This window comes from Mugil cephalus, chromosome 11 (assembly GCF_022458985.1).
Source record: "Mugil cephalus isolate CIBA_MC_2020 chromosome 11, CIBA_Mcephalus_1.1, whole genome shotgun sequence".
Lineage (NCBI taxonomy): Eukaryota > Metazoa > Chordata > Actinopteri > Mugiliformes > Mugilidae > Mugil > Mugil cephalus.
Genome location: NC_061780.1, coordinates 1783577 through 1854768, shown reverse-complemented (window position 1 = coordinate 1854768; position 71192 = coordinate 1783577). Strand labels below are relative to the sequence as shown.

Sequence of the window (71192 nt, the reverse complement as noted above, 5' to 3'; positions counted from 1 at the left end):
TAATACAAATATGTACATAATTATCATTATGAACAAATTTACAAAAGTAGTTGGCAAAATAATGTCCAAGGTGATGTGGTTGTTCGGTCAGTTGCATGGCAATAGTGGCGTGGATCTTGTCTCATTTGTTGCCTTTTCTGCTGACGGAGGGATATAAACGCCAACACCCAGGAGTGAGTCTCTATCCGCCCTTACAGTCAGGCAGAAGCCAGGCACATTTTGTCAAAGAATGTCATGTTCCCATGAGCACAGACAACACCACCGCTTGAACCTCCTTCTCCACTCCTCCACATCCAACTCCAGCCTCGCATTCCCAGCGCTGGGTAATCTCTGGCCTTGTGGGAATCTCAGTCCTCAGCAGCTCAAGGGACATGGACAGCACTATCATCTGATCTCTTCAATACATCATCTGACACAACGGACACTCTACTGCAGTCCACAACCAACACCCTTGCAAAACACAAAAAGTCCTGAAAAAATAATTAAAAAGCAGCACAAAAAGATAAAAATGACCAAAAACCATGTTGAATGGTTCTCAGCACAGAAAAACAAGAACCAGTCAGACAATCTGTCCAGTCTGCAAGAACATTGGCAATATTGCATATTCCAAAAGGCGTTGAGACTGGACTAAAATAATGAGATGATTTCTGCTATTAACTTGATCACTGATCTAGCTCACAAGGATGCGCAAGCAGTATGTCTTGCCTTCATATACTATGGGTGTAACTTATTGAAAGAATCAGGCTCTTAGGCCACATGCTGGAATATTAATATTAAGTGGAATTTGGTCTATGTTCTTAGCTGCCTTTCACCAGCCTATGCCCGAGAATGTTTTGCAATTTGACTTCTCACTCAGCTAAATCAAGGGACTGAAAGGTGAAACTGTATCTTTAGCACAGGATGGGACATGTTTATCTGGTTGACCTCTTTGGCTTGGATTTTATCTGGACATTAAAATATGTTCTCATAAAAGTTTGTTAATGAACATTTGATCTCAGCAGCAATGGCCATAAAAAAACCAAAGGACCAGCAAGAAATGGAGCAAAAGAATGAAAAACAATTAGCTAAAAAGAAAACTAAACAAGGAAACAGGAGTTTTCCTGAAGTTGTTTCACTTAAAATCAAACAAATCCAGTTACCTTTGTTTTAGCCTCATATTTTAGTATCATCTCAAGCATTATTACTGATGGAGCATTTTCAGAATTAAAGACGTGTAAAGACGTCTTTCATAACTGATTTGTTTAATATCTAAACCTATAAAGGTTGCCTTATATGACTGTCAAAACAACAACCACTAAGAATTACGCCCATTCGGTAGAGTAAAATGAATTGAAAGTTTCTGATTTCAGATATGATTCAGTAAATAAAATATAGTTTTATATAAAGCCATTCTAAATCATTTGTGCCCCTCAATTGTTGATCATTTAACTATTTTGTTATCTTCTTGTTTGCCACAGACACAAGAGGAGGTCGTGCAGTATTTTTCCACACTCACTCCCCCCACCCACGTCCAGAGGGCGCCATCTCCCTTTGCAGAGACATCAGGAGCTACATTACCAGACACTGTGGACTGGAGACAGAAGGGCTGTGTCACAAAAGTCAAGATGCAGGTGAGGGCACATATTCACTGTGATTCATTCAGTCAGTAACCCTAACCCAATCAGTAACTCCCTGAATTCTTCAGCTTCACAAGTGCTTAGTGTTGCGGGTGAAAGCAGAAATGTGTTATGTTGAATTCTGATGAAATCAGCTGTTTGGCCATTCTTTTACCACATTATTCTTGTTCTTGGTTTTCTGAATCAGTTCATGTTCACACAGGAAGTCACCACCAGAACTGCTAGTTTAGCAAGTTTTTTCATTTTTTTTTACTGCATTCACTCTTTTCATGAAGAAGAGGTGCTCAATCACTGCTTCTGCAACACACAAGTCCAACTCATTTAGCAGCAGTTAGTTTAAATTATATCATTTCAAAGTCATTGTTGTTCTTATCATGGAGAGTTAATATTTAATTTTTTTTAAAAAAAAGTTATTTGTACCAAGAACAATACCATGCCATTTGAAGACAGCTTACAGAATCTCTTCTTCTGTAGTTTTTCAAGTCCAACTCATCACAAACTCATGTTGGGCAGATGAGTATCATTCAACCAGAGACACATAAGTATTGATTTTGGCATTCCTTACATTCTCTGCAAAGTGCTTAATATAATTGCCAAACAAAACATTTGCTCAAAGAGTCAATGGAATAGTTTAACCTCTGAAACTCTGCTGGACCTTCTGTTGGCTCCATCTTTACAAACTCATGTTCTACTGCCAAATGTGAAAATGTGTATAAAATCCATTTGATGTAATGCCACAGCTTCAGGAGCACTATTGAACTGCAAATGTTTTTCTCTGTTTATCTGATATATTATCAATAAAGCTCTCAAGAGTTTTCATCTAACATATATAATAATCTATCAATATATGACATTGTAGAGTAGGGATTTGTGTTAAAACTTCACCTACTTCTAACAGGAGTAAATGCATGGAGAAGGTTGGGAAGGCTGAAACTCTGACCAAATACTTTCAGCTAGTATTCCATTTGAATTTAAAGCTAATAAAGTGGACAAACTGGAGGGAGTTTGGAATAATGACGCATAATTGTCCTTTCGTTTATGTATGTGACATTACACTGACATTTACGTTTTTGAACCCAGGGTTCTTGTGGCTCTTGCTGGGCCTTCAGTGCTGCTGGGGCCCTGGAGGGACAGCTAGCCAAGAACACAGGAAAACTGGTGGATCTCAGTCCCCAGAATCTGGTGGACTGTTCTGGCAAATATGGCAACAAAGGCTGTAACGGAGGCTTCATGGACAAAGCCTTCCAATACGTCATCGACAACCAGGGCATTGACTCCGAAGTCGGATACCCCTATACGGGACTGGTGAGTGCGTTAAAGTGTTTAAGAGTCTTTAAACACAAACAATAGCTGGTCGGACTGAATGCAAAGACATTTATGTAACCTTAAAAGATCCAGCTATTAAGAGTAGAATCTTCCTCATTTCATTAGGAAACCCTCCCAGAGAGGGAGGTGTACAGAAAGGTGTTGATTTACCATAGACTTAAATAGCGATGGACAATATGCTCCTCAAAAGTGAAGCCAAAGCAAGTAGAGCTCCCCCTGGTGACTGGCTACAGTGTAGGTAATAAGCTCCACCTCCTCCATGTTAGTGGATGGGACCAAAGTTGAAGCAGTCCCATAGAACTGTGAGAGCTGGGAAAAGAAATAATAATAAGTACAGTGTATAGTCCAACTTTTCTTTGAAACTGGTGGAGGTTGAGCAGAGCACGATATGAATCAAATGAAAACACGAGTGAATCTGGCAAAAGTGTGGGCCGGTCATCGAGAACACAGCTCTGCCTGACTCCACTCGGACAATACTGCCCAGACTCTGGCTCCAAACTTGCAAGATACTGCTGTCTCTGGGACAATAGTGTCAGTTTGGCCAATTCAAGGTAGTGAGGACTTTCTGTACATATTTATATATACATATGGAATATTTATATACAGTCTATGTGATTTAGAGTTGGCGTTTTACAACCACTTTTAGATATGGTACTTTAAACTTGACGCGGTTGACCACCCTCTAGTGTCTGGCAGTCCGTGTGCCCTAGTTTAAGATCATCATTATTCAGTAGAGGTCAACTATGAAGGTTTTTACCCCTTTTTAACGTCCTTGCCTCCCAGATAATGTTAGTGAACCTGGTCTCTTCTTTTAAACGACTAATGACACCTACCTGGATGAAGAGTTGTTTCCTTTTGCGCAGTCTCGGAACATTTGTGCAAGCTGACTTTTGGCAGTAAGCTTAAGTTGTGACTGGAGAAGGAACTATTTCCTATCATTTGCAAACTTGTAAATAGGATAAAAATGAAAGGTTATGTGTGGCACATGACACAGCAACATGAAGAGTGTTGTTTGACTTTGTCAAAAGTGACAGCTGAACATAATCGACCTTTGTCTGAGCAGTTTGAGGACGTTGATCTAATGTTGTTCTTTCTGAGATATTAAATCACAGTGATCTTTTTAAGTGAGAAGAGAAGACACTGTTTACAGTTAACCCATTTTTGTATGAGACAACACTGTGGGTGTATGAACAGCAACAAAAGTTAAGTCCACCCCCCAGGCTGCAGACAGCAACACTCTCCTCACTTGTCCGTGGTCAGCTGTTAATGTCTCTTTGGAGCAACAATAAATTAATCGGAGCGGACAACATGTTTGTCCTGCAGGCTTCATCTGGTTCGTTGCTGTTGGTGTGGAGGAGGAGGGCAGTTCTGAAACAAATCGACAGACTGTTCCAACCCCACAGAGGTGTTTAGATTTTAATTTAACAAAAATAAATAAATAAAAACTATGTGATGTTAGATATTATCCCAATAACCTTAGTGACTTCTATGTTCCCCTGCAATTCAACTACTAAGAACATTTGCAAGCGACCAAAAGAATTATTTAATGTTTGCATGAGGTGCAGCCAATTCAAGCACCTGTGTGATAAAGTCAATTCAACCAAAAAAACAAGCAACTAGAGTGGTTTATTTCAATTTCATTGCAGAATATTCATAAATCATTATATGAAGAAGCTAATCATCACTTGGAGCTGTAGACCAAGCTGGGTTGTACATTTTCAACTAATGATCAAATCAATAATAAATGATCAAATCAATAAAAAAACTTTCAGTTTGCCCTCCCTATGAGCTGGGTTATGCTGAGTTTCTTCCTGTTAAAAATGAGTTTGTCATTGTCACCGTAAATCTTGCTCTGTGTTTGTTCTTGTTCAGCTCTTTCTTTAATAGAACTGGTTATATCAGATCTGTTAACACAAGTTTGTCGTCCAACTTTAGACACAACCCTGCCGCTACAGCCCTGCATACCGTGCCGCCAACTGCTCAGCCTACCACTTTCTGCCTGAAGGTGACGAGGAGGCCCTGAAGCAGGCACTGGCGACTATTGGACCCATTTCAGTGGCAATTGATGCCACACGGCCAAGATTTATTTTCTACAGAAGTGGTAAGTTACACAGCTGAGCAGTCTTTATTTTCCATATGTGTGTAGAAATTGTAAGGTACAGATATTTTTAACAGTGGAGGATGGACATAAAGTGGTTGGATGAGAAATTTTCTTTATGTTTAAGCAAAGTTTTCTTGCATAAGGCTTGATATTCCACAGCTTCTACATGAGCAAATGAAGAACCTCGACATAATGACATATTTTCTTTTTGTTGTTTTGTTTTTCAGGTGTGTATGATGACCCGTCATGCAGCAAGCAAGTGAACCATGGCGTTTTAGCTGTGGGCTATGGCACACTGAATGGACAAGACTACTGGCTGGTAAAGAACAGGTGAGATGTTTAAACTATTACAGGACGGTCACTTGCTTCAGCTTTCCAGAGCTGAACAGCTGAGTGACTGTGGAGATAGAGCAGGCTACAGCGCCTACTTGTAGGAAAAGAGTTACTGATGTAGTTAAAGAAGAATCTAGGAAGCTGCAAAAAAATCAAAAACAACAAAAAAAGTAAATTTCTAATGCTACATATAAACTGTATATATGCACTTACTGTCCACCTTATTATTTATTAGGTACACCAGTCCATCTGCAAAAAATAATGTGAATTTGGTATGGTTATTTGGCTGGTGTATTTTAGAAACTGCTGATATATGGTGATATATGGCTATGATCCAATAGTGACTCCTTGTCCTTGGTTGTATATCCATTCCTTCATGACCACAATTTACTCATCTTCTTATGACTTTTAAAATGTTATCATTTTAAAAGTAGTTCTGAAGTTCTGCAGCTCTGAAGACAATGGGGGGAAGTTCTGGAGGACAAGCGAGAAGTGAAACAAGGAAGTCAGACTGCAGAGAAAAGTACATTGAATCAACAAGGACAAAAACAGCTGTTACATTCTGTTCACAAAATTTCCACTGTGATTAACCCAGGCTGGGAGGTTGATCTGAAATGATTTGCGTGTCATTTAGCATCAGTCTGTGCATGCAAAACATCTCTTTTTAAGGTTTAAAACATGCTCTTTGCTCTTAATAGTGTTTTTTTTTCTCTTTCTCTATCCTCATCCAGTTGGGGAACTACTTTTGGAGATCAGGGCTACATCCGGATGGCACGCAACAAGCACGACCAGTGCGGCATCGCTCTCTATGGCATCTATCCTGTCTTGTAGCTTCTGACTTTAGCTTCAGAATAAACTAAAGTGAATCTGTTGATCAAAAGTAATAATAACAGATCATTTATTTTCATGTACTACAACTCTTTAAAACATTTTTTTTACAACCTTTTTGTAAAAATATAATGGATAATTAGTTTCTTTGCATGTAATCACTGACATTGTTCCACAAACTTATAGGTCAGTACTTGATGCCTGATTGTGTGGGTGTGTGTATGTTTGAATCTGTAATAAAGAGACGTCAGTTTACCAGTCAGACCACTGTCAATCTTTAAGTAAATGTCACATCTGTGCCATGGTTTCAGATTTGTATATTTAAGCTGCCATTAAAACCATCTGAAAGGATTAATTTGGGAAATTGGCTTATTGGTCAATTTAGGTTTTCGGCGTTATGACAAGAGGATGGCTGAAATCAATACCTGTGTCTGGTAAATATCCTGCTAACATGCTGATGTGATAGCATACTATACATAAGTATAGTCAGTTAGTATACATAAGTAACGTTGCCTTGTGTAAAATGCGTAAAATTCCAGCTTTTGTGCTTCCAAAGGAAAACTAATTGGCATCTGCTTTATCATGCAGATATGATGTTAGTGACCTTCTTATCTGTCTCTGCAAGATGAGGAAGAAGAATGGCAAATGTAATTATTTAGATCACTCAAATGTGACTAGACACACTAGTGGTATATAACTACAAACCCATGTTGATTGGACAAGGATTTTTTAAACATTTTATTTTAAATTCTAGTGGATGTCCGGATGTCCCAAATATGACCCAAATTTACAGGAAATGTGAAAATAATTCTGATCACAATGAGAAAATGTGTTTGTGTTCCTAGTGCTTAAAGAAGGAGACACTAAATATATCCTCTCTTTTTGACATGCAAAAAACTATCTAAGCTACTTTATATAGGGGAAGTGAGTTGTGCATTTCTGTTGGCCAAAAAATATCAAGTTTAAGCTGCTAAGACAGCGATTGAGCAGTCTTTTTAAAAAATCAAGAGCTCTTCCCCACTAACTCCTCCAACACCCCCAACAAGGTCAGGACAAATGCGAACAGAGATCAGTGTTGGGTTACAAATGAGTCATTTTTATTTTTTAGTGCAACATCACAACAAACAATTTTCACATGAGGTATTCAAAGGGATTTTCTTTAGTTGTTGATACAAAATGTCCCACCATGATTGACGTTTAAAGTGTTGTGTATCTTTTTTTTTTAAAGCCTTTGGTTGGTTAGCCACATTCATTAGTAAGTCTAACACATGGACAAGAATGGCACGATAAAGCATGGTGGGTCGAGTTCAAGCTGAGGAAACTCGGACTCAGTCAAATACGTCCCTCAACTCTTCCCCGTTTAAAGCTTTTTGTATGGATTTTATTAATTCCTACTTACAACAGTGGGATCAAACAGTATTTCAACTACACTAAACATTTTGGAAAAAAAACAAGGGCGGGAAGGGGTGGCTTACAAATGTGGAAAAATAGCTTCTGTCTCCTAACCTTTGTATTTTGGGATGAGCGCTTGATTCTTGAGCTTTTTCTATTACAGCAAATCGCATAATTCTAGTTTTTGGAAAACAAGGAACAGGCAACGTTGATTACAGCAAGATCCTCCTTGCTTGGATTGTCACCTCCTTCTTTTTTGGTCTTGAGAATGATTTTATTTACATACAGAACATGTATCAGTGGGACAACTCTAACATACTGGACTTCATGGGGGCCTCGTTCAGCTCCTGTCACGGATTGATTCCAGCACATTTGGTTTGGAGTAAAAGGCATGAAGAAGGGACGGATGTACAGACAAGATAGATAGATAGATAGAAAGACAGACAGACAGACACCCTGACAGGATGGATTCTTTGGTTAAGGAATATCTTTGCCACACAACATCTCACACAGTTGAGGTAGATGGGTAAAGTCTTCATGTACACACAGGGGAGTAGGCAGGGACAGACAGGGGGACACTGGGGTTCACAGAGTCAAAAGACTTCCATCTAAAGACACTGCCTCGTGTCAGTTTCTCAGTTCCAGCTCAACATAATACTGTTTATGCAACATAAATAATCAGCACACGGAACCCCACTGGTGCTTTTTTGAATCCTCTGAGTGCTATGGTAACGCTGATAGGGTACTACTAAAACTACCTATGATAAATAATGATTCAGCAGTTACCCATCAATCTTTGGTTGTTGTTGTTTTTTTTTTTGGTTTGAACATTATCAGAAAAGTGTTTTTTTTTTGTCCTTTTTTTATTTATTTATTTATTTTTTTATCCTGAAAGTACATATTTGTTTTCAGTACTACTTATTTTCTATCACTGTTATTATTTACGTGCTCCTCAGAATTGCTCTGCAATGGCCTCGGCTGCCAGCCTCAACTTTCTAGAAAAGTCACTAGGGGGTGCCGCAGGCCAAAATGGCAATGGGGATCACCTGCAGCACTGGATTCTCTCCTCCTGCTTGCTGCCCCTCTGTACAGAAAGGGAAGAGCCTCCCTGCTTGACACGGAGCAGAAGGTGGCTCAATACAAAAAGCTCTATCTCCATTTTAGGCTCCCAGTCAGAGAGACAAAGAGAAACCTGAAAGGTGTCACCTCAGCTTTGATTCAATGACAGCAGTGAGCACGGGTTGGCAGCCTTCAAGCTCTATTCTTTTTCATTTTTTCACCTCTGTACAGACTCAACAGCACATCCCCACTACTGCCCCCCTTTCGCTCTCAGCATGCTTACAATTGTTGCTCATTAAAGTTTAATTCAGCTCTGTGCCCCGCTACTCCAACACCTCCTGTTCCCCCCTTCGTCTCCTACACACACACCATCCTCATTCTGGATGATTCAGCCTCCTCTCTGATCTCCCTCCCGCCCCCTCTGAATGCCCCCTAAAGCCCAAAGGTCTGGCCAAGAGCGGACCCCAGACCAGATATCCAGAGAGGAGACGGGATGAAAAAAACCTCCCCTTTGAAGTCCACGAAAAAGTCGATGGCCTCTTTCATGACCGCCCGTCTTTCAAGTGCACGCTGTGAAGGGAGCCCCGGCACGCCGCCCCTTCCAACGTTAAAGACAGAGAAAGACAGAGAAAATGAGACAGAGAGATAGAGTGAGTGTGAAAAATGGCCAAGCTTGCCATGCCACTCTTTGGCATCATTTACACAGGGGTCAGGGAATGAGCTCCTGGGTGAGTTCCTCCTCATTTAGACATCCACACAAAATACTGGAAAACCAAATCACCTGTACTGACCTCTTTCATGCCAACCCGTAATGTGTACTATGCAAGTTTATAAGATCAGAAGTAATCACTATAGTCTTGCGGAGCTAGGGGCAAACAAGGGGGATCAAACACTTAGAGACTCGATAAGACCAGGGATAAAAACCAAAAGCCTGGAATGGCTTGTAAGCATAATAAATATCCCCAACAGGTGAGAAACACACCTGAAGATCCAGAGATGACCGAGGACAAACCCTCACAAGCTAAACCTAACACTTTAAGAACCATATAAGACCAGGAGCAAACCCCAAAACCAAGGAACCCAATAAATAAAACCTCAAGGACCTCAGAGTAAAAGAGGCCAAGAACCCCAGGAGACCAGGATTGAACCCTATGAACCATCTAGGAACTGAGACAACTGGCAGAAGGGCTCGGCATATGGAGGACAGTGAGATCACACTGAGTTGGACATAGACAGGAGTGTCTGCACTGCTCGTGAGAGAGGACTAGGTGAGTAAGATGGAGTGGAGGTGGGTCAAGCACATACATGTTTGCATGTGTCTGTTTGCATGGGCTCAACTTTTGACAGCGCTTTAAGTGGGTCCCCAGACATTTTACACACTCCACCAGATGGCATTGGTCTGAACACAACTTTACAAGCAAATTGTGAACCTATGGGATGCCACATCATCTTAATCATCATTATTATTATTATTATTACTAATATCATTCATAGTATTATTAATCATAAATATTATCACAACATTCAAACAGGCTTTGGCCTTGGCGTAAAGAGCTGACAGCAGAGACATTTGCAAGAGTAAAGAATTCCCCATTATCCTACAAAAAGAAAAGAACATAGAAATAAATAAAAATAAAGGCCAGGCCTTAAAGATAGAGAGATACGTAACATCACTGGGTGGGTTGGGCTGGATCGGGTCGGGATCAGGTACTGGGTTTAGGGATTCAGGCCGTACATTCAGGGAGGCAATGTTAATCTTTGGTATTACGATGGGATTCTACAGCTAAAAGTGCCCATCAGAAAAAGTCTTCAGTTTCACACAGACATACAGAGAATCGTTAAATAAATACTTACAGTATATAGATAGCGTAAATAAATAACCAAATAAATAGAGAGGAAAGAAAAGGGAAAAACAATAAATACACAAATGCAGTAATAAATATGTTGATCAAATCAGTTAATTGCATTTGAAACGTTCTTGGTTTGATTTAACTACTGGCTATAAGGAGGCATGTTAAAGCCTTTCCTTTGTGGACCAAAAAAATGACCTTGTACGTCAGCAGGGCTGAAACAAACTGCCCCACACTTCCAACGTGTTTCTATAAATAGAGCGATGTGCTTGAAATCTGTACAAAAAGGGTGGAAAGAATCACATTCCTCCATTTTCTAGACATCTGTAAAAAAAGATTTTTGTAATGGAGCAGAGGTGTGTACAGTTATTTGGAAATGAGTGGAAAAAATACTACAATGTCACTATACATTGTGTTAGGTGTACCTCTCCTCCATGGAGGGTTTGTGTTCGGCGGTTGATTTTCTTTCTTTTTTTGGCTTGATTTTGATTCAAACATGGCTGTGGAGCTTTCATTTGGAAGCTCAGCGAGAGTCTTAAAGCTAGACGGTTGCACCAACAAGTCTGTTTCTGCGTCCTACTTGTGTTTATCGATTCTGTCCTGGCATACAGCGAGATGCACCGTGGTTCCCCCATGAAAACTCTGATTCATTCAAGGCGGGACCATCTTGACAAAATACAGGAAAGCCTCCTGTTGACCTAAAATGATTGACAGCTTGGAGTCAGGAACACTCCTGATAGTTCCAGGCTCCGTACTTGGAACGACGCCATACAGTCCTGGGAACCGTCGCCATGGAAACGCCATGAAAAAAAGGGGAATTTGGCTCTTCAGAAAATAAAAAAAGATAATTAAAAAAATGCCTTATTTCCTCTTTCACCTTGATTCTTGAGGAAATGTAGCAATATAAAAACACAGGTGGAAGATTAACATCTTTGGATGATGGTGAACACATTTGATTAAGTTATACAATGGAGTTCTCCAGATGTGAGCAAATGGGACCTCTTGATTCTTCACGTTTGGAGAGATGAGAATAGATCTGAAGGTACATCAAAATATGCTTCCTCCTGATTTGTAATACCCTCATTATCTCTAATCTACATAATCAAAATAATGCAATGAGACGGTGTCTATGTAAGGGTGTGACTCTTCTTTGAGCCAAATCATCTTTGCACCCTCGACTATACAAGCAGGACCTCACGTCCTGCAATCATATCACTCTAGGCATTGCCCCCTTCCATTTCAAGGTAGCAATCAACTTTGGTTTGGGAAAATGCTTCATCTTCATAAAATCATCTTTAATGGCTGGCTCCGTCACTCCTTCTGATAACGAGGAGGACATTTATTACGGCTGATCTCTGCCTAGACCAGTCTATGTGCCCCCTTGCTCCCTCAGCGCCCTCCCCACTGCACCTCCCTGATGGTCCGTCATCACGCCGTGCTGCAGGACACTGCGGAGGAGGAAACGCTGGAGCCAGAGGAGCCGGTCGAGGAGGGACGGCCCTCGTCTGCCCACTTGTTGAGGTTGCGTCGGCGGGCATTCATGAAGAAGTTGCTGACGGTGGAGAGCTCCAGGCCCAGCTGCTGGGAGATGGTGACCTGCAGGTCTTTGGTCGGGCGGTGGTTCTCTCTGAAGATGGCCATGAGTGTGCGCCGCTGCAGGTCTGTGAACACCAGACGGGTACGCTTCGGGCCCTGGTTGCGCTCCAGTTTGGTCTGCTCCTGTTCCTTACGCTTGCAGGCTGCAGGCACACAGAGGAGAGACGAAATTAAAAAAAGGAAAGGGGAAACGTGTAGGCAAACACACTGGCTGGCTAACTAGGACAAATGGATTAAGCTGAGGGAAAGTGGATTTGTTGAAAGAAAACCGATTAGCTAAGCAACTTTGATTAGTGAAAAGAGATGATTCAGCAGCTCGCTTCATTGTGCAGTAAAAGAATCAAGATGTTCAACCTTTCACATCTTATTGCCAGGGAGGTAAAAAACTTTTAACTACATCCAGGATAAAAGTCTGGAGTTTTCCACCTGGGTATTCATTATTCTCATTTGTCTTTATTTTGACGTACACCTGAACAGAGCGCAAAGTCTGGTGTTATGTTCCACTGACATGGCTACGTATCCAAAAACAAATCATTTCAGTCAAACACAGTAATCATTTTTTAAACAAAATCTTTCAAATTCCTTTTCTTTTCTTTTGCCACAGTTGAATTCCTGCAACACTCACTGTACAGAACTGTGAGATATATTAAATGCACAAATTTGATAAAACACAATGCCGCATTTTAGTCAAGACTCTCCCGTACTTGATATTCATATATTTCTGTATGGGCTGCTCCCAAAGGGGAAAAAACCTTCATTATTTTTTGCAGAATTAACTTGGTGTCAAAGTTGTCCATGTTCAAACTGTGCAAATGTCATGAGGGGTGACAAAATCTTTTGGTAATTTGTGGGTCTTTATTTGTATTTTTGTTTTAATGTCAGTCCAACCAACCACAAAATAGAAACACGGGGCCTGGGTTAAACACCACTGTATCTGTGGCAGCCCGTCCAATTATATAATCAATATCCTCATGAAAAAGTCTAAAATTAAAAAAAAAAAAAAAATGTTTTGTTTAGTGAGTGAGGAAAAATAGCCTGATGTGTGTGGGCTGAGTTGAAATCCAGTTGGAGAGTCAGACAAGCGTTTTGAATTCAGGCTGCATGTTCCTCTGCATATCCATCGCTGAACCTTTCACCTCTAACACGCTGTAATTCTGTATTTACAGGAAACACAACACCAACCTCTGCCTTTGTGCACCAAGCACAAAGCTCATCACCACCCCCCTGACCAACCACCACTTCTCTCACTCTTTCTCTGTCTATCTCCTTCCACTTCCTCTCTTTCCTTTCCCTTAGTGGACACTTCAACATCATTAGTTTCTCATAAAAGTCATTTACATGTGGCGGCAGTGAGTGAGTAATAATCACTTTAGGGGGAACTAATTTATTTTCTATTAAAGGCGGGTTACGTCAGGGGTGAGTGAAACAAGCAGAGTCGGCATTGCCCAGGGTGTTTAGAAGCCTTAAGTGGACTAAAACATTTTTTTGGGGGGGTGGCGTGGGGTAGTTGTGCAATTACCTAAATGCACACTTTTAAGAGGTTTCAATCAGCACGGTGCGGCTGTTGGGCGCCCGTTTTGCTGATGGCATCAAATGTGTTTCTAAGTGTAAGCACTGCTGTATGTGCACACAGCACAACGGGGCATACACATGCACGCCACATTCACAAGACACACACGTGGAGTGGTGCCCATACAGACTTTGAGTGCTTTTTTATCCAAGGTTCTCTTTGGGTTTATTAATGTGTTTTATATTTATATTTAAACTATTTGTTTATTGAATTTAGTGTGTAATTTAAATATTGAAGCTTTCTGAAGGGTAATATATTGTACGTGGCGTAATGTTTTGGGCTTCTGCACATTAAAGCATCCAGATAAGTATCATTTTATCAGTTTAATCTGTCAAAACAGTGCATTACTTCAACTCGTCACACGTTTTATGAATTGTATACGGACTATTTTTTTAGGATAGGAAGGGAAAAAAACACTTAATTGTGAAAAGTTCTTGGACAAGCTGTTTTCTAGTGGTTGAAATAATCTCGCTGTGCTGGCAGATCCCCTTCACTTGTGTAAAGAAAACAATGAGATAAGTGCATGGAGCTCCATTATTGACAAAAATGACTTCATTAGATGGAGATATCAGCTAGAAATAACCTTGAAATCCTATATTGCACACACAGAGACACGATCCAACTCACACATGCTGCAAAACATATATTATATAAACCACAGATACTGCCTTTTGCTCTCTCAACAGCACTAATATGTTCAATTGATTCGCTTACAGCTTCCCATTGAGAAACAACTCACACAGCGAGGGCTGCTGTTGCTGTTTACTGTATGACCGGCTCTTCGCCCCTTAAACTCACAGAGGAAAATTTCTCATTAGCAGAACGCTACGAGAAAGAAGTGTGAGCCTAGTGCATCTTTTTTTCCATGCGAGTTCCATCTCAATAGCAGCTTCACATCCGGGTCCAAGAGAAACATGTGCTCTGCATTGCTTTCCCTCAACTGGTCCAGATGAGTTTCTGAAACTTTAACACTGTGAATTCCCCTCAAACATTCGCCTCTAAAATCATTATCTGAAGGAAATGTTTTGACTCAGGGATGCACTCTTGTCATCTTGAGATTACGGGGGCCTGATAGCTTTTAGGAATCCAGAGCTCGTTTGCATTTCTGAGAGTTATCGAACCACGTCTCATTAAAATCTGAACAGGCCTAGATGTCAGCGGCATGTCAATATCACCACAAGTGAAATCATTTTATTTATTTATTTATTTTTTTTTTTAACTCCAAATGCTGCATTTTTCACGAGTGTTACGCCACCCCAACTATCGATATTTCTGGGCTGGGGGTTGGGAAGAGGGCTGTATCTCTAGCAGGTGTATACAGTGGTGCACTCTCAGCTCATGTAGTAATGAAAGGAATGACATGATAGTGCCGGCTACCTTGCTCGTAGCGTGGATTTATGGCTCGTTGGAGGAGTCGCGGCGTCCTGCTGCTCTCCTCCTCCTCCTCGCCTCCATCCCATCCTCGGCTCTCCCTTACTGACGATCATAACGCCGCCCATTAAGTAAATGCTTCCTTATGCTGTAATCATGTGTAAAAGGCTCACAATTACCATGCTATAAATTCCCAGCACCGGGGCTACTCCAGGAGACATAAATATTCCCCTATAGGCTTCTTATGATCGTGGGAACAGCCCCTAATCATGATGTATGCCCCTGTCTCGTGTTGCTGAAACGTGATCGAAAGCCCTTTCCCTACCCCCCGGCCCATCCTCAACCCACCCCCCCCCAGCCAGAACACCCCCCCAACACCATCCCTCCCTCTCTGTCCTTTCCCTCCACACCCCCAGCCCCAGCCCACCCCCTGCTGATTTCTTGGGCCAGGGGCTGATAGAAATTATTGATTAAATCTGTGCAGCTCAGACTCCTCGACCCACAGAGGCTGGTTAACCCCTTCAGCGCCGGAGCAATGGGGGGAGCTGCAAGAGTCAGATAAAAAAACAACAACAACAACAACAACACAAACATCAACCCCGCTCGTCGGCCTGTTCGCAACTGCTGATATGCAAATGAAATCAGCTTCGACTTTTGAGCATCGCCAACTGAACACGGACGGTACGCAGTGAGAGGTGGACGAGGCTTTGTGGCTTTCATTACTGTGGGGGTGGTGCAGGCACTGGAGTCGACACGTAAACCGCATTGACCTTTCTTATTCATTTAGACCTTTAGTCAAGGGCTTCGGCCATCATCTTTAAAGTTATAGTCTCTGATCCCCCCCCCCTCCCTCCGCTTGACTTTAAGTGTCGGAGCATGGCTGTGTGGTCTTTATCCTGCCTTCTTCTCTGACTAAATCCTGATTGCCTCCTCTACAGCCTGAGGTTGGGCTGGAGATGCATCTCATATACAGTGCAGTAATCCATAGAGCACACACACAAAACAAGACACTGCGGATAAATCCAAAGAATCACCTCCTCCATGTTTAACAAAATGTCTCAGTTATTTGAAGACAAAATGGCAGCAACCACATTCCATAATTACTGTGCGACAGCTCTGCAGCTCTCCATAGAAAGAGACATAGTTATGGAAATAACGTAGTGTGTCTGGCTGACACTCAAGGGCCTTCTATGTATTTAAGCGAGTGCTGCATTAGGGAGGATCATCTTAAAACTTGAGGCGTGAAGCAGAGAGCACTTGAGCTATCTTCAGACTGAGGAGCACAGGGCACCGCACATTCTAATTCCAGTCTCGATTTGCCGATGCGGCCAAGGTGTGTGTGGGCAAAGCGTGCTGCTCTTTCCCATGGAAATCAATAGCGGCTTGTAATTAAACAAAAGGGGGTTGGCCAGGGGGGGAAAAAAACAACAACCCCCTTTGGAAAGTAGGTTATGTAGAAAAGTGCCGAGCTGTCCAAATTGTGGCTTTGCCAAGAACTAAATATGCAATTTCAGAGTGTGTGGGAGCAGGGAGAGAGGAGGCTTGTCAAACATTAGCACACTTCTCTGTGTAGGGACTTAAATTTTTTATGAGCCTGATTGATTGGCTGCATGGACATGGCGCGCCGACTCGTTAAAATAATGTTTGTGTTTGTAAAGATGAAGAAACCAGGATGCTACAACTAAAATGAGGATGATTAATGATTGCAAATCTGGGGGATCAAAGGAACAAAGGGATGCTCGATCGTGATGATGTGGTTTTCTGTGTGACAGGAAAAAGGGCGTTTTGCATACAAAGCTTTGACCCATCCCAGGACAAGATTAATCAAACAACATTTCAGTCGAATCACAGAACAAACCCCTGAGATAACTCATCTTTAAAAAAAAAAAAAAGAGGCTTGATTGCTGTAGCGTTTTGCTGAATGGAGGATGTACACATGTGCTCTCAGAGTTGAACAATCAAAGATCAATAATTGTGAAGGGATTGCAAGAGTGCACAATCATTACCTATGAACCCTATTGTGTTGTTGGGCTTAATCAGTCGAGCTGCTGACAGAGAGCGAAAAGCAGTGATCAACCGGGCAGGCTCACACACACGTACAGCTTGCAGACCCCCGCAGCTCACAGACCACTCGCAAACACACACACACACACACACACACACACACACACACACACTCTTCTATTCTAGTCTCATATTACTATGTTCACTTGGATCTCTTTCTGTGCTACGTGTATCAGATGGGCCCTGAGTCCCTGTGGAGGGACAACACTGTAACACAGCACTGTACAGCGTGCTGTCGTGTCTTCAATCCACATCCCCGAAGAATATTAAATGTCAAGCAGCAGATTACAATGTGCCTTTCAAAACAACAACAAAAAAAGAAAACCTCCCTGTCCTCGTGAAATATGTAGAAATACGAATAGGCCCGCAACAAATGATTTTGGGGCCAGAGATCAATAAGATTGTTTCAAATTAAATGTAACTGAAAAGTCAAAAAAAGTTGTGAAAAATGTATAGGCCGAAGCTCATGGTGTCTGTAAAATGGTAATCAAGCACAAAAAAAAAAATGTATATATATATATAAATATGCACAACAGATATGCAGCAAATTCTCTTTAGTGGTTTTAGTAAAAAAATAAATAGATTGCAGTCAGTTAATTTTCAAGTCAACCAACTGATTCACAATAAGGGCTTAATGTACCGCCAATTAATTAATAACTTCTTGTTTTCCAAATGCGGGACTTTCACAAACCTGTAAGGAGAAGCTTCTGAGCTGAGCAACATTTGTATTTAGCCTCGCAGTAATTGCCCCAGTGACGACGTTGATAAAAGACGCCTGGCAAATGCTCAAGTCTAATTTGCATCAGCTACCTTGCCAACTCAACTTCAGCCAGGCGCTGAGCAGATATAAATCGCTGCTCAAATTAATCAATCGCTCCAGAATGGCATATCTGCGCAAATTATTTTGTGGGCTCAAAAGCGATTAAATTGCCGACCGCTGCACACACTGATCTTCATGGTTCATTTAAGAAGAGGGCAAATGTCTGTGGCTTTTTTATTGTAGGTACTGTACAAATCAATAGGAGCTGTTTGGAAGCAAAGTAAACAAAGGAATGGCACATATGGCCCCTTTCTTGCCCAAACTGTCTTCAATGTGCTACTAAGTTTTTATTACCCACGCTGATGAGACAATAGACAAACCACTGGTACATTCACAGGGCTGTGAAGGAGGGAAACATCAGTATGATGCGTTTGCTTTTCCTCATGTATCAACCTGAGCTGCATACTGATTGCTGGAGAGGAGAATTTTTTTTCTAAGACACGTAGAAGGGAGGTGTTTGGGGAAAACATGGAGAGAGCGCGTGTGTGTTTCTGTGTGAGCGTTAGCGTGTATTTGTACGTGTGTAAGGCAAATAGAGAGCAAAGCCAGATCTTACCCTCAAGCCTGAGCGAGGCCATTCTTTGAAACTCTGGTTCCTGGAGCCAGCGGGACATCCTCTTAAAGGTCTCGCGGCCGGACTTGAGCTTGCCCCAGGGCTTGGGGTTCCTCAGGAGGTCAGACAGTGTGCCCTGTGACCTACAGAGAACCCTCTCGGCGAAGATGGCCTGGGGGATGCTGTACCTCTTCAGCTCGGTGATGATCCTCTGGGCCACATCCCTGGTGTTGATCTCCTCCCCAGTGCCTCCTCCACTGCCCTGTGAGCCCGGCAGCATACCCTCACCGGGCGAGGACGAGGCGGATGATGAGGAGTGAAGGTGCTCGCCCATCTTGGTGGCTTGCTGGCTTGGGTGATGGTGGGGCTGGTAGTGCTGACTGTAGATGTGTGGGTGGTGGCCCGTAGCGTGCTGGTGAACCTCCATTTTATTCAGCTGGTGACTCACTGACACATCGCCTCCTCCTAGGCCTGGTGGTGACATCTCCCGACCAAAATCAGATGTCCGGCAGAAGAGGCTTCCTCCATGAACATCATAGCCACCATGGAGCATCTGGCCACCGTTGCCATTAGGGCTGTTGCCCAGACTGCCATAGCCATGTATGGCGGAGCCCAGGCCTGAACCTGTGGACGGGGGCGACAGGCTTTGGGACATGGCTAGTTCTTTGCCGTATGGGTTGTAGAAGTTGGTGCTGAGGCCTCGATCCTCACGCATGAGGGTGAAGCTGCCGATGACATTGCTGACGGGGAGGCAGGGGTGATGGTGATGGTGGTGGTGGAACTTGTCATCAAAGGGCTGCAGGGGGGTCAGGGTGGTGTAGGTGCTGCCGGAGCTGGACGGGGAGTCGCCGCTGTAGCCCAGTGCTGACATGGAGTGGTCAAAGCCTGGTGGACGGGGCTCATGTTCCAGAGACATGGAGGAGCCCCCGAGAGAAGGCCTGGGGAAGGCAGCTGAAAGGTCCCGGGAGTGTAGCATAGCCCTGCCATCCTGGCTGTGAGCCAAATCAGAGTGGCTGTGGAGGGACATCTCCCCTAGACCCCCATCCATCTTCAATTTCAGCAAATAAATCTGTATTTCTCACCTCTGCCTGTTGTTACTCTTCTCTTGTTATTGTTGTTCAACAGTCAGGTCAACAGACTGGAAGGTCTCTTGTTACACCAAACTATGGATTTATTGATTTGTGAATTAATTGATTTCCGGGCTTATGGGGTGTCTAATTAATTATCTGATAACGTTAAGTACTGTCTTCAAACTCCCTCAAACTCCCAGAAAACGTGACAGCAACAGCATCAGGAGCCTGAAATGTGATTTTATTCTCACTTGTGCATCAGCACTCCGCTTGTCTCTTTGGTGCTCAGCTGTGTTCTTCGGCAGATGCCTCGCTTTTGTGCCTGCGTGAGACAATACGAGCTCTGTTATTCGTAGTCTAAACTTTCAACGTTAAAGAGACAGAAAACAGCCGAATAACGTTTCTCTTCTCCCTCTTTACCACCGATTCACATCCATGCAATGCCATTTAAAGAAGCACTTCAGTAATTTAACCAAACACATCCCGCGTAAGTACCCACGAGAAAACCCCCAACATCGCAGTTTTATTCGCTTAACCCTGATCTCATGCTTGAATATACGACATTTTTCTCATGCAAAGTTGTGAATCCGGAGCGAGGTGCTGCAAATTACCGGTGTGTTTGCATATTTACTCCACATGCACGATGCGTTAAGTAACTACCAAACACGATGGCGATTCGGAGACGAAATCACAAACATGCGCGGGTTTGACAGAGATCCATAAGCTTACCTTTATTATCCACTTCTCACAGCGCGTCCGCGGCTGTTGTCCGTCCTGTGCATCTCTCCGATTGTGTCGCCGAGCAGCCCTGCAGATTCACACAATTGGTCCGCTGCGCCCCGGGGTGCTACATTCACAGAAACCAGAGTGCAAAAAAAAAGAAAACCATCTGCGGTTTCGGACGAACCACGCTCGCTCTCTTCGTCCCTTCTTTTTTCCCAATCTTTGTTTTTCACTCCAAAAATCTCCGGGTATAGCCTCGTGTTTTTTCTTTTCTCTCTAACACTAGCAGCTCTCCTCTTTTTCTTTCATTATCTCGTGAGATTTTCCTCCTCCTCCTCCTCTTCCCTCTGCCTGCCACTTCATCGATCTCACCACCAACTCTTTCTCCTTCTCCTCCTCCTCCTCCTCCCCCTTGCTCACATCGACTCCCTGCTTTCAGTGCGTCATGGCCTTAAAAATCTGACAGATGTGCGATGAAATTCCTACTCCAATTAACCCTTTCTCTCGAGGGGGGGGGGGGGGGGGGGGCGACGACAAGGAAGGTGTGGAGGCTGAGATGCTCCGTTTCTCATAACCCCACAGGTTAAGCCTCCTTCAGCTGATTGCATGTTACTTATGAATTATGTGCGCACATCTCCGCTCATTGTGCTGCACTCGGCTGTTTATCGTGTCTAATCAATGGATTTTAAAGGCTGCGGCTAATGTCATTTTGTCCTTTATATAAGTAACAAGTGAAGCTGTTGCTGCTACTGTCAACGTGAAACATTATCTATACCACGAGGACAGGATACCGCTAGATGATAAATACGCTTTTCTGGCTAACATTACAATTTTTATTGATATCTTTATTTATCGATTTGTAAGTTTGACTCTAATATTAGTACACTAGATCACAAGGCCTTGAAACGATTTAAAAAACTGAATTAAGGGTGAGTGTGTGCAATTATATGAGTCGTCTCACCAATTTATTGACTGGGGGGAAATCTATTAATTTACGCTGCTGTGAACCATCAAACCGCAACCTTTATATATTTTAACGCCTTTTACGACCAAATAATTCAGGGGCATTTTTTTCATTTCCCTTTTCCAAACCATGTGTTGATTTAAGAAAAATGTAAATCACAAACGATGTCAAGTGACGCTCATGTTTTGCTCAGCTCTTTATCAGCACTAGGCACGCGACTCCATTCACTCACAGAGCCCACACTTGAGTCTGGAAAGTCCCTCAAAAAGATCAATGCGACCCTTTTTTTCCAGAAGACCCTCGACCTTCTGCTGTTGCTGCACCAACGAGCAGACACACTGCATGCCCGCGCTGGCTGCTGGGAGCACGTTCACGCGTGTGTGTACTGAATCCCATTTTGTGTACATTTACTTACTTCCAACATTTGTGAGTGTGTGATTGAGATGTATAATATTCTGTGCACGCAGACCAGTTTTGGGGTGCACTCTGGCCCCGTGCTTGCAGATATGCGCTCGTTTTGTGCATTAATGTGAGCTGGCACCTGCGTGTGCACGTACGTTGAATAAATATGCATCTAGTCTGCATGCTCAGGCTCGTGCGTGCACGTTTGCGCGCTCGACGGCCTGGGAGAGAAACACTGAGACAGACAGAAGCGGGGAGGCAGAGCGCATACTAATCATATCTGTCTGTCAGTTTAATTTTCAGAGATGAGCAGTTCTGGCGTTTGGAAACAACGAAGCGGTGCGCGGTGTGGGACCGCCGGCTTCCCGGAGCAGATGCTGCCCTATCGATCCGCCCCGCGCACAGCCAGCACGGAGGGATGCGCGTATGGATGGCGAGTAGCTGGAGGTAAGATGGTCAACGGCTACAGAGCGAAAATAAAAGGTCCTCTCGGAGGTCGGGGTGAAAGTTCACCTTCTGTGGCTGGAAAATCCGAGAAGGCAAGCTGACACTTGAGTGCAAAGCGCCCCAACTTTTTTTTTTTTTTTTTTGCACTGGAGGGCCTGCAGGGGAGCTGACACTGGAAAGGATGCTCAGGGTGTTGGTTTGTCAGATGCGGGGTCTGCATTAGACACATATACAGCCATTGTAATAAAACACTGGAAACGCCAATGCGTAATGGCGCATTACGATGAAAATATATTGCATCCATTTAACTGATAAATTCAAGTTTCAAATCTTTTGATCGCTACTAATAAGGCCATTTCCATTTTAAACATTGGGCTGATACTCAGAGTCACTTTCCTCACACTGAGAGCAACAGCGGGATCAGCAACATTACAGCCAAAACATTTACATTCCAGCCATTTAGCTGATGCTCTCAGAGGGACTTGCAGTAAGGGAAACAGTGTGAGCTTCATTTCCTCCATTACCAGTACAGGCAATAAATATACCAAGAAATACTCACGTTTCAGTCATTTAGCTGCAGCTCTTATCCAAAGTGACTTTAGATATGGTGGGTGTAGAATAAGCTTTTAATCTAAAGCCAATACGAGCGTGTTTAGATTTTAACCATTTATGTGATTCTTCCGTCCTGAGGGACATGTATGGCTGCATCAAATCCTGCATCGCCAGTATTACAAGCAGCCAATACCAAGGAGGTCAAGGGTTGGGGGGACATTGCTGTGACCTTAAAATGACTATGCATGTTCTGGAAAATAAACAGAATAAGCCAAAGCACGGAAAGACAGAAACGCGGTTTGTTTTTCTGCTGCTGATAAAGGAGGGAGAGGGAGAGAGAAAAAGCTCCTCCCTGAGCAGATGAGTTTCCAGTCTGCGGCTTGTCAAGATTCATAAATTCACATTTCATTAGAAGGCGAAATAATAAATAAATAAGCAGAATGTTTTTTTGTTTTTTTTTTCTGCAGCCATATACGTGCTGCGCGTGCTGGAGCTGAGGGCCTGCAAACATCCCCGACACCGAGTTACAGCAGCAGCAACAGGATGGGAAGAGGACAAATACAGTAACATTTTTCATCCTGTACTTCACACCCCCCAAATCCTATGTTTAATCACCGAGTAAACGTGATCATTTATTGGCAAATGATAATGGATGGAGCGCACGCGCTGGGTTGTAGTTTGAATGAGATATTGACTCTCTGTTTGCAGAAGAGAAAAAGAAAAAAAAAACATCTTAATGACTGTTTAATGCAGCGTCCATCAGGGAAGAAGAATCCGAACTGAAAGATTAAAAGAGTAAAAGCAGTACCCTTCCAAATTTTGTTGATTTAACTTGTGCGCTTTTGCTTAAAGTAGGAAATTCATCCAGACGTAGATACATTAATTTATAAAGTAATAATAAATGTATTTACCCTTTCTCCCTCGATGTGCGTAAAATCCACGTGTAATGTACAGGCATACATACATACGGTATAGCACATTATACATACGAAACACAACAAGTTGATTTTCCAGGAGATTTATTGCCACATATAAGAATACACACTTTACATTTTGTGCAGACATATACCTATCCCTTATTTAAAAAAAAAAAAAAAAAAAATAGCGTTTGTGACAAAATCACTGAGAACAACCAAGAAAATCACACCAATAAAAATGTACGTAGCAAAAATAACACTGGTGAAAATGGGCCCACGCCAGAGCAAAAGATAAAATGAGATTTCATCGTGGGTTTCTGTATGATACACAAACTTCCTTTATTTTACCGCCACAATATTACATCCTGCAGTTTCCTGCCATATGTTGGGTTAAAAGTGCCACAAGTCAGCAGCTGCATTCCGAGCATCATACATTTATCGAATTTTAAAGGCATTTTTTAAAAAATATAGACTACTTTAAACCAAAGCAATTTTATTCCCTCCAGTTCTTTTTTCTTTGTGATACGAAAACATCAGAGGAGACCCACATTGTAGCACAGCAAGCGACCTCAATATATTAGTGTGCAAAACATAGACTACATCTAATTTTTCTTTCGATTCAAAGATGAAGGAGAATTATAAAATACCAACTTCTTTAACCTGCCTCAGGTGCTCTTGACAATCTTAAGACTGAGCTCTATTAAACCCATTAAGTCAGCTATTTAATAAAGTTGACTAATACCGATTTTGTATTTAGTGTCTGATGGGATAATTATCTATCTATCTATCTATCTATCTATCTATCTATCTATCTATCTATCTATCTATCTATCTATCTATCTATCTATCTATCTATCTATGATACATACATATATATATTATTTAAGAAATGTTATTACAGCAGAAACATGTTCTTGTTATTATTATCATTAAATTATCATCATTATTACATAATATGGTATCAGTAGCATGTGCATGATAAGCAACAAAACAATAAGTAAAAATAAATAAAATATATATTTTAAAAAAGAAAACAAACATGATAATTAAGAATGTAAGAAAGCTTTGCAAAATTCACGATTGAAATAAAAATCTTTCACAATGTCGTCTCGTGATACTTTATTAGTGACCCAGCACTGTTTTTCCTCTTCCTTTTCCTTGTTGTCAACTCCCTTTTTTCCCCTTCCCATTTCTAACCAATCGATAAAATCAATTATTACCATGAGATCTGGCGTTATCCACAGATCACAATGTGAATAATCGATACTTGAATTAATTTGGCCAGATTTGACCTGAAAAGGTAAAAAAATGAAGTAAATATTAATTATAATAAGACTAGAAATAAGCAATGATTCAAAAAGCATCATACTAACACATTTACTGTCAACTAATCTGAATGAAACACACATCAACCCTGATTCAGCTGCAGCGTACATGTGTGAGTCAGTCTCATTTGATCTGTTATGCAAGTAAAATATACATACATCGTTATATCCTTAAACATAACGTCGTTACATACACACAATGTAAAACAAAATTAATATTTTCTTGGCTCAATTTCGTGCCCCCTTTTTTTTAAAGGGATTGCAATAACCACAAATAATAAATCTTTTTTTTTTTTTTTGGAGGCCTTACATTTATCTGCATTAAATGCCTGTGGCCCTCTGCAAACACACACATATTCACACACTTTATATCCCAGCAAAATAAATTAAAATATGCTTATTTATTTATTTAAAAAATTATATTTAATGTTATTCTAAATTTAAATTCACACATCTACCCCTTTTGACTCCACTTGCCTCCATGAGGTCGAAAATGTAAAATACTGGAGCAGCTTCTGGAGACTTTAAGCAAGTGAACGAGAGATAATCACGTTTTTTCTCGTGCCATTCTCAGCCTTAGTTGCAGTAATGATCGTGTACGCCGCGATGTGGAACTTGCCTTCGCAGCGTGAATAATGTTATTATCGATCATATCTGGATTAATGCAAATGTACTGGTTTAATTCACTCCATTACCGAGCCAATAACAACAGCGAGAGACATTTACTAAATACAAATAAAAAACTAATAAAGTTTCACCTGCAGAAATAAAACTTAATAATGAGGAAATGGCATAAAATATACAGCTCATAGAGATATTTTATTTAGTTTCATTGTCGAACAAATAGTAGGTTATTTAAAACATTACTGCAGGGTTAGCTGTTTTCATGTAAAATAAATAAATTAATAAAAAGCTTTTATTTTATAAAGTTACCCATTTACAAACTAAAGGAACAAAGTGTTTTGTGTTTTTTTCATGTGTGAGCGGACGCGCATCAGCAAGTATCGATCCATGCATTTTAAATAGCCTCCTATTTGCCCTACAACTATGTTTCATATAAAATGTAAATATCTCCCTCTGTAATTGGCCCCGCATTCTTTATGCAAATGAAATTATGTGGTGGCCTGGGCCGCGTTGGAAGAAAGGAAAGGGGGTTTAATTTATGCGTAATGGAGCTCGAGGGGGCGCAAAGGTCGATAAGTTCTAACTTGTCTGAGTTTATTTCTTTTCTCTCTCTTTGTCTCTCTCACTCTGTCTGAATCAGGGTTCATTATGAGTTTTTTAAAAGTTAAACAATTAGTGATAATCATTAGTCACACAGCCAGTGTGTTAAATCCTGCACTCTATATGTTTTGATGGAGTTTTTAAAGAGGATTTAAATATGCCTTATCTTTTCCAAGTTAACCCTGCTAACAAAAAAAAAAAAAAAAAAAAAAAAAAATAGTAGAAAAAACGAAAAGATCCTTGCCTCATCTCAAAATTAAGATTTTTTGTTTGGATGGTTTAATGTTTGATAGTGCAGTGATTTAGTAAAGTTTCTAATTGTTTTCCCCCCTCTGGGAGTTTAATGTTAAGGGGAATTCCATAAATACAATTTACAGTATCATTCAAATATAGAATATTGGACATATGTCTGCATTTGTCTGAGTATTTTGTAATCAAAGCCAAAAGGAAATTACATAATTTAAACAATAAATAAAGTGTTAAACCTAATGAAGGTTTTCACTAATGCGAGCAGAGTGAAACATCCTATGAGTCATAGAGATCCTAAGTGGCAGAGACACAAACATGAGGCCTCCAACACACACATGCACATACACAGTAACTGTGTTGAGTTATTTTACTATAGCACCACATGCATATGTCAGTTTGTAATGAGACTATGTTGCCTTGTGAAACACTCAAACCCACCCTCTTCCCTTCCATGTGAAAAAAAAAAAAACACAGACACGAGCACAAAAGACACCCACTCAACTGCATCCACACAAACATACAAATAAACAAGTCTGCATCCCGTTTCCCGCCCTCCATCCCTCCATCTTGTCCTCCACACCTCCTGGTCCCTCTCAGAATACCGAACGCCTTTCTCGGAAAACCTTGGCGTGCATCTTAACAATTCCCTCACTGCACGCTGCTTAACACGGTCACTTGCTGATAAAAACACCATTTAAAAAGCATCTACATATCGATCACGCAGACACTCACAGCTATATTCTGCTACTAATGCATGCTTTTGCCTAGACCTGTCAGTCTCAGAGGATGTGTGTCCGTGTCTGTGTGTGAGTTTAAGTGAGGATGCAGGTGTGTGTGTGTGTGTGTGAGCTCGAGTGTGTGTGTGGGTGTAAATGTGTGTGTCTCACAGCTGAAAAGTGTGTGTCAGTCTCTCCAGCTAGTCAGCCAGTGTAACTCGGTGGGGGTTTCTCTCTTTTTCCTTCCTTGGTTTTCCAGTCAGGCCCCCCCCCCCACCCCAACACACACACACCCTCACCACCACCTCCTCTTCCTCATCCTCCTCCTCCTCATCTTCTCTTGCATCCGCTCCTCGCTTCCCTCTCTCCTCTTCCCAATTATTTCCTGATTTTCCTTCCCTGCTCGGCTGTTAAATCCACTCTGCATCCTTGTCTCTTTCTCGGCAACGGCTGCTGCTTCCTCTCCATCCGTCTGAGGTGAGGAGTGTGTGTGTGCAGCCTCATCCGGCTCTCTTTCACTCTCTCGCCCTCTCTCTCTCCCTTCTCTCTTTAATCAGCATGTTAATAAGAAAGGTAACTAATCAATACATTCAATGGCCTGGCTTGGCGATTGATACGATCTCCATCCACCTCCCCCTCGCTCTGTGCCGCTAAACACACACACACACACACAGAAACAAGCACACAAATACACAACTGGAGGACTGCCTTGGGTTCAGAGGCCTTGAGTTGTAATTTTGCAGTGTCACTTTATTTAGATAACAGCAAAAGTCGACCAAAATTATGTACAGATTTGACCTCCTGTGTATGAAAATCAATGCTGATGTTGTGCGGACGCAGGGGCATGCTGAAAGGAATTCAAGTCCTGATGACAAGGAATAAAAATGCTGAAATGCATTTGAGGCAGGACTTTAAAGATTTCAATTTATAGGGGCATTTCTTGGAGCATTTCTAGCTGCATTTGTCAGGCCTTTAAGCAGCCTAGGAACGATGTCAGCAAACGCTTGATTTGTTTAGAGCAAGACTCTCCCCAAAAGAAAAAACAGGTTGTATGTTCAAATTAAAAAACAGGCAAGATGGTGAGTGTGCCAGTGTGTAATGCTGCTATAATGCAGGGCAGATGAATGGGTCAAAAAGGGGAACTTTTGGCAGCAACTTTTCATGCAGTCACAGTTGGTGTGATTTGAGAACCATTATTTGTTCATTTGTATACAAACCATACCCTAACAACACACAGCTTCTACTCAACATATCCTACCAATGGCGGCCTATTTAAACTCTACTTAAATTTTCCATCACTTCCTCGGCTCAGGAAGTGATGCTGCTGGTGTTGAGGTGTGGTCAGACATTTACTCATCACTCCACAGCAATCCTGTTATAGCTAAGAAACCAAATTCAGTGTTGTTGCTTGCTGCAATTCAGCATGTAAAACCTAAGCTGTCCGAATGAACTGGAACAGAGGTGGACCAGAAAGCGCATGATACCAAAAAAGTAAAAAAACACACATACTGTAAGTATGAGTCATTGTTGAGGAAATATTAAAAGATATTTTGTTGAAAGGCCAATTGCTTTCATTTTCAAGAGACCCAGGAGGACTTCTCAATACACACTTGAAACAGCAGCGTTTTAAAACCAATTATAGATTGGATTTCTCAGTTAAAAATTAATTAGAAATTACAAATTAAAACACAAAATTAAGATTTTGACCAAAAATAAAAATAAATAGATAGAAATAAATCAAAAACTGTAATCTGGGGAACATGACATGAGGGCATAGAGAATTTTCCCCAGATTATGGGGTGAGAGGAAAGTTTTGATTTTGGAAATAGTCCACAGTCAAAGATAACGTGATCCGTCAAACTGATTTGCTTCTCAAAGCTGACATAGGAATAAAAAATGACACCCAAATTTTTGGCAGACGATTTAAAAAAGCTCAGACAACAAGTCAAGATTTTCGGTTACTGCACTTTTTGAGTTTAAAGGGTTAAAGATGACAATCTCTAGAAAAAAAAATTAACACGACCTGAATGTTTTTTGGTGCTTGTTCAGTCTTTAATTTTGCTATTTTTCCCATTCCCCCTTTCTCATCTTTTACTCTTTCTTTTACTCTCAAGCCACCAAAGCCATAAATCCCCCATTTTAAATTTTCTGTTGCCAATTGCTGTTAAAGGGATGTGGATGTTTGGCCAGGGAGGTCCGTGCAGCCCTTTAGGGCACAAGATAGTTTGAAATCACAAGGGAAGGGAATATTTAAGAGCTGAATACTCACACAGCTTAGGGCTGCAAACACAGAAACATCTCGCCTTGTACCAAAGCAAACATTCACTTGTATCTCAGTGTTTCTCTCCCCAATATTATTAATAGATAGTAGGGAGGAAAATACACAAGCGCGCACACAGAGACACATAAGTCCTCCCTCCTCAGGATATGGAACTCCAACAGACATGAAAACACCCAGGCTCCTTCTGAGGAGGACATGAGAGGCATGGCACAGGATGAAGGGAAATCCTTCATACATGAACAACACAGGCAACAGCCAGAATGCAAGGTGGCCTTTCTGGGCCGACTGAATGGGTTTCTCCCCGTGACCCTCACCCCAACACACACACCAAAACACACACAAGCCTCCCACCCCCTTCTGTGCTGCTATTTTGCCTTCTGGTAACTTCTCTCTCAGTGCAGAGCTTACAGTGTGATGTAGATCCTTTTACATTTGTCTCCCAGTTTATATCCACCCCCTGCCCCCCTCCATCTTATTTTCCTCCTCCTCCTCCTCCTTCTGCTTCTTCTTCTTCTATTTTGCCCTCTGTATCATTTTTCACTCGCGCAGTGCAACAATCGATATGTAGAAAAGCGCTACGGTATCATGTATCATTGTGGAATATGTGATATAGATTATGGCCAGTTCATGTTTACAGTATTTTTCTTTTGTACTGGTCTCTGTTTGTGAAAAGCCTTGATTTACTGCGGATTTATTCACCTTTTAGAATGAAGAATTTCAGTCATTGATTATTTAAAATGGTACACTGTATAAGTAAAAATATTTTTTTTCTCTACCTCGTCTTTAGTAATAAAAGCTGCAAAATATTATTCCTTGTAGTTTGTTAAACAACATAACATTTTATTGCATACACTGCATTTAAGTTTAGAGTCAATGTATAAATGAGCAATTTTGGTCCCCACTATGAACACAAGGAACTCTATGCTGCATATTTATGTTGACAGAGCACTGACAATAAATTTCTACAATCTAGTAAATTGTACATTTGAGTAAATTGCTCTGGTCCTGAAATCGGAAGAGTAGTGTATTTTTATTGCGATCGTGAAAAGACAATATCCTCCATCCTCAAATTTAAGCAATATTGTGTGGACAATGGCTATTTGAATAGGCCTTTGTTTGTCAAATCAATATTTTCATATATGGTCAACGGCCCTTTTCAAATCACACGGGTGCCATAAATATTTTTCAGGGAGTCTTTTTTTTTTGTGAAAGGCTCTGTGACGTTAAACCTGAAGCCTCATATAAAGCTGATCTAATGGCTTCTCTCCAATTTTATTTTGTCGTAATATCATAAACATACATATAGCTACGACAAAGTTTCCAACTCTGAATTGATCACAGCCGACTGGAACAAATATGGCTGACAGTACTCACTGCTCTGATACTGTCTCTATATTTCTGCTCTGCTCATCCCTTGCTGTGAGCTGAGGTCCAGTTTCATTGCATTATCTGCATGTCCGGAGCATCCCAAAGGGCCTGCAGAATGACCAGTGGCCCCGCTGACCCTCAGAGCTGCTGTCACCCTTCATCACCCTACTCTCCATCTTGGATGGTGTGGTCACCTAGCAACCAGGGCCAGGGTTCGCCGCTCATGGACCAGAGGCTATTGGGAAATCAATCGATACGCCTCAGCCCAACCTAGAGAGCTGCCTGCCTGGCTGGCTGGCTGGCTGACTCCCCTCCTCCTCTTACTCGTTCCTCCCCTCCTTACAGCCCTCCTCCCCCAATCCCTTGTTATGGCCAAATGAAGACGATGCAGTTCTCACTTTTCCACACCTCGCTGTATGTGGATATCCTGTTACAGGATAAGAAATGCCTCTGCTTGCCAGGGGCTTGCAGCTCTTGAGGCTGATGTATCTGTCCTGTCAACTGGCCTCCATTTCCACCAATGTTTGGATTGAGAGGCGGAGAGAAGGCAATTAATCAAATTTCAGAAGAGGATTTCTTTTCTATCACGGTATCGGCCATGAAGAAGTGCTGACCAAATATTACACTGGTGCACAATTGCAGCCCACCCCACTCCTCCACCACATTTATGAATTTCTTTCAGCACATCAGAGCACTCTAGTGTTTCTGAAAGCAATAACTCCACCACTCCAATCCTCCCTTGACTCATCCTTTGGATCATTTCCACATGGGTCTATGTGAATCTAATTAGAAACCTATCAGACATGAACGCAAAGATCACTTTCATTAGCAGAACAATGCTAAATGTTAAAGGGATTATGGGATCCCCAAAAAATTTTAAAAAATGTGATTTTTTTTAAGCTCATAGATACATCTAGAAGGTCAGATCTGTTTAGCAGGACCTCTATTTATTATGGAGGTTCCTCACCTCAACCTTTACAATCAGACTGGGGTCAGCAACCTTTGGTCCTCTCCGACCATATTGGGAGGATGGGCAAAATTCGATCACCTTAAACAGTTTAAGACAGAAGGCTTTGGGAGAAGGAGAGGATGATGAAAGAATGGGGGAGGACAGAGGGTGGAAGGGGGAAGAAAGAAGGGGAGGAGGAAGAGAGGGAGGGGTGAGGTTAGAATTGACAACAAACCAGTGCTAATCTGTTCTCCGATCAGTCATCAAACTGAACGGCTCAGCGAAAAGAGAATCTGGTGGTCCATCTGGACTGCTGAGTGACCCCTCTGTGTTCTTCAAGCACTTTACAGGAGGGATTCTATCTAAAAACATCTTTAAAGTCACACTATAATATTAAAGTCCCACAAACTGTTCACGAATAGTAATTTTCACTATGTAGATCCAAATATGCAGCACTGAATAAAATACACTCTAGCTGTAGGTTCTTAAACTGTTGCTTTTCTCAGTTTTAAATTAAAACCTGGATTGGGTGGACATAAAAAGTTTAAGAAGACATTGTACTTGGATGTTGAAAATTTACTAAAATATTTTTTTATTTTGCCAAAATTAACTAAAAACAATACAGAGAAAAAACAGAAAAAGACTAAACTGGGAGGAGTATTCGTCTCCATTTATCAAAGACATCAGCACAGTTGTGCAGATGCTACACTGTATTGGATTTAAAAGTAGATATGCAAACTTCATGCCAAATAACAACAGGCAGCTGCGGTGCCTCCTCCCACCTCACGCCAGATTAGGCTGACAGATTTCTTGACTTTTGTTGTTGTCCATCCCTGCAACTAAGAAGATGATTCCACCTCTGTTGCGAGGTCTGCCAGATCCCCAGATGGTCATCCAGCACGTGGCCGGAGGTGGGCTGTGAAATGACCCCCCAGATGGACACTGTGGCCAGGTCACTGATCTCTGAGGCTCCCCTGACCCCCCTCCTCCTTCTCTTTTTTAGGACCAGCTGCTATCGCCACAGTTCTATCCTAATGGTGTTGGATTGGCCCCCTCCACAACCCCAGCATCATCGGCTAGCCAGGCCACAGGGAGTGTCCAGCTGCCCTCTTCCCCTCCCCTCCTCAATTCCACTGGCCTTTCACTGGACACAGGAGAGCCTGGGGGAGTGGGGGAAGAGTGTAAAAGGATGGGCTGGTCACATAGGCATGACATTGACACGGACGAAAGAAAAGAACCTTTTAACCATAAAAGTGGAATAGTTGCCTCTGGAAATCGGAGGCGACAGTAAATGCTTTTGTGAGTGCCAGGGTGTCTCACTCATTGTCCCCATTACATGTCGCATGGAGTGCACTAGGAAAGAGGGGGAACAGACTGGAACTAGAAGGGCAGAGGGAGGGGGTGAGGCTTAAAAGCATTCTCTGTGACATACACACACATGCATCTGCACGAAAATACTGTTCAGTTGTGTGTAGCTAATGCGCTGTTGCTTCCACAGAGTGGTACAGTTGGATGACTTGGCATGGGCAAACCCAGCACAGGGGAGGTACACCTCTGCTGGGCTGGAGCCTGGCTGCCTACTGAGAGAGGGGGCTTCTGGGTTCGCTTGCCTGGAGTAATGTCAATAAATCAATAGGACACACGTCACTGCAGGCCCAGAGAAGCCACATGAAACTGTCATTGATCGGCATAAGGTGGAGTATGTGTGGAGGGTGGTGGAAGAGGGGGTAAGGGAAGGGGCGGGAGGGATAGATGGTGTTGGGATGGGAGGGTTGAGGCTGTGGGGGAGGGAGTGACGCAAGGAGCCCAAGGGTCATCTATCCCCCCTCTCTCCCTTCTTCCTCCTACTCCTCCTTCTTCCTCCTCCCTTAACAATGAAGGCTGGTGAAAGGATGGGATGTCAAAGGTCAGAGCAGTGGCCAGTGGCCCCTGAACAACATTGCAGAGCCACGTGCCTGTCAATAGTTCTCTGTCACAGCTCACAAAACATAGAATGCCTCTGGTGCTCGAGGACAACCGCTGTGTCGTCCGCAGTGGTGTAGCTTGCCACTCACCAACATGCTGGGTTCATGCTTGAGTTTCACTCTGGTATCATTCAAGCAAATCCACAGCGCGTTGTGATTTGTCACTCATGACTGCTGCCTCAATGAGAACACACCAGACTAGTGTGGAGGGGCAACCATCAAAGAAATGAATTTAAGCTGGATGTGTTGCTCTTGTGGCATACAACTCTTCCAGAAACCACCATTTCCTTCTCTGCTGCAATGTCGGCAACCACAGCAGTCTGATACAGGGATACTGACCGTAGTGAGAAGCCACAGCTGATTGCCTTTCCTCCCACTCTTTCTCTTGCTCTCTCTCACTCTAAATCCTGCGTTTTCAGCAGTAGTTTCGATTGGCGATCAATACGGCACATGATCAACACGGGCCCCAGATCATGATATCCATCCCTTTTATTTAGGGTCAACCTATTGTAGCGCCATGGCTCTGGAGCCTTAGAGCCTCCGGTAAAAAGGGGGTTGGAAGTTCAATGCCCACCACAGTCAGACAGACGGCATTTCAGTGGTCGTCTAGGTGTCAAGTTCCCTTGACAGTCTGTCTGGCTCAGCCTGCTGGGTTCTGATCTGAAGAAAACCTCAGCTAACCTCGACCACAGCGCCGTTCGCTCCCTGCTGCCTGCCTTCACTCCTCACTCCTGTCCTGTAACGGCCATACTATGTTTCCCTGCCCTCACGCCTACAGTTGCTCATTGTGAGCTAATGGCCAATGCATTGATCAAGCTTGCTCAACCTCCAAATTGGGGTCAACCACAAAAGAGGCCCAGTCTCCAGTGTCAGAAAACAACCTCTGATTTCAAACTGTCATCTGTGCATGTTTTTCTAAAAATATCCCAGAACACAGATTTGCACCCAGCTCACTGCAACCTAGTTTCCAGCATCCCTCTACCCACATCAGGAAGCAGGAGAGGTCACAAAAACCCCCCATGGACCTCTGCCCTCACTCCCATTTTTCACCACTGATTTCCAGCAAGCTATTAACCTCCATGTAATTTTTTTAATTGTGGAAGTTGACGCTGGACTTGAGCCCCGCGTCACCTTTGCATTTGTTTCCCTGACACTTTCATTATCACAATAGGTATATGAAATAGACAGGTGCAAAATGCATGGCAGCCCTCTGTCCTTGCTCGACCGGTTGCCATGGAAACGACTGATAGAGTAGGTTATCGATCGCTGTGTCCAGTCCCCCTCCATTCCCCCACCCCGTCTTTTTTTCTGCAGTGATGGGCGTGGATCAATAGCCTGTATATTGTATGCTTTTCTCACCATTCGTCCTCCATAATAGCAAGAGAGAGAGACAGAGAGAAAGAGAGAGAGAGAAAAGGATTGTAAAAATGTAAGTGATAGTATTTAATGGGACAGAAGAAGAGTTAAAAAAAATAGAAGCCAAAATACAGATCAAAATACCTGGACATGTAAATGCAGTAATGGTGTTTTTGTATTACAAGCACAGAAAAAGGTGGATCTTCTCATTCATGTGGAAAGAAGGAAGGAAGAAGGAAAGAAAGAGAGGCAGGCCTTCAGCATTCCTCCTCTGTCACAGTCGCTTCAAAGTCTCGCCTTTTCTCCTCTCTGACAGATTGCTTAAACATACATGTCACAGCACATTTACGTACGTAATATGTATGTTTTTATATAAATTTATCCAAATGTTTCTTTTTTATTTGAATAAGTCTCACCATTAACCATCAGAGACGGCCAATTCACGTCTTTAAAAACGTGACGATGAATAGAGGAGCCGCTGCGGACCTGGGGGAGCTCGTTTAAATCTCGCCTCAGGGATCCCTCCAGCAAGGGGTCATGGTTGAAGTCATGGAGCAGCGGATTTAAAGGTGGGCACTCCTCAAGGTGTCTCTGTCGCCCCGAGGCACGGTCATCACAATTCCAAGAGAGGAGGAAATAAAAGTGCACTGAGGACACAAAGGCTTTTGGACACTTCTGAAGAAATTAGCCGGCCAGCTCTCTGACGGTCAAAAACCTTGGCTTAGCTACAAACAGCCCACACCTCCCATTCTACCCTTTTAAACGACTTGATCCTACACATCACAATTCATCTCACCCTTTCTCTGTACAGTACTGATAATACACTGACAAATCAATGTGAGACAGATAGTTTAGCTGCAACGATTTCAGTGGGACCCTCTAAAAAGGGGGAGAGCAAAGGAGTAAAAAATATTCCATACATGTTTGCTGCAACTTGCTGATACATGCATCACCTCAGCTCTCATCTTCTCAGATTTTAAGAAAAATGGAGAACAGCACATATGTCGACCGAATCTATATGCAGAGTCACACTGTCCATCTTTCTCCTCCAGAACCAGGCTGATATCATATACAGTCTCTCCCCCTGCACACATATGTCAATATGTTTGGTCTTCACTGGGAGGAATGTGCCCTGAGGCTCCCATATAAAATTAGCAGACCATTCCCATGTTGGCTCCCTTTCATGCCCCCACTTGCAAAGCGGCCAACGCCACTGTATCAATAATTCAGCCACAATTTAGTTGTAGTTGGGCCACATGTTACGGGTCAGTTGTAACAGACTGGATGTCTGGTCTGTCTGACGTGCTTGTTGTGGCCAAATAGCCTGAATGTCCTACCACTGTAGTTTGCCTAATGCAACTGTATGTGTAAGCCTGTTGAGCTTCGACAAGAGCTTTTCAGAATTATGTATCTTTGCAGGTTATATTTGCAGGTCATGGTGCATAACATTTTAAATAAATAAGTCTGTTTCAGTGTTTTGCTGTAAACGGTGAGACTCCCAAAGAGACTGGAAGTGTGAGTTCTTCAAAATAAACCCGAGCAGCTACGAGGTTTGGTTTCAACTGTTCTGAGATCCATCTCTAAGACTGTAGACGTACCAGTGGGGGATAAATTAAAGGATTATCTTAAAGGATTATCTCATAAAATTCCACTTACTATCAGTAATTCATTATTTGACATCCAGCTCCCACCAAAACTACTGTTTACAAAAGAAATAGTCCTTTATGAAATTGTTTTGTGGAGTTTACGCAGCACCAAGAACTCTAGAAAGAGATGTTGCTGATAAATTTTTAAAAAGTAATTTTTCACTCCTCTGAGCATCACATTTCAAATCAGATTCACCGCCAAAAAATAAAATAAAACAAAACAACACTAAAATTGCAAATTATTAAATCTTTTACTTTTCTTTTTTCTTTTTCTTTTTTTTTGTTTGTTTGTTTGTTTTTTTTTCAGATGAGGCTGAACTGTTGTGTGGATGTATAATCTGTTCCAGGCCATTTGGAAAAATTTGAAGAGGTTCATTTAATGAAATTTAACAAATCTTGCGCAGCAACAACTTATAGCATGTAGTGAAGCAATTATGCAGTAAAAGCAGTCAAAGACAGCATCGGGTTGAAGAGGTTATACTTCCCAATTTCAAGTGAAAACATCAACAAATTCACCTAAACAATTAAAAATAATGAAGTATTTTATGTGCTGAAGAAAACAAAGATAACCTCTTAGATTAAACTGCTTTTCCAATCCAATACTTGTGTTTTCCCATGCAGTGCACAGTATGCTATATGTGAGGCCATCAAGTTGATAACAAATTGACACTTCACAACACAGCTCATCCTAAAGAACCACATGTTTGTTTTGAGGATTCATCCATAGAATCCGCTGCGGCCTCAACCAAGTCCTAGGGGATAGTCTCCCCCGCATGCATCTCACCAACACTGCTGGATGTCTGCTCTCCCGTCTTAAGCCAGCCTTGGGGTGGTGGAGCAGCTAATCTTGCGCTATAGCTGAACTGGAAATCGCGTGCGTATGTGCATGTTGGAAGGGAGGAAGGGGCAGGGAGAGGAGAGAAGTGGCTGCCCTTGCACCTTGGCGAGATGAAAAGCCCTCAGAGCCTGGAGAAGAGGAAAACACTCGCAGGGCAGAAGTCAAACTCCCAAGGCCATCAGAGACAGAAAGAGGAAAAACTACCAAACTTTTTCTTCTCCCCTCCGGCAGATTGTGTATACGGTCACACTGTGGACCTGGAGATATTGTATATGACATGTATGGCAAAGTTCTCTGCAACTAGTGAAGGGCAGGCAGGCTTCAGTGAGACCTGGTTTTATGTTTGGAATTTCAGTGAGCATGTTGAGTCTGACGGATGCTATCAGAGATTTTCAGCTCACTTTTCTTTATTTGCCTAAGGAATCTAGAAAGATTCATTATATATTTAACTTCCACAGAGCTGATAATAAAATGCTACTGTATTCTGTATAGTTAAAGCATCTATTATGTCTTCAGGTACTTTCCTAACATGCATCAAATCAAATGCATACATTTAACATATACCATATTTATTATTTCCTGATAAAATCATAAAAAGCATTTAGTTTATCCATTTTGCAGACAACTGAAATTTCAATAGAGTGTGTATCAAAAGACAGTGACATGGGTAATGAAAAACATATGACTTCCCATAGAAATGTGCTAGTTTTAATTGTTCCTGCTGTCGTGCACTGTTTTAAGGTGCACAGGGCTCTTCTGGAAAAAGTGAGTCAGGTGTTTAGACACCAAGCTGAATTTGGTTCTCATTTGGTTGTTTGGTCATGTAAAATGACCACAACATAATATGTCAAATCTGATGAAACTTCAGCAAACTATTAATCATTTAAAATTTATGCAATTTAAGATATTCAGAGCTGCTAAAGGTTGAAGTCCAGAAAAGTTTCTGATTCAGTTAAAAAAAAAAAGAAGATTTTTTTTCAATTCATTTTTAAATTTCAATTCTAATTCTTACAATCTCTTACAGCTGGAATATAAAGAATATCGATGACATTTTTCAGTATTGTCACTGCTAATTAAAGTTACCCACATCAAAATTCTCATGTCAATTTGGTATCAGACCAGTTAACCTCATGTAAAGTTATGCAGTGGAAATATAATCCAGAGAGTGTTTTCCTTTGGTTTAATTCCTGAGACACAATGTTACCACTCCATTTAAAAAAAAAAAAAAAAAAAAAAAGAGAGAGAGAGAGAGAGAGAGGGGGGTGTGGGGAGTGTGGGGGGGTTCTGATAAGATAACTTCATTCTTAATAGAGCCCTAAAATTTTAAATTCATGCCTCCAGCACTGGCAATGTGGACCATAATAATTTCTTTGTCCATCTTCTGCAGAAACTACAGTAAACTCCCCCATTTAGAACAATCAATACGGCATCTGAGAAGAAAAAAATCCTCTGCAGATGCCTGAACAGCTGATGCTAGAGGTTAAGTGTTCTTGAGTACACATGGAGGTATGTGTGCAAAAAAAAAAAAAGAGGAGAGGCGTAAAGCACAGAAGTGATCTATGTCCTTAAGCACCTCATTGTGCTTTGCTGGCACTCTTGATGAGTGGTCACAGTGACTAGGTGGAAAAACAAGTCTTAAGTGATGTGGCCCTCTAGTCACCTGACCATCAGGACCCACCAGTGTGGGCCCCTAGCTGGCCCAGGTCTGCATGGCACGGCGACATATTGCGCAGGTATAAGGCAGTCAGTAGTTATTCATCATCCATAATGTTAACGATTACAGCATGTCGATAACAAACCCAGGAGTTAAATGAGTTTGTGCACTCAGCTACGCCTGTGCCTTGGTGGTTCAAGGTCACTCCCTCCCGTCCCTGACAGGAGGGATGATTCCCGGGCCAAGCTGCAAGCACACACATCTTGCCTCAAGGTCAAGTGTGCCACTATTTAGAACAAATAGATACATAAAACACTCAATCTTGTGGGTGGGTAAAGTATGGGCCAAGACCTTGGGCTGGGATAAAGTTGGCCAGCAGCTCATATATTTTGTCCTGTACTTGTATTTCTGCTTGACACTCTGTCACCCCACACCTCATCCTCCCTCCATCTTTCCCCTCTACTCACTTTAACATTTTGAAGTCCCTCTTATGTGACTGAACGCAAAAAGTTAGCATTGATTTTTGTCATGTAAGAGCTCACCGGAGTGCAATGTGGACGGGTCTTGGACGTCTCAGGATGACAAACAGTGTTTATCATTTAGCACAGTGGCCAGCTGAATTTAGACTCTGCAGCCTCCTTTAAGCTGCTCTGTCAAACATACCATGACCAAAGCTGCTATTCACCTATGGATGGTTGAAAGAATTAAAACACAGAGGCCCTTTGTGTTTGAGCAGGAGCAGGACAAGGCTAGGGCGCGTGGTGAGAGGATACACTTGATTTGGAGTCAGTTAGCACCTCATGCCTATCGTTATGGACAATGGGGCAAGGGCAAGTGTCTCCCTCCCCTTAGCTTTCCTCTCTCCCTCACCCTGCCTCTTAGCGTGCTTCCCCCTGGAGACACGAGCCGGGGGCTGGGCGCTCTGATGGCCAAGCGTGACATTTAAACCCCTGCCCTGCGGTAGCTTTAGGGGGGCTTTGTGGAGAAGTTGGGGGGGCGCAGAGAGGTCCATCTGAGCACCAAGAAAGAAAAAAGGGGGTACGGACATAGGCTCACCCTACAAACCCCCTATTACTTGATACACACACACTACTCATCCCCGCCCTCCCCTGCTTCCCCCTGCAGAAATCCTCAGTGTGTCAGTATGGTGGGGGCCCCATTGTGCGCGGGCCTACTGCTGAAGAAAAGGACCCTTTGGTGGTAAACAATTCAGCTGTCCACTCTGATCACAATGGGGGCACATCCCATTGCTTTGAGCATCTGTTTCGAGTAGGTATTGGTCCCCTCGCTGCTCAGCAGCGCTGACCATACATACACGGTGTGCAACTAAATCCCTGAATCTGCTGGCCCACTACCACCTGCTCTCAGCCTCCCCTCCTTTTATCATGCCTTATTCGGATCAATACTGTTGACTCCACTGCAGTATCTCTCAAAAGACAAGTTGAATAGCCTTGTGTTGGCTGTTCAGTAGGATCGCATGCTTTTTAAATAGTGTACAGTGTGGAGGCCAACTGTATGAGCTGATTAAGGCATGCATGAGCAAGAAGATGCTTTTCTGTCATGACTCAAGGCAGCAGGAGTTATCTATGGGGGACCTCATTCTTGCAGGCTAATCTATGGCTACTTATCGCCCCCTTGTGGTTATTCAGCTTACTTCATTCCTACATGGAAACTTGACCACTGTTGTGACACTTATCATTGTCATCTGAATTCAAACAAACAGAGACGAACATATGGTACTGAGGTACTTTAGTAACAACGGTGTAAAATGGTCTAGAATGGGTCAAATGCCTGCATTCATATGTCTTAATAAAATAAAATAAGCAGTTTTATAGGTCAGCTCTCAGGTCATTGATAAGCTTTTGTCTTTTATCAAATCATTGGAAATCCTTCAGCTGTTACTACACAGATTTTTTATTGTCCTATTTAATCACCAGTGTTTAGGTTACTTGTGCTTTAGTGTGCTTTTAATTCAGCCCTTTTCCTTTTCCTTTTCTCTTGTTTTCATGTATTTTTTCTTCTGTACAGCACTTTGACTTGAAAAATGTGCAATACAAGGAGGATGCAGAAGGAGAATGGATCATCTCAGTATTATCATACTACTAACTGGTAGTCAGTAGCGTTTCCTTAACAGCTACAGCTTGTCACCTGTAAAGTCACTATTGTTTTAAAATAAATATACAAGAATAAAATACAAGTGACACAAGTAAAATGTATATTTGGCAAACAAGTTTACACACGTATCATACAAACTATAGATACTTTTAAATAAGTGGAACCTGATCAGAGGTAGCGTTTCTTCTTAGGTGCCAGTTAAATAATTCAATGTAAATACTTTTTTTAACCTGTCAGTATTCATTTTATTTAAATATATATATATATATATATGTGTATATATATATATATATTATTTTTTTTTATTTTTTAGAAAACATTTGAATGACAGAGGCACTGAAGGAAATCCAATGCCTCTGCCCACCACCTGATTCCAAAGGGTTAACATTGAGAAGGGTACTCTGCTGGGGAAGCACTAATCAGCTCGGAAACATTTGCTGCCCTTCTGGCAAGGTCAAAGGGGTCACGGTCCATGGGCTGGATGTCCACTCCATCCATCGCTCCTCCCCCTCCTGCTGTAAAGCCCAACCCCCCCTTGGGGCCTATAGGCCCTGCAGGCACAATCACCGCACCGCGTCTATAGGCTCACAGAAGCTGGCTTTAATCTATATAGAGCCCTGGGATGGACTGCGGCCGTCTGTCCATCAGCCTGTCAGTGTGTCTTGCCTTGACCGTGCACAAGCGGCCCTGGACCCGAGCTATCGACTTAGATAGACCAAACCCAGATTTGTGATTGGTCTGCAGAGACGTCCAGCGGGCCCCTCCTGCTGTTTGACCAGCTGATTGATCTGTTAACACTGACCGCTGGACGTGTGTCCCTGAATTTAATTTTAGAATTCATTTCAGGGAGACATGTGTACAAAAATGATGTAGAGTCCCAAGATCTCAGAGAAGGATTGATGGTGGAGACAAAGTAAAACTGCAATTTAGATTCTTTCCCTCCTCTATCAATAGATATTTTCAACATGCTTGACAGAAACACAGGTCTGCCCTTAAAACCCAATCGTGTGTTTTTCAATTTTCAACTAAAATGTGATCGAGGGAGACATTCGACCACTTGAGCCGTCAAGTGTCTAATACCCAACTATTAAGCTCCTTTGGGTGCCGCATAAGACAATTTCTCAATTCGTGTATTTTCAGAGTACGTTTCTTTCTATTTTCCAAGCCACTGGACACATTTTGCCCTTTGGGCACTATTTATCATTTCATTTTTTTCAATACAGTGTTGTAATGTCTAACCAAGATATTGGTTATCTAGAATACATGACTACACCTGAAAAGGAGCTTTACCCTCATTGCATTTCATCACTTATCAATACTCAGAGAACCCCCTGCTGTTAAAATAATAAAAGCTGTTGAAAAATGGCACTGGAGTCAGGTTGTGAGGTTAGGTAACCCTGATTCATTTCACAGCTCATAAAGAGCACCAATGCATCATTGAGTGGGTATTATCCACAATGGATTTCCCGGTCCATTCTGCTTTACGCTTCTGTTATCAGAAATGCCCGTAAAAAAAAAGCAGAGACTATGAAATAAATGTGGTGACAAAGACAGTGGTGGCGTTAGGAAGTGAGGGCTGATTTGATGGAGTCTCTCTTTCTCTCCTCCCTCTGGCCTGCTGCAGACATGGTGGGGTGGGGGTGGTGGGGTGGGTGGGGGGGGGGGGTGCTTGTATATGCATCACAAAGGCTTCCTGCAGTATTGATCTGCACTGGGTTAAGGCAGTCTATCAGCAAATGTCCCTCTCTCTGGGAAAAACAATGGGAGATTAAAAACACACAGCTTGCTGGGCAGGAGGCTGCTGATGGGCCCTTATCTAGGCCCAAAGGTCAGTGTGTACAGATATAATCCACTTTCACTTAACAACTTCATTTAAGGCACCTCACATGCAAATGGTGGCATTTCAGGGTCTATTGAAAGATGTTTGTTTTTCAACATGCAGCCGATGTTGTTTTTGGCTTCTTTTTTCTTTTGCTTCCAAGACAATTTTCTACAGACAGGAGACAGTTCAATCTTTAAACTGTAGCCACATTTCCTTTTTCTTAAATTGAGAAACAGGAACAGGCATCTAAATGCTGATGTGAGCAGCTGCTGAGCATTACGTCCAGCCTCCAGAGATGCATTTCTGCACTTATAAATCAATTCACTTTCAGTCAGCAGGGTCAACACAATTTTAAAGACCTTAACTGCACCCACACTGCACACATATATTTACACAAATGAACACATTTGAACACACAAACTCATGGTGATCCCCCTTTTTCAAGACAGAAATGTACTTCTTCAGATGACATTAAATGTGTGCAACTGATCAACCAAATCATTAATGACACATGACTAGAAACACAGATGACACGTAGAAACATTTTGTTGTTTTTATTTAGTTTTGCAGTCCTCCATTATAAACATCAACAAAGAGAGAACGGCACAAATAAAACATAACCAATAAAAATATATAGCCTAAACATATAAGCTATTATTCCCAAGTCACATCTGCATAAACAATGCTGTGTAATATTGAACTCTATCAACAGATTTTACTGTGACTATCAGATAAACTGTAACACACTTAAAAATTATTGTTGCATAACATTCTGGAAATGCTGCTGAAACCTTTTTCTAAAAAGGAGCAGAATTCCTTCAATTCAAAACCAACTTATCTGAAACTTCAAATTGAAGAAAAAAACATCAACATGACTCAATAGAGTGGCGCTGCTGCGTTGGCAGTGGAGTGAGAGGTCAGACGTGTTCTTTGGGCTCGCTGAATTTGCGTTTCTTCTTAGGCACAGAGGTGGATGGCATTTCCTGGCTGCTGGGGATGTCATACTGAGAAACCTGAAAATCACAGAGGAAACAGCCAGCTGACAGCCAGTACACACACGTCAGCGTTTTACACGTGTACTGACTGACAGCGTGACCAGAGCGACTGACTCATCTCCGCAACAAACAAACTAAATCAGATGGTGTTATGAGTCATATGTGGACATTTATCCACTCACAGCCAATGTTTTTACAGATGAACACAGATGACTTGGGCCTCAAAATTATCAAGTCACTTTTTACAGACATCAGACTTGTTAGCAGTACTGCAAAACGTTATCATTTATTACTTTATATTACAAATGTATATTTAATTGAGGTCAGTCAAATACTGTAATGAGTTTACCATTTTTTCCTTCATAGTTTTCATCTTCTTCTTGTTGGTTTTCACAGTCACGTTTGTCTGCTGCCAACACACAAACTCTTTATTACTCATTGTTAAACCTAACCCTAGAAGTATTTAAAATGCATTCATTTTTCTACACACATATGCTAAAACAAGTAAATGGTGACACTACTAGTTTCACAATATTTACATCTATGATTTCATATTCAAACAACCCTAAGGGACAAAAGTGCCCTCTTCAAAAATGTCCTAAAAATAGCATATGTTAATATTTATTTCTACTTCTTTTTACACATATCTTTTAATGCATTTCAGTCCTAAACATGAATACCAAAAATTCTGACCTTTAACCCTTTATATGACAGTGTTTGTGATGGCATCACAATGTTTTTGTAGAACAAAATAAATAAATATAAAATAAATATTTTCAATTTCATTTTCATTTTCAATAATCTAAAAGGATTATTAGAGCCTTGGACATGGGTTTTAATGAGTTTTAATGGGAGTTTTTTCCTTCTTTTTTTTTTTTAAATCTTACACTACAAAAATAAAATAAAATCCATCAAAATCAATGTTGCTACAAGTCACTGACATATCCAACATTCTAATAACCCCCCCAAGAAAAGAAAAACTTGCATTTACATTGTTGAAAATATTTCCATTTTTGTGTACTTGTTTATGAACAATGTGTTCAATGTGTCTATCACAGACACTGGTATATAAAGTGTTACAAGTCAGTAATTAATCAAACGTTTGGTATTTATGATTAGGACTGAAGTGGATTAATGGTTTACATTAAAAAAAAGATATATATATATATATTAACATGTGCTATTTTTAGGGTGTTTTTGAAGAGGACACTTTTATTTTAAAATCCATTGTAGATAACTGTATGGAGTACACACTCAGTCATAGTGAATGTATGTGAAGGGGCTACTCAAGTAAAGAGAAGACAACTGGTGGCTGCTTTTAAGTGGTTGACTGACCGTAGGGGATCTGATGATCTTTCCACTTCTGGTCCTCTTTGGACCCACTTCCATGTCAGAGGTTCTCCTCACCAGTGTGTCCATCTGACAAGGGACAGATGTCTCATAATGTCAGCAACATTAAAGGCACTCGAAGTGGCTCAATGTTTACCCAGAGCCTGCAGTCATTATGCATTATGGAACTACTCAGAGGCTCTTCATTTTTTGTCTCATCTACAACCAATTAATGATGCAGGTGTTGGAAGATACTAAGTTAAAGCTATAAAAATAAGTCTTCACTTTTCAAATACGTCTCTATACGTCAACAGTAATATAAAAAAGGCACCGTGATTTCAACACCACATCTCACTGCAGATTGGGAAGACGTTTTCCTTTGCTTTGATTTTTTAATTCAATCAAGCTAGGTGGAAGGTAACTAATACAATAAGTACATTTTATTGTGTATGTTGTGCCTGCAGGAGCTTTAAGTTATTTGATGAGGCGCACGCTCACAATGTGTTTATGTGGATGTATTGTCAGTCATACATACCTCTGTGTGGACCTCGTCAGGAAAACTCTGGATCTCTGGAATTCAAGATAAAAACACATAAAAGCCTCGATTTTTATAAAGCTCCACGTCATTTAGAGTGCTATTTAGAGTAATAATAATTATTCATGTGGATCATGGGGATAACTGTAAGGTTAACAGTAAATTTAAAGACAGAACAAAAATGGGTCAATTTAATGATGCAATCATTATGAAATTCACAACATACAGTAAAACTAAAAATTAAATATTCACTTTAACATTACAAATTTCAACATTCAAACCCAAGTAAAGCCTTCAGCTAACACAAATTACATTTTTTTTGAGGTCCCGATAATATTCCACTCCACAATTTAATCCAAGATTGCCATGTCCACCAGTTTGGGAAGAAAACATTTCACATTGTGAAGGCATTGTAGCACACACACAAGGCCAGATTGAACCTTGGAGAAGTTGTAATGTATTATTTACCAGTGTTATCCAGGTCTGTGTGCTTGTTGTCAGCCTCCTCCACGTCTTTGGCCGCATGACTCTAAAGGTTAAAGCATGTTATCTGAACTCAATGACGGGAAAATGTCAACACTTTGACCACAACAAAATGCTTCTGATAACCCACACTGACTCACAAGTCTGACCTGTGACCTCAACTGCAACATTTAGGACTGTCCAGAACCATGTATTGATGTGGAAGGTGCTCAATGCATAGCAAAGTGAACTAAAAGTGCTTATGTAGCACTCGTACAAGAGCTGATGTAAATGTGATGTTGAAGTTTGTAATATCTTGATTTACTGTGGATACGTTTTTTTAGGCACTTTTACTTGAATAAAATGTTGATGTGCTAGACACTAAGTCCAAAGCAGCTGTGAATAAATGACCTGATGATCACTTTGCCCTGCTGACTGAGCTGTTTATACACTGACCAGGATCTCGACTTCGTCCTCCATCGTTACAACCCACTTCTCTGTCACCTGAACACTCTCCTCCACCTGGAGAAAAAAACTTGACTGTTTAAGAACCTTTAATGACAATTACAGAAAACCACATCTCCACAGACATCCTTTCATTCACCTCCTCAAGCCTGTGTCTCTCTGTGGCCATGTCCAACTTCAAGGTGTGGAAGGGGGTGTTGACCTCACCCATGGTCAGCTTCACTGGCTCCTGCTCAAATTCCATGGCAGCACCGTCAGCCTCTTTAAAACCTGGAGGCTGGTAGTCCTGAGGAGTGACTGAAAATCAGAAAAGATCACAAGAGATAAACAAAACCGAACATAAGACAGCAGGGTAATGTTTTAATACTAACGCAGAATCCTGTATACATATATGTTCAAATTTAACGTTATTAAATGAAGAAAGCAAAAAAATACTTGTAACCAGACTTTAAAAACACACAGTGGGGTCATTTTGATTGTTGAGTACTGTCTTCTACTGAGAAGACTTCTCCAACCCACTCAAGGGAAGTACTGTGATAATTCATCAGAATGTAAATGGAGGCAAATTAACTAAAAAACAAAAAACAAAACAAAAACTGGGCTGGGCGGAAAACTGGTTCATACCGAATACCAGTATACACATTTTAGTCATTCTGCCCAGCCTTACAGGCAACAACTGCAGTCTCAAAGACACCTTAACAACAATGGACTATATCTGTATGAGGAAAATGTTTGAAAGTGGCAAATAGGATGATAAACTGTTACATTTTGGGAGAAATGTAGCTGACAATATTGGTTTAAAACCAATAACGCCATTCTTATACTCAATATACTTAAAGCTTTAAAAAGCTCAACCTCATGCTGTACTGGCAGAAATGAAGATTGTGCTGTGTGTCTTACCATCATCATAGTATGTCAGCCTCATGGAGAGGCAGACATTTTCTGGCAGAGGACCAAGGCTCTGTATCAGAGTGTAGAGCTTCCTAACCATCAGGATGCTGGCTTTCTTTGTGGTTCCACATGGCATCGATGACACCTTGTTGTTGGTGGTGCTAATGAGGAAAACAAGAAGAAGGGAAAAACCATCTGGCCATTGCTGCTTCAATGTGGCAGCTATTTCAGTAGCTTTGCCAGGTAACGATTATGTCTGTTCTGAGGTGAAACAGCTATATGATGTTAGTTGCCATCTTTAAAACATACACGGCACTGAAATGGCATTTATGTACAACTTATGAGGTTTACAATTTGTGAACTGAAGGTGTTATCAAAGTTAATTCGGGCACTGATTGACCAACAACTAGAGCACTATCTAGTTATTTCCCCATATGTGAACATAAGCAAATTGTAAAGCATGAAAACAGCCCCCACCTTTCCAAATCCATGTGTGGCCCTTTTGCAGTGTACTGGATCTTAAACTGGTAAACCTCAGTCACTTTCTGAAAGCAAAGACAGGAGAGATGCTGCCTGTCAGATATACAACATGCCCTGTGTAATATGACGAGACATCTGCGCAATATCTTTGCACTCAACAATAGCAAGAAGACAATCTGAGGCTTACTTTACCTGAGGACTCTCTGGGTCAGTATAAATCTAAGAAAACAGGACAAATGGACACCAATCAGCACCATCAATGATTAAGGGTTTCTTGGGGCCCTATAGAGAAGAATAAAACTCTCAAGGAGTGAGTAGAGTTACAGCTTCTCATATGTGCTACCTTATCTCTTTGCTTCTGTCAGTGTTGTAAGCCCTCGTGTGTTTATCTCTTTACAAACAGAGTCAAGACCGCACATAAGAATTCAAGAGTGGCAAAATACTTACAGACATAATAACTGTACGCAGCTGGTGGGGGAAAAAAAATAACAATCACTAACTCATAACAACTGAACAACGTGTACAAATCTTCTGAGTGAGGGTATGGGTTGGATCTGACTTACATATTTCTTCTGGATGGCCTCAAAGCAGCCATGCATCCTGGAAGAATTTAAAAACTTTTAATTAGCAATGACACATATCCTACAACATGTTTGCAGTGTATGTAGTGATTACAGTACTTACACCAGTGAAGTCTGTATTATCGTCACATATAAAGTCTGTGTATATATGATACTTTTAAGCATCTATCTAAGTTACTTAGACAGTAACTTGTTTGCAGAACACTACTTCAACCATAAAATCTAGTTGATTTTCATTCATTTTACTTAGAAGTCATTTTACACCTTCAAGTACACTTATTTTGCATACTTATTCTATTGTTAAGCACTTTGTGATCTACAAAACATTCTATATAAATAAAGTTTATTATTATTATTATTATTTTGAAAACAAATAATTCTTAATAGTCTTCCTACTATTGTGATAGGGTACAATCACATTGTTAATTCAGTAGTTATTTACCAATGAAGCAAATTCATGACCGCAGGACAGCTGCGCTCCTCCTTAAGGACCATAACTTGTTGATCTGTGACAGAAAACCAAAAAGGGTTATAAGAATATTCTTTATAATTATTCTCAAATGGTAAACAGCACTTGAAAGCCATTGTGATGTGCGCACATGTAATCTACATGAATTCTAACCTTCCACATATTTGCTCCCATAGGCTCTCCCTGGGAAAACACCCCTTAGGTAAGTGATGCTGGACACCGCGATGGCCAAAAGCTTCTTTACAACGACCAAGGACTGCTGCTCTGTCAGAACCTGATTAGGCGCCAGCTGAGTTTCCTAAATGAGAGAAAGGAATTACTGAGATTTATTCAAATTGAGTGCTACGTACAGTTGACACAAATATTAATACAATTTGTGAAAACACAGCAGTTTTTTTTCCATCTTGGAAAGCTATAGTGTCTGACTTTCAAATCTAATATGAATTAACAGATTCATAACAATGAAACAGTAATAATGCTGTCAGTGGTTGTTTTTGGATAGTGGTCATGCTGGTTAAATGTTGACCCAAATATGCAAGCATGGAAATACGAATATTTGATAATCAAGGGCTGTATTTTGTTTTAAAATTCTGAATTTGAAGAGTACTACTTACAGCTATGAAAACAATGCAGGGAAGTCGGGGTAGAAAAGTAGCATGACATGAAATTACTAAACAGAATAAGTCCCCCACAATTTTAGCACAGTCAAATGTACTCAAAAAACTACAACCAATATACAAAATACATATACACAAACCGTATATACAGTAATGCATATAACTCATCTCATCTTCTACAACTACTTAATCTTCACTAGGGTCGCGGGTTTGCTGGAGTCTATCCCAGCTGTCACTGGGCGAAAGGTGGGGTACACCCTGGACAGATCACCAGCCTACGCTCACAATGTGTTACATATAGCTGTATACGTTTGAGTTTTCCTTGTCCCTAATCAGCTATGGTTAATACAGTTTTAAGATTTATTATTGTTTTTAAATGTTTAAATCGTCTGGCACTGCTGAAGCCTCACACAAATACCAGGGCACTTAGGTCATCAAACCAGCTGTTCATGGTATTGCCTCTATCCAGGCTCTCTACTTTTGGGGACAGAGCCTTTCAAAAGTAGCCCCAAAACTGTTGAACAGCCCACCTGCCAATGAGCTGTACAGTCCACTGAGCACTTTAAAACACTTCTAGAAAATCATCTTTTTTCTTTGGAATTCAGCCCCAGCCAAATAACCTTGACTTTTATCCTTAATCTTTTATTCCCTAAGTTGTGGATTTTTATTCCATTACTGTTTTATTTGTTATTAAGTATATGTATGATTATTTTGTATCTTTGTACAGGACTGTGGTCAACTGAGGTTGTTTTTAACCCTTTATGGGGCAAGGAACCATATATGGTAATTTTACACATATTTTAAATTGCCTGACCTTGTGCCTCCCAGTGAGGTTTAGAAGCATGTGGTTTTCATTCAGCCAATCAGAGAAGATCATGTGGTCTACAAGGTCTACCTGAACACTGACCATAGCTACTTTATTAAGTACCATGAAGAAGTGTCCTAATGTTGTCTATGTGATAATGTGCATGTTGACAAGTACCTGAATACATGTATGTCTACATGTGTTTACCACTTAAGCGCAAGTCACCGTAGTTTAATTCATTAATCTTGATTTTCTCCATGAAAATTGAAAATATTGAATTTTTTTCACAAAAACAGTCTTGTGGTACCCCCTGATAGCAGAGTTGAAATTTAGAATTTCCAAGTATTTCAATGTGTGCCCTCTTAGATTTAAACTGTCATATGACTAAGGTGTGTTTGCAGTATCGAAAAAGGGGGAATTAGCATTAGCCATTCAGGTTGGCGTAACTTTACCTGTGAGGTTCGAACTCGCTGCCCACATGCCATTGCTTTGGTGAAAAGGCACAAAATCAAGCTACAAAAAGCAAAGAAACGAGAAATGAGAAGAGGCGAGGCGGATTACATGGAAGCTGTAGCAATTTAAGCATGTTTAACAGTTACATTATGCTAACTAGTGGTTAAACTTTCAGCTAGCTACTTTTGCTGTAAACTTGATCAGTCACAAGGTAAATAGATTGCACCGCTCAAATAAAAAACAGTCGCCAGACCCAATCCGAGTCTGATGATAATCGTATAGTAACACTTAAGTATACTTTACTGAGCTAAAACGGTACAATAATTTAGAAATCCGAAAGCTAACCTTTGGATGTTAAGTAAAACCACCGTTGCCGCTCAATGTTTGATTGACGGGCAGTAACAGGTTCATCAGTCAGAGGCCTATCACAGAGCAGAGCAGGGAGGCAAAGAGCAGGCATAGAGGCAAAATATAAATAAATAATAACCCGGCAGCCGACCGTCCCATTAAGCTGGTATCCCCGTGGTTATTTATCAGTTAAACACAAAGTGTTAAATCGTAAAACCAACGCGCACCACGGTTATACAACTATTTTTGATGATTTATTTTGATGCAGTGTGTGTGGGCCCCGCAACGCCCCCAGTCCTCATTCTGTAAAACCATTGGTCGATGGTCTGTCAATCACAGAGAACTGCGCCGTTAACGGAATCCTATTGGCTCTGGATGGGACAATACTGCTCTGCTAGTGGTTACTGTAGGTGTCAATCACAGGCAAGAAACCCACCACCGCCAATGGTGATGTCACATCTCGTTACGCCATTTTTGTTGGGAAGCAGTCGCGTTCAGAAAAGCAGGATTAGGTTCAGTGCAGGTACACAAAACGGCACCTTTTCTAATAATCTCTTTGAGTTGTCTGGCAAACGGGACATCTGCTTGTCCATCACACTCACGCAATGTCGACAGAAAACCTGGACTCGGACACTCAGGTGGATTACGAGGACGAAAAACAGGTGGGTTTCTGACTGCTGCCTTGATGTTGTTAGCTAACCGACGAGCATATTAGCTACAAGTGAAGTGTTTGCAATATGCTCAGCGCTGCACCAAAACACAGGAGGAATCCTGGAAGACTCGCACAGCAATAATAACTGTTCGGTGGGATGGTAATGGTTTAAGTTGGGGCTGTCATACCTTACACAGCACCTTGCCTGTGTGTCACTTTATTTTGTCCCTTGCCTTGTGTCATTGGCTGGCGAGTCCACCGCAGCTCAGGCCTCATTGGTCTGCATTGGGGGTCTCGAAACGTGCCATGGAGGGCCTGCAGTGTCTAAATAAAGGCACAAGTGGGTGATTTCACTCACTTGGTGTCGTAAAGGCAGGTGCACTACAATCTAATGAAGCACTGTGTTGGTCCTGGGTGTCACGTGGTTTCTAGATTCCCGATGTACTTGTCATGACAGTGACAGTTAACTGTAATATACTTGGACATTTCCATATTATATCACAGCAGTGATGTGTGCAACACTTCGATTAACGATTTATGAATCTGTTGGTAGAATCGGTCGGTAGACTGAACTTGTTAGAAATGTTTCTCCATTCGTCCAAGTAGCTTGTTCAGGTCCAAATTCACAGATGAGTATCTGGTCACACCCAGAGCTTAACCACATGAGTTTAAGGTGGGAACCCGCACAGACCTACCTAATAAAAACCTGAACTCCCCTCCAGTCACAACCGATGTGGATTAAAAAGCAAAACGTCTTCAAGATACTCAGGTGCTTTTGTTTCAGTTTTATTTAAAGTAATTGTTTTTCTTTTGATTTCTTTGAACATGTCATCTAATCTTCCACATATACTTTTAACAAACCATTTTTTTCTATGTAAAATATTGGATGCCTATATACACAACAACATACCGCCAGTCATAAAGTTGCAGTGAACGAGATAGTGTGCAGTGCATGTTATCACTGTTGACATAGTTACAGCCAACACTCAAACCACAAATCATTGCTTCAGAAATCTCAAAGAAAAGTTCCTCAAGCTTAGTGGCCTAGAATTATAGCATAATTATATTTTCTGCTTTTGACAAATGATTCTCTATACATTAATTGTGTCATGAATATGTGTGTATAAAATCGTACTTCTAGTAATTTTGCTTTAATCTTGTTGCATAAAAAATATTTGGATTTGCGTTTCTGTCCTGGAGCAAGCAGATAATGAATATCAGTTAAGTCAAACACTTTTTAAACAAGCTTTGCAGTTAAATTAAGAGAATGTTATTGTTTTGCACTTAGCCGTTTCAAATCGTTATAGCAGGTACACAAAGAATGTATTGTTGGATTCTGCAGTTTCCCTGCATTCGGTTCAAATATAGTAGCTCATAAATTTCTTGTCGTGAGCCCAAGTGAATCAGCACACCACATGCCCCCCCACCACCCCTCCCTTCTCTGAGGGAATCTGTTCATCGACTTCTGTGTCCTCAGTCACATTTTATCCTGGCCCCAGCCTGAGTGTCCTAGCCTATCTGCATAGTGGAAGTAAGTTGTGCTCCACGTATATGTACATAAATGACCTTTTGAGTTCTTTTGCTGTGGAGTAGTTCCTAAAATTGTTCTTACTTGAAGTAAGAACACTTGAGTCACAATGTTCACAAGGTGGAGGCCCAGATTAGTGGACTTAATGTTGACCTGACAGGGACTTGAATGATGGGTATGTTACCAGTTTGACTAGTATTAGTCAATGACAGTAGCGTTCGCATTGTCTGAATTGCCACCTCAGGCTTTTGTAACCTCCATCTGCTGTTACAAACACTTGACAGTAACTGCCAGGTTTTTGTTTCTTGACCTCAATTTATACATTTTTCCACATAACCAACGATCTCTTTATCTGAAATAAGGTTGTGCATTCATTGCATTAAATTTCATGGCTACCAAAGCCTTAAAATATGTTTGTTTTGCCCATACTAACAAAAAATAACTTGGCTTGTGATCTAAAATGATTGAACAATTAAAAACATTGTTCCACTAGATTTGCTGTTTCCCTAGACTTGTAAGAGTTGTAAGAGGCTACTTTTATTGTTAACAGAGGCATGCATGATATTCCTTTGTCAATTCTTTCCAAACAGGTGTTTGATATTTGTTGACAGTTTCTAAAAAACCATCAGACTTATTTTTTTAGGTCCTGTTTGTTCCAATCTTTTTCAGCTGTCTCCTCTTGGGTGCAATGGTGATACAAGGGACTGTAACATGAGAACATGCACCCTGTGACTCATGTTATCGTAAAGTATCTTCAGTTCCCACTAGTCATCATCATACTTTATAGCCCATTTCACAGTAGAGGTTTGCTTAAACAGTTTTAGCAGGATGTGTGGATTGAAGTGACCCTGTGTGCAACAGCAGATTTTACTGCATTGTGGTGTTTTTTTTACAAGTTGAAGAATTTTTGGTCTTTAATGATTGCCTGTCACAAAACCAGCTTTTTCAGTCCAGCTTAAAGTTTCCTGAAGCTGTACTGACTGACACTTTGAGTTTCATGTCTTCTAAAAAACAGAAGTGTTTATGTCCATTTGTTCTTGTCTCCTCAGGACTCACAGGAGAAGAATGCCAACCCGGTGAAGGCAGAGGAGGCCAAGCTGAAGGCCAAATATCCAGGACTGGGCCAGAAGCCTGGTGGCTCAGATTTCTTGATGAAGAGACTACAGAAAGGGGTAGATTACCATGATTTTTCAGTGACATAGTCAGAGGGAGTCTTGTACATTGTAAATGAGAGCAGCTGTTCAGTCTAGATGTACTATGATCAGTAAAGATTCAATGCATTACTATCTACTGAAAATTTGAAAAGCAGATACTATATCCTACTATCCCTCTATGTCCTACAGTCATTATCTTGTTTTCTGCCAACTATAAGAAAACATTTTAGCCATCTAATCTGATAAAGGTCTTTCACAACTAAAGAGCAAGGATTTTGTTGTAGAGCTACCACTGCTAATTCCAACTAACAATCCAAGAGAAATGTAATATCTTCACCACCTAAACCTCAGTAGAATAAAGTCCACCAGGTTGGCAACATTTGAAATGCAGCCTGTTTTATGAAGCACTTTTAATTATTTTAATTAAAGGTACTCCAATAATAATATTACAATATTTTGAGCAGGAGGAGAGAACACCCAGAGGCAACTGTTTTTCTCCGCTTAAGTTGCACTGTTGCTCTCTCCACCTACACGTACTTCTTTACACTACAGACAACTCCACCCCCGGAGGTTGTTGAAAGTCTTTCTGGGAAATGTGGGAAATCACTGGGTAAGAGTAGGAGTAGCCAAGGCAGGATGAAGTAAAAGGCAAAAACAGAAATTACAGTACAACATCAAGTAATAATAACTGGTGAAGCTTCATATTAAAAAGGCTCCGTGAGAGTTTCCTTATGTTAACCCATATATTTTCTCCTTTACTGAAGGTGATTAATGTCCACAAGCATTGTTGCGTACCTGTTTGTCTGAGTCGTACTGTTGTGTCTGTGCAGAGGTTGTTGTTTCTCTCTGATAACAGAGAGATCCAATGGAAGTGATTACATGAGATTAGCTTGGCTGTTATTGAGCTATTATTCAGATTATTAGCTGATTTCCATGTAAACTCTGCTATTACACAGTAGCACAGGTTTGGAGTGTGTACGTTATTGGTTTCCCGCACTAGAAATGCAATTTAGGCATAACACAGGCTGTGAAAGCATCATGTTGGCTCTAGCATGGTGAGGAGTTGCATTTGTTATACTGGGATCGCAGTTGCAAGGTTCTCCACAGTGTTAGTATGCAAGGAGCAGCAGTTGTTGTGTGCAGTAACTCTTTCAGTGAACAAAAGTGAGTGTGAGTGTTTTATTAGGACTTGTGTTGTCATTGTTAAAAACCATAGTGTGTTTTTCATTATTTTTAATTAGTATGCATCATGTCTCTGATCTGGAAGCACTCTTTTCTCTCTTCAGCAAAAGTATTTTGACTCGGGAGACTACAACATGGCCAAGGCCAAGATGAAGAACAAGCAGCTTCCTGTGGCGGGACCTGACAAGAACCTGGTGACTGGCGACCACATCCCCACGCCGCAGGATTTACCCCAGAGGAAGTCCTCCTTGGTGACCAGCAAGCTAGCTGGCTAGCCTTCATCATCACAGAAGCACCTGCAAACCCCCCTGGGACTCCCGGCAAACGTCCCTCCTCCTTCTCACCTGTGTCCCCAATATGCCCAACCCCACCCCACACCTGCCCCCTCTTCCATTTCCATCCCCAGGCACCACTGGCTTTAACATATCGGGCAGAGTTGTATAAGTTAAAACTCCATTAGCTTGTATGTGGGTGGGCCGGGGTGGTAGGGATGGAGGTTTAGGCGGCCAACAGGGCCGAAGTCTTCTCTGCCTTCCCACCACGCACAGCTCTGCCCCCTCTACGCACTCTGCTCTACCGCCTCCCTTATATCTTGGTTTTCAGTGTTCCAAGATGCATTACACTAGATGTGTGTCATCGGGCAAGGGTTGGATGGGGTGAGTTAATGCACTTTGTATTCTGTATAGTATGTTTTGTTCTTTTTCTCCATTCTGAATGACACCAAAATTCTATGTAAGGGAGTTAGGAAACATGATTGCAGCATGTTCTTTGATCGTCACTTTCCCTTTCTATACTGGCTTCAGTGGAAGACATTGGATCATGTATGTGAATAACTGCTTGCATACCAAATCTGTGCTGTGAGGGGCAGTTAACTTGTCAAATGGGGACATTCACTGACACACTAATGGGGAGTGAATGGAGTGTTCCTTGCATCTCACTCATTTGCCACTTTTTTTGTCAAATACAACCTGAAGTAAACTTCTGTAGCTCAGCCAAACAGGGATTTGAAACAGTTTTTTCACTCTCCACTAGTTGCTTTAATTTCCTTACTCCCTTTGCGCCTCTAAATATGCTGCATGATTCTAACAAAAACAAAGAAATGTAACATTTAACAGGGGTGGAGCATCTGCCTAGTAGATAAGAAGCATCAAAACAAAACACATCAATCCCCTCCACAGTCACACTTCCTTCTTTCCTTCCTTCTTTCCTTCCTTTGCTTTTTGCTGTCCTGACAATCCATGTACACACGCCCCTGCTTGCAGCCCAGGGCAAGAGCCAGCTGAGTATATCCTTGTAATATTTTTTTAAAGGCTGGGAACCCTGCCAGTCTCTGGGCTCAGTCTTAGTTTGGTTGCTGTTCAGTTGCATCAAGACGTGTGTTTACTATGAGCCTAAAAGATATTTGGGGTGGGGGTTAGAAGCACCCCGTAGAGAGTGTATGCTTCTGTAAATAATACTCAAGCACGTAATTCGTGATAAGCTTAGCGCTTTGAGGACCAGACCAGCTAGCATGCCTGAGAGAAGTGGTAGTGCTAAATCAACTCACTTGGAATTACATCCTGGCATTTCTTTAACAACAAAGCCAAATTCCACACTGCAGATATCAGGCCCAGACTGTGGATACACTTGGCTTTTCAGTGTTGGTGGGTACATGTAGTCTTCTGGCTTAAAATTGCAACGTGATAGGCAGACTGCAACCCACTCTGCTCTGACGGAATATATTAAGAGTGACGTGACCATCCATGTATGAAAGCCACCTTTGAAACACAGATTCAAATCTTAACCTGATCACAAGAGTTCTGTGAAAAGACAAAGGTAACCACAGCTGTAGCCTTCATAGTTTTATCCCACAACAGAACTTGTGCAGTACAATTTTTGTAGACATTTGGGACCGACCAAAAGAATGACGTTGATTTCTGATTTTGTGTAGGAGATTGTTTTCTCCATGTTTTAACACTTTCAGAATATAGATCACAGTCAGTCATAGCGATTACACTGATATGTTTCCCGCCTTCACAGAAATTCAAATTATGAAACAGTAACTTTAGAAAATAAATTTTACAGCTTTACTTCCCTCAAAAACCTTAGCAGGGGTGTAGACATACATCTACGACCAGCGCCTTGTAGAAAAAGTTTGTTCTTTCCACACTGACACATTACACAGACTGATCTTTGATCTCAGGGGTGTCAGAGGGTAAACAGCATGCAACCTGATAAGCGCAGCTCCAATGAACACTATCGCAGGCTAAAGTGGGACACTGCAAGTCTGTGAGAGCACTCGCTCCAACACTTGGCAAAGCAGAGAGAGATTTTATAACACATGGTTAGGCAGAAAAGTGTGAGTGCTTTTTCTGCACTCAAGTCCCACCTGTTTTCCATGGTTCAACCTGTGAAGCAGGTCAACGGAGTGATCACCACATCTCCAGACTTTGAATGTGTGCCCTTCACACATTCAAGAATCTGAAATGAATGCTGGCACTCACTGAGAATCCGTGTATATTTACTGCTTCAGGGAACCTTCACAAACGCACACTCCACCACATAGGCTAGATGATAGGGTGCATGCACCATCAAATTCTGAACCTCATTTGTTTGTCATTAAGACTTTAAAATGTGTCAAATTTGCTGTGGGTGAACAAGAACTGACCTGTATGTATGTGCTTGTTATGGTGTTGTATGAATGCACTACTTTTCTCTGTTCTAGCTATTGTAAATAGAATTCAACAGGAAATGATTTTTGTTGTTTCCCACCTGCTTTTCACTCTTTCATAGCCTGAGCCATTTCTAATTCAATGGCTCGTTTCTCTTTTCAGTTTAACACTACTCTGCTCATCTAATATGCGGGTTTACGTATCATATATTTTTTTTAAAATCGTTGTTTTGTTTAACAGTCGACGTTTTTCATTCGTTCATCTATACATTAACTGTGTAATGTGCATATTTCAAACTATTGACTACAATTATAGGGTAACTCTGAATGTTTCTGTCACTTTATGATGTAACAAATGTTTTCTTAATTTGTTCAGGTCCATTTTCTTTAACGTTTTTGCTAATAATAAATTCTAAATGCATTGTTCCAGAAGTTATAGGGTAAACTCTGGAATGTTTTCTGTCACTTTGACTGATGGTAACAAATGATTTAGCATTATATTGTGTTCAGTTGCCTCCATTTTCCTGCTTTAACAAGTGGATATTGCTAAAATAAATGGGTAAATATGTTACAACATGTTGTACAAAATGACAATGGACAGGGGTTCTTGAATGCTACTTGACATTTGGCTTTGCACGGAGCAGTTCAACAAGAGGAAATAGCAGGGTATGTTTCGAACCCAACACACAGGGTGTCTCTTGTTCAGCTATGATAAATACGTGCCAGAATGTATAAAGAAGTGACAGGCTGGGTGCTCTGTTTTCTTGTTTTGCAAGTAAATGTTTTGTTGTTATTTTTTTCTTTTTCTTTTCTTGTGTTCTCTTACCACATAATAAGTATATTTCATCCTGGCCCAAGATAACTGCAGGGAAATCAGAGGCACCCTTGCTTCCAAGAAAAACTAAAGGGTTTACATGAAAAAGAGGATGACCGGAGAACACAGAAGTGATTTTAAGACTTCGGAAAGTACTGGGGTACTTGGAATGTTTCAGTTGTGTGGAAGTAGGTGACCGGATTTTTGTCAGTATTTGAAATAAACTTTTACATTAATAAGAATTCATTGTAGTTGTTGTTGATGCCAGCTACATACCGAGGCCTCTTGTGTAGTGCTCAGGAAGTTAAAAGACCAGAATATTCTGGTTAAACGCAGAAATGAGTACGAGCTCCTTCTGGCCACTAGGTGGAGGCACAATCATTCATTAGTTAAAAGATGGGTACAGAAATTTCTGGCGATTTCTGACAAAACCCTGCTAAATTGAGAATTTTACTTGCAATTAGGATAACTACTGATAACTACAGATTTTTTTTTTACAGTTAGGAATAGACTGAACCGTATTACTCTTAAACTTGAAGTAATGAGTCGATATAACTTCATGTAATAACCATGAAAAGAATAATAAAAGAAAATTCTTGGGGCAAATCTAGTAATTTGAACTTTACTCATTGCATAGTGACATTAAAGATCTTATCAGCATAGTACTGTCATCGTTAAAACATTTCCGTGGATCTGGCGAATACTGGAAGCGTTTGATGTCATGGAAAAATACAACAGGAACCTATCAACCAATGTCAGTCTCTCTCTTTCCTAATTGGAGTTATTTTCACAAGTTTCAGTCGTAGGGATTTTTCTTATATTTTACATGTCTTCTTTTTTCTGTATTTTAAAGGTTATTTTTTAAGTCCAAAAACAGCTGAACCTCACCGTTGGCAATCACCAGCCAATCCCATTGTGCGTCATACGTCATACGTCACACGTCACACTAGAAAGATATTATAAGTAGGTGCTGTAGCGTTTCACTTCCGTTCATCAGGACTGCCGCCATGTACCAAGTGTGAACGTTAGGGAAAGGGCTAGCTTTTTGTTTTTACACAGGCTAGCATAAAACCTTTACTAATCGTTTGTTTAATTTGAAATAAGACTAAACCAATTCTCAACCCTTTAAGCCAAAATGAATATTATTCAGACTCCGAAACGGGCCGCCATCCTGAGTTGTTTAATTCTTCCTCAAAATGGAGTCGCAGACTACGGATCCAGAGATTCCTCACAGCAACTCGCCATGGGCGCATCTATGGATTCTCACAACGGCAATGTCGTGTCCTCCGATGCACCAAAACGGCCGAAGAACCTGGTAGTGCCTATATCTAACGGGTATGCAACAAAAAGCCTTCGGGAGAACAGCGAGGAGATCGAGGACGGCTCTTTGCCGTGTACGCCGGAGTTGGATAGCGACACCGAGATCTCCAGTTGCCCAGCCGGGGATGAAGTGTTGGAGAGTGACACGAGGCAAATCATTAGCCGTTTGCTTAAAGACTCAATCGGACTTTCAAAACCGCGGTGGAATGAAAGCAAAGTACTATCAACAATGAAAAGAGTTGTGGGGGACGTTTTGGAAAAACACAGATACGCGTACAATGGTAGGTAGCGACCCGTCAGTGGGGATTTTCCACAGAGAGCTCCTAGCATTTGCTTAGTTCCGCTACTAGTAGCATTTGACACAGCTAATTTATCACTCAACAGACTCCATGTTTGGAACTGCTCTTATGGCCATGTAGGAGCCATTTTACTCTGACAAGATATACAAGGATACCTTGAGTTAAATTCAGCTCAGCGGTAATCCACTTATAATTAATTTCAGTGGAAGTAAGTTATAATATGAGCTAATAGCATATGACCATGTAATACTGAATGCACAGGTTTCTGACAAAGACTTTTCTTTCTTCTATAGGTATGATCAACAAATTGTCACTGGATGACAGAGGGGATGATATGACATTTGTCACTTCAGTAGCCAAGAGCCTCTTTGCAGATGGGACAACCAACTGGGGGCGAATCGCCAGCTTGTTGGCCTTCGGGGTAGTGGTGTGTCAGTACCTGAAGGAGAGAGGCAGGCTGAACTGTGTGGAGCTTGTGAGCCAGGAGATTTCCACGTACTTGCTTTTTGACCAGCGAGACTGGCTGGTCAAAAACAACTCTTGGGTGAGTTCTGTCTTATTTTTGACTGACAGGATGTCTCAAGAATGTTGCGTAACTTCTCCCATTGTGCAATAAACCTATTTGTTCTCAACCCATACCTTTTCAACCCTGTACGTCACACCCAGATTTTAATCTAAGGTTTTGAATTCTTGTCTTGTAGGATGGCTTTGCAGAGTTCTTTCGCGTAGCAGACCCTGAGTCAACGGTCAGGAACACACTCATGGCCTTTGCTGGATTTGCCGGTATTGGGGCAACATTGGCCCTGCTGATCAGGTGAATTTGTTGGACACTCAAAGAAAAATGTGCATCTTTTTTTAAGAACTCTTTTGCTTGAGTTTGGATTAAAGAAGATCGAAAGGATGGCTTTCACCAGTTGTTCCTTTTCACTTTATCATGGCCCCACTCCTGCAAAATGACAAATGGACTTCACCTCAGAATTCTGCTTTTTATTTAATTTTTGATAGTTTATTTTTCTAACTGTGTAATTTGTGATTAAATTTGCTATGGGAAATCAGTTGAACTGATCAGTGGTATTTACTCACTGCTTTATAATATCACAGTTTTGTGGTGGTAATGGTAAAGAAGCCCCAGGCCAAAGCAAGGAAGGAAATGTGTATTTTTCCATGTCATGCAGCCATGAAGCCCATTTCCATACAGACCATTCATAACCCCATTTAAATGGACGTCTCAATCAACTAAGAGGCAGAGAGGGTGGATTTGCATTAGTGTAGCTGTACGTCTGCACTAGGGGACATTGCTCAAGAACCACACACGGACTTTTGTACAAGATTGTGGACAGTTTGAGTCTGTTTGTAAAAAATCACAAGGACTATGAGATGAACAGAACACAAAGGTCGACGGACTTATTTTCTCAGAGAAACAGACAATGATAACAGATTACAACTATAAGCTCTGTACAGAAAATAAAAGACAGTAATTAAATTCACATGGTTTGATCTTTTGATGCTGTCTTTCTATGAAGGGGGTCTTCTTGCAATGTAGAAGAGGGGATACATCCATGCGCATGTGCTGTGCGCTAATCTAAGATTTAACACTTCTGCACATTTTAGTCTTTGCTGTCACACCACAACCCCAAAAGATGGCAATGGCTGCTGGTTCCTAGAAATTTGATGACGTTGTAGCAGCGCCTCTATCACTGAGTGCTCAGCTGCTTCCGTAGTGTTGCAAGCTGCAGCACGTAACATGTTGTTCTGCAAAAAGCTGGTGCACAGCAGCTCAATCCGCCAGCACTTGCTAGACTGTTAAACTAGGTTGAAACTGTTCATAACATCCCCAGAGTTGCATAACACTCTCTACTTCCTGGTTTAGCAAGAGAAGTATGCCTTAATCAACTGCGTGTGTTTGATTGGACATTTCAATGTATAATTCATCTGTCTTGGGTATTCTGTTTTCAGTGCTTTGATACAAGACATCCACAATTTTGTCTATTGCCTACATATAATTCATAATTCAAAATTATATTTTTGCCATGTTTAACTATCTTGCTCCTGGTATCTGCTGTCTGGGAGTACAATATAATTTCTGCTCATCAGTAAAACCTAAAATCATGTAGACCATATCAAGCCCTGAGCAGGGAAATCCTTGGTGATGTGTGACTTCGCCCTTGTTTGTTCAGAGCCTCCTGTTGTCTCGGGTTACCAAACAAACACAACACTCATCCAGGTCTTATGAGGAAATGGAGTAGAGCCTCTCCATGGTGATGATCCACAGCAGACCTCCTTAGCCTTCTCTGACAGCTAATGATCTTAGCCACCACCTTGGTTATCCCCTGTGCTGTTCATTGTGAAGAACAGGCTGTTATACTATGGGGAATTGAGGCTGAGGCAATTTCATAGAGCAGTTTGCACCAGTCACAAATGGATTGGGGTTTTTGAAAACAGTAGCATTCAGGCAACCCGAAGAAGTGCATAATTTATGTGTGTGAATATGTATAGTATTTACAGTATGGATACTGAAAAAGCTGACTTAATGTTAAACATTTATCCAACAATGGGCAGTATGTTAAGACTACAAACAGTACTAGGGTGATTTGATGGCAAAATAAGCTAGTAAAATTAAAGAAATCAACATGTATATTGGTAAAATTAAATGGAATCTGAAATATCTTTCTGGAGTATCTTCCTTAAATATGTACTCGAACTGAAAATGAAATTGTTAAAGGGGTGAGACAGTGAAGACATTCTCATTGTAGTTGCTCATACCGGTTAGGTTAGTTGAACAATCGGGCTAGATGTTGCAAACATTCTTTTGAGAAACCTACAGGTCTTATTAGAATTAAAGTTTTTTCATCATAATTTACTGCTGCTTTTTTGTACATTCAAGTAGCATGAGTATTTATTTTTTATTTTTTTTTTTTTTAGCTGAACAAATGTGTCTTATGTAATCTTCCAGCTTCTGCAGATGTGAATTGGAAAGCTTTGAGAAACACGTCAGCAGGTGAACACATTCCTTTCATGGGATAGTTTCAAGGAGTGGTTTTGAAACTATTGTCTGCGGACATATTTAACATTCAGACTGCTGAAGACTGCTTCAGACTACTGCCCGAAAACAAAATTTTGCAACCATTTAAACTGTGTTCAGACATTAAGATTTGCGGTGACGAGCATTCATCAATGTTTTTTGGAATTCAAACAAGTTCTCAGTATTTGATGGGGCTGAGGTCCTTCTGGTGACTCCTGTAAGGAAGTTCATATTGACACACATTTGAGAAACTGCAGCAAACTTCACAAAAGACTAATATTAGTTTCATTACTAAATAAACACAACTTCATTGCTCAAGTGTTTATTGTCTGTAGAAAATCTTCTAAAGCGGCCTTTTTCAGTTTTGTAATTTGATCTTTGAGGAACAGTCTCTCAGTCAGTATTGGTTGTAAGCCTCTTCACTTCCCCGTAGCAACAGCCCGCCCCCTGACTTTAAAAAAAGCAACAGTTTCTGGGAAGTCAGCTGACAGAAGTTAATCTATAACAAAAGTGCTCAGCTGCAGTTACTCTGAGGCGCCTCGAATACTTGGAATCCTGACCCTGATACGCGAAGATTGGCTGTAAGTTTTCGCACTTTCCAGTGACACACTGTGAAAGACGAGCACAATATGTAAAGTCAAAAAGTACATGTTGCACAGACAAACATCACAGGAGTGACGCTTCACTGGCACAGAATTAGAAACTTTGAGCTCCTCCTTTGAGCTTCAGAAAGAGTCTTGTGCTGCTGAAGTTTGTACTCTGTTAATGTAGAGAAAATGTTGTGCTCAAAATGTTCCTTTATCAGCAGAAGTTCCTTTTGAGCAGAACATGCTTAATGTTTCAGGGCACTGGTGCAAATAAGCATTTAGTTAATCTGTTTTTAGTTTTTTTTTCCTTCCCTTTATTTTTATCTCTTCGTTTGAGTAGTTGGGGCCCAAGCCAAGTCTTTATCTCTGCTTACGCCAACATCTCGATTCATTGGAATTAGAAGCCTATATCTCTAGTGTGCAAAAAAAGCTGTTCAGCTGCCACGTCCATAATAGTTTATGCAAAAAGCAGAAATGTGCATATGCAGTCTGATAAAAAAAAAAAAAAAAAAAAAATTCTAACACTTGGTTCCTTGTTATGGCTGCTGTTTTGAATTGCACACAAGCTGTCTACTCACTCCAGCAGTTAACTATAAATGGAAGTTAACACATTCTTATTTGGAATAGAGGCAGGCACACTTGGTAGAGTCCTGCTAGAGTCTATTGCAGCTCAAAAGCAGCATCTGAAGCCACAGCAGCGTATGGACTGGTGGCTCATTAGAAAGTAGAGATGATTAATCCCTAAACTGATTGGATGTGCCTTATGTGGACATCTTGTACACTTGGAAGTTTGTAAACCTGATTGCTTGCTCTGAATTAAAAATGTGCTTATAGAACGTTGACGCTTAAACATGTCTGTTAATATGAAAGTCTGCAACTTCTGCACATATTGACAGTGCAGGAAAATGATATGTATCACTTAGAGGAATTACTTTTTGAAGTTTTGGGAATAAAAACTGCTAGCTAGTTATGTTTTGCAGAATTTTAACCAAATGTCATGTCATTGTCTTTTGCACCATCACATAAACCTTTTGCTGTATTGGATACATTAGGGTCAATATTTTTGTCCTGGTTTAACATAATCTGTGGGTTTAGGCACAGTTATTACAAAAGACTACCATTGTTCCTGTGCAGTCAAACAATCCATTGTTCTGTGATGCCCAGAGCAAAAATAGTTCTAAAGAGTGGTTTAAAAATAATCTCAGAGCGGAGGTCAAACTGATCCCATTCGTCAACGACTCAGTCTGGAACCTTGACTAGTAAGCTCATTTTAGCAAGGGGATACTCACCACTGATCAAATTCAGTACACTGGGTGATGTGTCATGTTCTTTTCCAAGGTGATTCATCGCATCTTTATTCTTTGACGATCATAGTCCAGTTTATCCATGTTGGCAGTTGTGACATGCAGCCTGGTACCATCATTATTTACAGCCTGGCCTGGCTGTTGTTTAGCCTGTTGGAACTATGCTGCTACATTTTCTTAAACTTGCTTTTTATTTTGATGGTCATTCTTGAAGTGCACTGACGCAACATTTCACTTTTACACCTGTTTCTCTGTGATCTTGACTAACACATGGTTTGTGTTGTTAGAAATGGCCTCCTATCATGACCCAGTATGTAAATACATGCAAAGCGCAAGAAAATGTTTCAAATTTAGACAATGAGCAGACTCTAACATTCAAGGTATTGCAGAACTGCAAACCATTTTGCCCTTTTATCCACAACCTTTATTCGAAGGTTTTCATTTGTGTATTTATTATTAAAAACTCCTGAGCGTCGCAGTTGTATTACAGTGCTAGCCACACTATTTTCAAGCAAATATCTGCGGCTTGGCTGTAACTAATAATTAGGGGTGAGTATCAGTTGCTCCAAATCCTTATCAAATTGATTTTTCAAAACTTTTACTGATGTTGTTTGTTTTTTTTTCTCGTGTTTTGTGTTTTATTAGACCTTGTATAACTGTAATTAGTGCAATAAACAGAGCTGTCAGTGTAAATGTGATACCGCCTTAACTCCTGCTGTAAATTTCCGGTAGAGGTGTGACAACATGCTGTGTTGGGTGAGTAGCTTATACTTTGACTCCAACAGATGGCAAAAACCTGTACCTGTGCTCTACTACAGAAATGGGTTGGTCATCCAACACCATGAAATCCATAACCCTCTCTGTAATATTCTTCACCTTGATGCAGTCTCCAGGAAACTTTTGTCTTCTTTTAAATGCGGCTTTCAGAGTTTGTTGTTGTTTTGGTGCAGCCTTCCCATTAGTGTATACCATGTTTTCCATTGGCAAAGAGTCACAATTTACAAATTGGTGTCTGACTAACTTCAGCTACAATAGAAATGTTTTGCCCATTGGTTCAGTCATGTGGTTCTTCTTCTTGGATTTTTAACAGCTTTGACCTTTCATGGTAGCCAACTGCTATTTGGTATACAAGGATGTGGTTTTGACTTATGGAAGAACAAAAACAAATAACTACAATAGATGAATCTCATTACCGTAATTTTAAAAACACCTACATCCCGCCCCAGTGCTGATCTCCTTGTATGGCTCTGATTGTGATATCCCTACTATTACTGTTGTTTTCTTGTTTCTTGTTGATTTGGGCCATGAAGCATCTAAAGTGTTCTCCCTGTGTCAGGATTCGAGGATTTGTCTGTTTGCCGGTTCTCTGGGTAATCTGGCCTCTTCCCACCGTCCAGAAACATGCTTGTTAGGGTCACTGGTGACTATAAATTAGCCATAGGTGTGAGTGTGAATGAGTGTCTATCTCTCGGAGTCCCCCCAAGAAACTCCAGAGGACAAGCAGTTACAGAAAATTAATGAATGACATTTGCAATGTATAGTCGATGGATTTTGTGTCACTAATCAACTAGATGACTAATAGATGCAGCTTTGAAAACGTTGTGCTTTAGACTACCAAAACACTTTTCCACTGCGTAATATAGTAATGGTTCAAACCTTATTATTCACTTATTGTTTCTAAGGCTACAGGTGGCTACAGATACAGAGGCTACAGATATTGAGATTTTAAAATTCTAGATGAATCACATTTGCTGTTTGGGAGCTTTGGGTAACTGTTGTGTCTGGAGTTTCCTTCCGCTCCTGATATATGCATTAATGAATATACAGCGTACTACTTGCACAGCTGTGCGTCATTTACATGCGTCAGGCAGAAATTGACATGCCTGCTCTTTCTCAGCACACTGTGTCCTCTCCACAGGTCATTCACCCTGCCTGAAGCCAGCCCTTGGCAACTTTCCATATTGTGTTTAATTCGCAGAGGAAGGAAAAGTTTCATAAGGCCAGCAGTCTTGGAGGGACGGGTTGTTCCCAGCAAAATTCCTAGCTTAGTACTGACGGGAAGGAAGTCACAGAACATTTGATCCCAGAATAAATAGAATGGCATCGCTCCGCTGGCTTTTGTTCTAATTCTTCTTATTCTTGTGCAAACAAAACATGCTTTGATTCCAACTTTACTTTGCACAAACTCAAAAGTACACAAACCAGAAATTTGTCACGAATAATAAGTGTTAAACTGTAAATGTAAAAGTTTTTGTTTTTAGGTTGGTTTGGCAACACAGTGCACAGTGTCTGATTATTGGCAAAGCAGTAGCATTCATGGACGTGAACATACAGTAGCTGCTGACTGCACATTGGTGGGATTCAGGGTAGCACTGGAGCTTGCGCATCCATCCAAAATAATCAAGTCAGAATGAAATTGAAACCAAAACTAAATCATAAACAAGTGTTTGTAAAATTCAGACAAATTACTGTAATAAATTAACAAAAAGTCTCAAACTATAGATCCTAATCTCTCACCCCTCAGGCCATAAAGTAAAAATAAATAAAGACTTAAACTCTTCAAGTTGAGGCATATTTACATTACACTGACAGGGTTTTGGTTTAAGAATGTGGTTTAGGTTCATGATCAGCTGTATTGAACCACAGGGTCTACAGTAACTTGGGTTTTGCATTGCTACATTTGATTTCCTGCTTTTTCTTCGGCACGCGTAAATATAGCAAACAAAAGTCAAAATTATCATAGAAATAAGCAGGTGACATGTGTACGGTCACTTATTTCAACCTTTATGACATACTGTGTGCTTGGGTTTGTGACATGGTTGTTAGGGAACCATGAAACAATGAAAACTGTGTGACAAACACCTGAGAAGTAGGTCATCCATTTCCTTTTAAGTCACTGAACCTGCGTGAACTGTGACAAAGTGTCTGCTCTGCAGCCTCCTGTGTGATGTGTTTGCAGAAGCATCGTGACTTAATTGCAAGGAGTCTCTTTCCACCGACTTCTGGTATTTCGGGGTCAAACTACGACAGGTCCAGGCTTGTTTGACCCGAGTGCTCCTAGGTGTGATGTTGTTATGTCTGGAAAAGCCATCAGGTGGGTGGAGGGTCAGATGGTCAGTGTCAGTTACAGCTTGTTGGCCCCCCTTGCCCCGCCCGTCTTCACCTTTTGTCTGGAAACCACATGATTGCTGTTTGTTGACATCTGTAGCCTCCAACATTATTTCTGGAGCTCAATGGTTCAAAAGTCATTGAATGAATGGTGAGTATTGTGTTTTTTTGTTTTTTCTTTAAAAAAAAAAAAACATCAGTCATGCTGATAGTCATCCGTTCATGTGGTCATTTGGAGAAGCTGGGCATATGGCCTGTGTGTGTGTGACCGATTATCATTGTCACATGCTTTTTATGGGGGCACTCGCTGAATAGAGAGTTTGTTGAAATCCGTGATGTAGCAAGAGGGTGACTCTGAAAGATGACCTCATTGTCAGCAGGATACGTCCGTTTTTCCCTAAAAGATCTGTGAAGATGAATCACACCCAGTCATCTCCAGCGGCGTCAAACACTGACCTAAGCATAACCACTGATTTCAGGCAAATATCACGTGATGCGTCATACTTAAATAATGTCATGGGCAGAGTTGGACTTAGGCTGTCTGTAGTCATCATCCATTCAACTGGAATAGCAGAGCAGCAGAGGGCTTTAACCAAGCTCAACTTTTACCACAACTTAACACATCAGATGAGAGGTTGCGGTAAATTGGACAACCAGGATCACCATTTCGGTGCCATTGCCCTAGTGCATGTACCTGTGCTGTTGCAGTACATATCAACTACACAGTTTCTTTGCAATCTGTTTACTTTTTGGTCACACAGTCACATAATTGAGAACACCAGTGGTGTGGCCCTGGTTATTTGTAGGGATTTCCTAGCACCTAGCGATACCAGAACTTAAAACAAACAGAGACAAAAACAAGTTTCTTACTAATAAGTCTAATTTGTCATCTCTATAATAAAGCTTAAACCAAAGTCAAGTTTTTTCCTCAGTATTTATTTTTCCACAGTCTTCTAAAACTGAGTGCATCCTTGTGGTAATATGTAGACATGTATAATCCTCTAGCTGTATGCCAGCCAATGTAGCACATGTAGGTTAAATGTTAGTGAGCATTTGTCATTAGTGTGTGGGCTGGTTTCAAACGCAAACAAAATATACATGCACGTCACCTCCCAGTTATTCTTCACAATTTATGGAATATACCTTATGCGTCAAGTCTAAATGCCATCTTGGCCTTTCTATTCTCTGTGAAAATGTTTGTTCAGATGCTTCATTTGTACATTTTATTGGGTCACATGCTGTGGTTGAAGGGATCCTTGTATTAGGCGTCACTTGTTTTCAAACACATACTGCGTGAGAGGAAATGTAGATGGTTTTCGGTGCCATGCCTAATACTAAATATCTAAACATCAGCCCACGTTATAGAGAGTGAACATAGAAAATGATGTATTTTTCAGATGAGGTGTGATCACGCCTTTGGGCTGTTTTGTCTGATCCAGATCAGAACTGAAACGTTAACTTTGTTCCATTTGTTTTGATTTGCAGTTTTTATGCTGAAAACCCTAAATGAAAGGAATTCTTGTCAAAACTGTGAAAAATCTCTCTCTCTTTGTTATTTTCATTCTTTCCTTCTGTTTGTATTGTGCAGATGTCAGAATCTGGTCTTTAGCCAGAAAGCCACGCAAAGGTAATCACACTAGATTACATATTACATGTCAAATCCAATCAAATGTGTTTTATTTGGCATGTATGCTTCCATAGAAGGAAGTTCCCTGTGATCACACTTGCAACAATGGGCAGTCACTACCAGCCCACAGCTCCCTGAAATCTGCTGATCCTCATAACATTTCAACTCACCTGTGATTTCAAACAGTCTATCAACAGACTGAGCTGTGTATTGAGATGTAGGTGTACGTTATCGCTCCTTTATCTTTAATTTAATATCATATCAAATGCCTTTGTGCAAGGGGAAACACTTTTTAATACAACTGCTCACACTGAGAATCAGCATCACCTCACTGTTACTCTTACTCTTACTGTTCTTCAGGGCCAGATTAGAGGCCGAAGCACCACTTTCAAGCTAGACTCACATTTTTCTCTGCAGGTCAACATATATATATAGTGTGTGTGTGTGTGTGTAC

The 71192-nt window shown here is 41.1% G+C and overlaps 5 protein-coding genes across 9 annotated transcripts in view; 3 read left to right on the top strand and 2 right to left on the bottom strand.

Moving 5' to 3' along the window:
* Nucleotides 1–6462, top strand: part of ctss2.1 (cathepsin S, ortholog2, tandem duplicate 1) — a 9605-nt gene extending 3143 nt beyond the window's left edge. Inside the window, exons 4-8 of the mRNA XM_047598394.1 lie at nt 1458–1610; nt 2697–2921; nt 4878–5043; nt 5271–5373; nt 6108–6462. Of these exons, the coding sequence (XP_047454350.1) occupies nt 1458–1610; nt 2697–2921; nt 4878–5043; nt 5271–5373; nt 6108–6207 (747 nt within the window). The 3' untranslated portion in view covers nt 6208–6462. The remainder of the gene's footprint in view (nt 1–1457; nt 1611–2696; nt 2922–4877; nt 5044–5270; nt 5374–6107) is intronic.
* Nucleotides 6463–7279: 817 nt separating this feature from the next.
* Nucleotides 7280–20667, bottom strand: onecutl (one cut domain, family member, like). Its single transcript, XM_047597698.1, has 3 exons — nt 20279–20667; nt 18483–19871; nt 7280–12244 (listed from the first exon to the last, which is right to left on the bottom strand). The coding sequence occupies exons 2-3, from the start codon at nt 19525–19527 to the stop codon at nt 11934–11936; spliced, it is 1356 nt and encodes a 451-aa protein (XP_047453654.1). The 5' UTR covers nt 19528–19871; nt 20279–20667; the 3' UTR covers nt 7280–11933.
* A 22933-nt stretch (nt 20668–43600) lies between these two features.
* hormad1 (HORMA domain containing 1) lies at nt 43601–52353 on the bottom strand. 5 transcript variants are annotated; one of them, XM_047598895.1, is made up of 16 exons: nt 52332–52353; nt 51143–51203; nt 49422–49566; nt 49242–49305; nt 48782–48818; nt 48666–48686; nt 48411–48437; nt 48216–48283; nt 47748–47899; nt 46987–47144; nt 46839–46904; nt 46389–46449; nt 45921–45955; nt 45392–45475; nt 44406–44465; nt 43601–44074 (listed from the first exon to the last, which is right to left on the bottom strand). In XM_047598895.1, the coding sequence occupies exons 2-16, from the start codon at nt 51173–51175 to the stop codon at nt 43979–43981; spliced, it is 1107 nt and encodes a 368-aa protein (XP_047454851.1). In that variant the 5' UTR covers nt 51176–51203; nt 52332–52353; the 3' UTR covers nt 43601–43978. The 5 variants fall into 5 exon arrangements, with proteins under 5 accessions (XP_047454851.1, XP_047454852.1, XP_047454850.1 ...); XM_047598896.1 differs by lacking the exon at nt 52332–52353 and adding an exon at nt 51489–51735 and having other exon boundaries at nt 44406–44462; XM_047598894.1 differs by lacking the exon at nt 52332–52353 and adding an exon at nt 51489–51734.
* On the top strand, nt 51954–58838 carry ensab (endosulfine alpha b). The gene is made up of 3 exons (XM_047598900.1): nt 51954–52153; nt 54721–54843; nt 56112–58838. Exons 1-3 carry the CDS (start codon nt 52097–52099, stop codon nt 56280–56282), a joined length of 351 nt encoding a protein of 116 aa, XP_047454856.1. The 5' UTR covers nt 51954–52096; the 3' UTR covers nt 56283–58838.
* A 1613-nt stretch (nt 58839–60451) lies between these two features.
* On the top strand, nt 60452–62577 carry mcl1b (MCL1 apoptosis regulator, BCL2 family member b). The gene is made up of 3 exons (XM_047598901.1): nt 60452–61072; nt 61384–61634; nt 61792–62577. The coding sequence occupies exons 1-3, from the start codon at nt 60607–60609 to the stop codon at nt 61906–61908; spliced, it is 834 nt and encodes a 277-aa protein (XP_047454857.1). The 5' UTR covers nt 60452–60606; the 3' UTR covers nt 61909–62577.
* Nucleotides 62578–71192: the final 8615 nt, after the last annotated feature.

What these genes read in the sequence shown, in the direction of transcription:
- onecutl (XM_047597698.1), bottom strand. Translation starts at nt 19,527, where the DNA reads ATGGATGGGGGTCTAGGGGAGATGTCCCTCCACAGCCACTCTGATTTG. An exon ending in GGCCTCGCTCAGGCTTGAGG is followed by an intron (nt 12,245 to 18,482) that starts GTAAGATCTGGC and finishes GTGTGCCTGCAG; the next exon opens with CCTGCAAGCGTAAGGAACAG.
- hormad1 (XM_047598895.1), bottom strand. Translation starts at nt 51,175, where the DNA reads ATGGCATGTGGGCAGCGAGTTCGAACCTCACAG. An exon ending in TGGGAGCAAATATGTGGAAG is followed by an intron (nt 49,306 to 49,421) that starts GTTAGAATTCAT and finishes TTTCTGTCACAG; the next exon opens with ATCAACAAGTTATGGTCCTT. An exon ending in GCTGACATACTATGATGATG is followed by an intron (nt 47,145 to 47,747) that starts GTAAGACACACA and finishes TCTGATTTTCAG; the next exon opens with TCACTCCTCAGGACTACCAG.
- ensab (XM_047598900.1), top strand. Translation starts at nt 52,097, where the DNA reads ATGTCGACAGAAAACCTGGACTCGGACACTCAGGTGGATTACGAGGAC. An exon ending in ATTACGAGGACGAAAAACAG is followed by an intron (nt 52,154 to 54,720) that starts GTGGGTTTCTGA and finishes TTGTCTCCTCAG; the next exon opens with GACTCACAGGAGAAGAATGC. An exon ending in TGAAGAGACTACAGAAAGGG is followed by an intron (nt 54,844 to 56,111) that starts GTAGATTACCAT and finishes TTCTCTCTTCAG; the next exon opens with CAAAAGTATTTTGACTCGGG.
- mcl1b (XM_047598901.1), top strand. Translation starts at nt 60,607, where the DNA reads ATGAATATTATTCAGACTCCGAAACGGGCCGCCATCCTGAGTTGTTTA. An exon ending in ACACAGATACGCGTACAATG is followed by an intron (nt 61,073 to 61,383) that starts GTAGGTAGCGAC and finishes TTTCTTCTATAG; the next exon opens with GTATGATCAACAAATTGTCA. An exon ending in TGGTCAAAAACAACTCTTGG is followed by an intron (nt 61,635 to 61,791) that starts GTGAGTTCTGTC and finishes CTTGTCTTGTAG; the next exon opens with GATGGCTTTGCAGAGTTCTT.